Source organism: Henckelia pumila, chromosome 4 (genome assembly GCF_033568475.1).
Source record: "Henckelia pumila isolate YLH828 chromosome 4, ASM3356847v2, whole genome shotgun sequence".
NCBI classification, from domain to species: Eukaryota; Viridiplantae; Streptophyta; class Magnoliopsida; order Lamiales; family Gesneriaceae; genus Henckelia; species Henckelia pumila.
The window spans coordinates 222,135,627-222,207,715 of NC_133123.1; the positions used below are offsets into that span (position 1 = coordinate 222,135,627).

At 36.1% G+C, this 72,089-nt stretch overlaps 2 protein-coding genes and 1 non-coding gene across 4 annotated transcripts; 1 reads left to right on the top strand and 2 right to left on the bottom strand.

Annotated features, from left to right (window-relative positions):
* Window positions 1-8,730: 8,730 nt before the first annotated feature.
* On the top strand, window positions 8,731-27,873 carry LOC140866620 (peroxisomal nicotinamide adenine dinucleotide carrier). Of its 2 annotated transcripts, XM_073271650.1 has the most exons (12): window positions 8,731-8,862; window positions 8,981-9,058; window positions 9,163-9,237; window positions 10,849-10,979; window positions 12,279-12,333; window positions 13,364-13,465; window positions 13,839-13,907; window positions 13,977-14,072; window positions 14,183-14,251; window positions 14,503-14,557; window positions 27,270-27,483; window positions 27,609-27,873. In XM_073271650.1, exons 1-11 carry the CDS (start codon window positions 8,782-8,784, stop codon window positions 27,461-27,463), a joined length of 1,005 nt encoding a protein of 334 aa, XP_073127751.1. In that variant the 5' UTR covers window positions 8,731-8,781; the 3' UTR covers window positions 27,464-27,483; window positions 27,609-27,873. The 2 variants fall into 2 exon arrangements, with proteins under 2 accessions (XP_073127751.1, XP_073127750.1); XM_073271649.1 differs by having other exon boundaries at window positions 27,270-27,873.
* A 1,670-nt stretch (window positions 27,874-29,543) lies between these two features.
* Window positions 29,544-32,301, bottom strand: LOC140864881 (signal peptidase complex subunit 2-like). Its single transcript, XM_073269280.1, has 5 exons — window positions 32,178-32,301; window positions 31,927-32,082; window positions 31,483-31,560; window positions 30,158-30,300; window positions 29,544-29,855 (listed from the first exon to the last, which is right to left on the bottom strand). Exons 1-5 carry the CDS (start codon window positions 32,259-32,261, stop codon window positions 29,759-29,761), a joined length of 558 nt encoding a protein of 185 aa, XP_073125381.1. The 5' UTR covers window positions 32,262-32,301; the 3' UTR covers window positions 29,544-29,758.
* Window positions 30,556-30,678, bottom strand: LOC140870246 (small nucleolar RNA snoR74). The gene has a single exon (XR_012147216.1). It is a non-coding gene; the product is annotated as a small nucleolar RNA snoR74 (small nucleolar RNA).
* Window positions 32,302-72,089: the final 39,788 nt, after the last annotated feature.

The window sequence follows — 72,089 nt, forward strand, 5'->3', positions numbered from 1 at the left end:
GCGTGCAGGTGAATCTTCGGAGGAAGAAGAATTTCCATACGACTCAGAGATAGAAAGAATTTTGCTTAGGCGAAGGAGGATTATTGCGGTGTAATACTTCGAGATGTTAAATCAACAAGTATTCCCAAGTTTTATCCAGCAACACAGAGAGCCTTTCTACGCAGCATGGAAGAGATTCAATGATTTAGCAACCATCATCCGGTATCGTGATTTTTCTAACTATTCTCTCCTAACATATTTTCTTGGTATTTTGGATGCAGTGACAAGAAGATGGGTAATTGATGGAGCTTTCACAGCCGGTATTTCAATTTTTTGCCGAGATGATGAGACCATTAGACACCTGATGGATGATATGGCAGAATTTGACTATTACCAGTATTCACACTTTCAATACCCAAATTTTACAGACTAACCATTCGAGCTTCAACAGGAGGTGGGAAGTTGTGATCAAGGGGTCTTACATCCGCTGGAGGATATAATGAGCAAGCTTGTGGCATCGACTGAGGAAACTATAAAAGATATGAAGAAGTTTAGATGCGACCTTGCGGAGCACATAGAGAATCTCAAGAGGTCAATTCTCCAGGGACACAACGAACAGGAGGTGAAGCAAGATACTCAAGCAGTGACCAACCCAATTTGGTTTGATGATGATGACTCAGAGAACCAGGATTGGGAGTGCGAATCAATTCCTGCTGAAGATTTAGAGGTGCTTGAGTCTTCTCTTCTTATTGACCCTCAACCGAAAGATGTACTGGAAGAAATATTGGTTGATGGAAATATGTCAGAAAAGTGTGAGGATGACGCGGTTCAAGAATCTATCGATAGGAGCTCATCGATAGTATTATCATACACACATCCCCAATATCCTGTCCTTCCATCAGTACCTGTTTCAAAGGATTTTGGCTTCCGAGATCCAGTAGAGATATTCTCTTCCCATGTTTACCAGCTTCAGAGTGTTGTTGAGGTGACGAGCTTAATTTGTTTACATCTTGCCAAGCTTGAGGGCATATGGAACCAAGACCCATTTGTGGTGTCATATGACACTTACTTTGGGCGTCAGCCGCTCTTTGAGCAGTGCTTCTGAGAGTCAAGCCGACGACTGAAAATCAAGCGCTGGCTGGGAGGCAATCCAGTGTCTTTTTCCTTTATTTCATTTTTGTTTGTTTTGTTTTTTGTTTTATTTTCTTTGTTTGTCAGAACCTAGCCGCCCCATCTGCAGTCCAAAGTTTCAATAGGAATCTTCCGTTATTCAGCCAGATATCGAAGAGGAAAACGTCAACACTTAAACCAGGGGAGTATTGTTTTGTTTTTTTTTTTTTCGCTTGCATTTTCATCTTGTGTTTGCATTTGTGTTGTTAGTGCTAGAGCATTGAGGGCAATGCTTTGGTTAAGTGTGGGGGGAGTTTCATTCGTTGTTTGTCATTTTGTTCTGCATTTGTTTTGTTGCATATTTGCATATAGTTCATTCCGTATCATTTGTTAATTTGTTAGTATTTGTCGTGTTACATAAGTAGGATGGAAATTGATAGCCTATGAAGAGATTGTGAGAAAAATTTTTTTTTTTTGTGAAAATTTGCTCTTGATTGGATATGAGAAACTTGAGGTTGAGTTGTGAATAATCTTTTGCACACATGTTTGACCAGTGAACTGTAATGATGTATTAGACGAGTTGGTGTCTGTTGGACCATTGCACGGCAATAGGTGTCTGTGAAACTTGATAGTTTCTTGAACCTTGATGATTTTTTTATGTGACACCTACGATCTTGGGCGTACCTAAAAAAAAAAAAAAAATTTACAACTCCATCCGGGCCTTGACAGGATTGAAATCCTAAAAGAGCAAGATCAAGGCTAAGTATGCGGATTAAATGGGGTTGATGCTCCATCCGGGCTATAGACGAGAGGATTAGAAAGAAAAAATAGAATGATTTTTTGTATCCTAGCCAGTTATAGCTAAGTCAGCGGGTAATTATTGGGGCTATTGCAATACCGGGTGCAAAATCCGGAGGTACATAATTTTATCTCAAGAGAGTTGTGTTGTGTTAAAGGGTTGTTGAGAGGAGGGATTCTTGAGGGTGAAACGTACACTGATATGTCTTAGGTCGGCGAACAGTCTTAAAACTTTTTCTTTTGAAGTTGCACTAGCTGGAATAACATGACACACACACACGTTTGCGCTTAACTGAAGGTGTATCATTGAAAATCGAGAGTATTCGTAAGCTTGTTTTGTGGGAGAAACTTCATTGAGGCTATGATGTCATGATCCATCCTTACTTATGATTGTTTTGTTTTATTTGCATATTGTTTTGCATAACTTGCTCGAGGCGAGAAAGGAGTAAGTGTGGGGGTATTTGATATTCATGTTTGTGTTGCATATTTTCATATCATTTTATTGTCGTTTTTGCATGCATTCATTTGTTTTAATTAAGTTTTAGTTTGTATTTCATGCATCATGTCTACATTACGCGCTCCCGTGTTTATTGTATAGGACGTATCTTTTTGTCGAGGAAAAGATGGAAAAGCTTTTGCGTGAGAATGAATTACAAAGCAGCAATGATCTGAAAATTATATTTAATTTTATAGAAGTCCAAATCCGATCTCTACCGTTCAAAATAAATTTCAAGATGTTTTAAAGTAGCTGTCAAAATTTCAGCTCAATTCGACGGTTAGATTGTGAGATATGATTTTTTGAAAATTGTCGCTCGCTGTAGAATAACACAACCGAAGCTAAGGCGCGCCCTCCCGATTTATAGGCGCGCCCGCGCCGTCCCTGGACGTGAAAAGAAGTGAAAATACGAAGCTAAGGCGTGCCCTCCCGATTTGTAGGCGCGCCCGCGCTGCTCTGTGTAAGAAATTGGCCGATTTTTGTAACTTTAAAACACTCGATTTGTCGAACTTTCTTTGACGGGCTTCGAGGACATATAAAAGAGATTTAAAAGACACAATAGAAGAGATCAGAGGGAACGACGCAGACTTGGACGGCCGAAGACAGAGAGAAATCTTCTGGCGGCTTGGTTCTTTCTTCCTTGTTCTTAGATTTTAATCTTTTAGTTTTTGTTCTTGGTTGAAGGAAGACGAAACCCTTGATTTTATTTAATTTGTGAGATTCAGTTTGTATTTGTTTAATTCAAATTGCGTATCAAGAGTTATTCTGAATTGATTGCCATGCTTGTGTGTGAGATTATAGGCCTGTGATTTCTATACAATCTACTGCTAAATTGGAATTCAAATCCGTAATTGTTTGAAACCTCTGATTTGTGAAGCAACTACAATAAATAATCGTCCGCTTGTGAGATTAGGAATTGTAGGGATAACAATTGACTAGGTTAAATTCATTCGCTTGTGTATGGGTTGTCTAGATTTATCAGTTTTACTAGTTTGAATGCTGTCGTGGGTTTAAATCTGATCGCTTGTATTGGGTTAATTCATTGGTAAGGGTTAATTTAGAACGCTTGTGTCTAGTTAACTAAAATTAAGGTGAAACAGGAATTAAATTTCCAATGGTGAATATTCAATGAGAATTAATTATTTTTAGAGAATCGATGATCAAATGAATAATTTCAAGGGTGGAGTCGACTGATACCAAGACTTGTTTTTAAGTATTTTATTTTGTTTTAAATTGTTAGTAGTTATTTTTTAAAATCCAAATCCCTTTTTTTTTATTTAATTTCAGTAATTTTAAGAACACAGATAAATTTCACTTTCCTCGTGAGAACGATCTCTACTCTCGCTACTACATGTTTAATTGTTTAATCTGAGTTGGGTTAATTTGGGCGTGACACGACTAAGCGCTACCACAAACCATGAGCAATAAAGAATCTAATTTTGTGGTACAATGTTATGAATGATGAGATGAGTTCAATAGCAAGTAATGAAGTCTAAAATTTGGCTGAGTTGTCATTTGTTGTAAATGAGTCTTCATCGAGTCAAAGAAAGTCTTATTAGACAACATCAAACATTACAGGGGCGGATCCAGGATATTAAGTTTGGGGGGACCGTATAATGTGCAACGATGATGAAGCTAACGATTTCCAATGAGTGTAGTTACTTTCGTTCTTTCAAAATTATGGTCCGTATGTTAATTTTCTAAAACTTTGTATTCGAGGGTGATAAATACACAAAGGAAAAATTTTGATAACCAGAGGACACGAACCTTCAACAAATATAAAAGGAAGGAGTTCGCGATCTATAAATACATATTGAAGTGTGAATAAATAAATAAATAAATAATACATATATATGTTTTTTATATAACAATAAGCTTTTAAAATTTTCAATGAGCACGAAGATTCGCTGCTATCAGCAAAATCAAATTTTAACTTGATAAAAATTTTATTTTTTGGGTCATTTTATAATTTATTTTAAATTTTAATTTAAAGTCCACAAAGTATTTTAATTTCCTAATTTTATAGATATTGTCAACACGAAAGGGATACGTGAAAATAAAATTTTAAAAAATTAGTTTTTGATTTCTGAGAATTATCCACACATAACGTCAAATAAAAAAAAGGTTTAATCACCTCAATAAAGACCCAATTTGGGACAAAAGAAAATAAGTAAAAATTTAAATTTTAAAATATTGAGAAAAGAAATTTTAAAATAAATAAAAATTAAAAACGAAGGCAGCGAGATTTTATTCAATTTGGGACAAACGGAAATAAGTAAAATTTTGAAGTTTAAAATATTGAGAAAAGGGAAATTTAAATTTAAACTAAATAAAAATAAAAATTAAAGAGGAAGGCTGCAAATATTCGAACTTGTACCTCTGCAAACAACAGAAAAGAATTGCCAACTCAGCTGCTTGTCTATGCAAGTAGCAATGTTAACTTATTTTTATATGTATATACAAATACTTAAAAAATTATATATATATATATATATAATAATAAGAATTCTAAAAATTTTCGGGAGTGTAGATCCGCCCCTGTCAAACAACATAATGTTAGACTCATTACTAAGTAATTCATTCAAGGAAGAGAATTATTTACATGAAAATATTCTCTCTTGCATTTAAGAAAATTCTCTTCATGTGATAATTGAATTAGTAGCCATTTTGATTTATATTTGCATTAGATGGTTATGACAACAATATTATTCGGTGGTAATCTAGAGAAAGAGGATGGTATGAAATAACCTTAAGAATTCTTCTATAATGTTTGTGAGTATTTAATATGCAAGATTGAAAGCTATATGGATTGAACAAGCCTCATACTAGTGGTATTCTCAAAGTTTCTAAATTTTTTCTCTTCATGAGTTTTGTTGAGAACGTGATGAACCATTACTCCATTAGGGGTGTAAAAACTCAATCCAACCTGCCAACCTGACATGAGTTAACCCGAAAAATATAAGGTTACGGTTGAGGGTTTTTGGGTTTGGGTCGAATCGGGTTGACCCAAAAGTTAACCCGAAAAAATTAATCGGGGTTCGGGTTGGGTTTGGTCAACCTGGGTTGACCCGAAATGACCCGAAACTTTTAATTATTATCATTTTTTATATAAAATTAAGATAAATTTACTACATTTTTATACGTTGTATGTTTGAAAAAAATTATTATATATTGATATTATAGATTTTTCGTCATATAATGTTTATTTTGTACAATTTTTACTTTTTAAAAGAGTTATTTGCACCAAACACCCCTGTAAAATATTGAAAATACACACTTCTCCCCTGTGAAATTTTAATAGACATATTCAACCCTGACCTTTTAAAAAATTAGCACACTCGCCCCTTCAGATGAGTGATTGTTGGGCACGCGCCCCTCATGCGACTAAGCAAAGATTTTGACATTTTTTTTTGCACCAAATACCCATGTGAAATATTAAAAATTCATATTTGACCCCTATGAAAATAATTTTTAAATCTATTCAACCTATTATACACAATTTTTAATAAAATCCAATTATAAATATTTAGAAAACATTTTTTGTTTTATTAATTTTTATTTTTTATTTTAAATGTATTATAATTAATTAATTATTTTCTAAAAATATTATTATTTTATCAGGTTATCATTATTTTATTAAATTCACTTTGTATTTCCAACTTTTCCATTAAACATGCATTCATAAACAAGTATTTAAATAATTTTAAATATCAAAATATTGAACTAAACTGATAAGTTCAAATATATTATTTTTTCGATTTAGGACTATATATTATTGAACCAAAATTTAAATTTTTTGAGAATATGCATTGCACAATTTGTAATAAAAAAAAAATAACATGCTTATATAATTCTAAATCGAAAAAGTAACATTTATGAACTTATCATTTGGTTGAATATTTTGGTATTTTTTTAGATATTTAAATCCTTATTTATGAATCATGTTTAATGGAGAAGTTGAAAACAATAAGTAATTTGATAAAATAATGATAACGAGATAAAATAATAATTTTTTTTAAAATAAATTAATTATAAATTATAAATTTAAAAATAAAAATAAATAAAATTAAAAATGTTTGGTACTTATCATTCACTTATCATTTTGATTTAATATTTTTGTACTTTTAGGTATTTAAATCTCGTTTATGAATGCATTTTTAATGAAGAAGTTGAGAACAAGAAAGTTTAATAAAATAATGATAACAAGATAAAATAATAATATTTTTTAGAAATTAATTATATAATCATAATAAATTTAAAATTAAAATTAATAAAACGAAAAATGTTTGCTAAATATTTTATAATTAGATTTTAATAAAAATTGTGTATTATGGGTTGAATAGATTTAAAAATTATTTTTACAGGGGTCAAATATGCATTTTTAATATTCACAGGGGTATTTGGTGTAAAAAAAAATATCAAAATCTTTGCCCAGTCGCATGAGGGGCGTGTGCGCAACAATCACTCATCTGAAGGAACGAGTGTGCTAATTTTTTAAAAGGTCAGAGTTGAAGATGTCTATTAAAATTTCACAGGGGAAAAGTGTGCATTTTTAATATTTTACAGTGGTGGTTGATGCAAATAACTCCTTTTTAAAATATTTTTTTTATTTTTTGTAATAAATATACTTTAAATTTTCTACAACTAAAAGTTCAAATTTAAATTATATATAAGTTTAGATTTTATTATTATGTGATTAAATTAAATAATATTATTATTATTGTGTGTTTTGAATTTTTATTTAATTATTTTGTTAAAAAATAAAAAATAAAATCGGGTTGGTTCGGGTTGATCGGTTAGTCGGGTTCGGGTTGGGTATTTTCGGGTTGATTCGGGTTTGGGTTGAGGAATTTATTAGAGTTATTTTCGTCAAGCCGACCCGACCCGAACCCACCCGAATTGACACCCCTATGAACCATTATATATACCAAAAGGTTAGTGGGAGCAGAACCTTGTAGAGAAAAATATTAAAGTAATCTAGTTATTGACCACTTAAAAGCTACAAATTTTTTTACCTTCATGATACTAAAGATTACATGCTTATGTATAGAAGAATTGACAATTTGGAAGTGATTTACTACTTTCACTATATAGTTTATATTTATTTATTATTTTGAAGCACCTTTGTATGATGTACATTGAAGAGTTTCGATTATGGGCTTAGAATCGTGAATTCTATGTCTAAGCCATTAAGATTATATCATGACGATTCAGTTATAGTCTTGCGACTAAGGCGACAATCGAATTAAGTATATCGACATAAAGCATTATAGCCGTCGTAGAACGTATTAAGCAAAATAAAGTGGTCATTGAATACGTTAACACTGAATTAATGATCCTTTGGCCTAAATGCGTGCTAATTAAGATGTTTAAGGATCATGTGGTTATGAAAGATTGGGCTCTTCACATTATAAGTTTGTCTATATCTTTTTTGAACAAGCCTTTCGTAGGGTCTGTGATTGTGTTTTTCAGTCATTAAGATGTGTGTGTGTTGACTGGATTTCTAGTCTTGCCTTGCCCAAGAGCTCTGTGACACACATCCAATTCCAAATTTCCGGCAATTGTATATACATTTGATTTCTGATTTTGAACTCATTCAGTTATGATATTTCTCATATTTAGTTGTATACATATTTAGTTATCTTGAGAAAATATCGATTGAGTCGGACCTAGAATAAAGCATTGGTTTTATTCAATAAGTTATATTAAGAAAAATTTCAATTTCAAATCCAAATCCAAATCCAATTATAAATTCAATTTTTTAAACATCCAAACACACTATTAATCAAAATTTACTCTAAATTTAGGGAGTGTTTGCAATAGATTGTGCTTTTGTAGAAGTGATTAATTTATAAATTATAAAAAAGTTAAGAAAAATCAAAAGTTGGTAGTGTTTGGAAACAAATGTGAAAATCTAAAAATTAAAGTTGGGTAGTGTTTGATAAATAAGTGATTAGAGTGATTATAACAATGACCTTCTTATTAAAATCACTTTGGAGAATCATAATCACCACATGACTAGCTTTTGGATTTTAATTAAGTTAAACATAATCAAACACATAATCTAGGTTTAAAAAACACACGAAAATGATTTTTTAAACCAAAAGTTAACAATCACTTTATTTTAGTGATTGTAAACACTCACTTAATCATGCGGTCGGTCAAAGACTCGAAATATCCGTCAACGTGGATATGGTAAGAATGAATTATAGAAATTTCAAAAAAAAAAAAGAAAAGAATTATAGATAACGGCGATTAACGCCGTTAGTGGCCTAACCGATTTGGGGAATAACGGCGTTAAGTTCTTAATATTCCACGCATTGTGGGTTGGCCAACTCGGTATTTGGAGTCATTTCTCTTTCTTCCCCAAAAGCAAACAAAAAAATTTGAGTGAAATTATGTCAGAGGCTTTGATCAACGGCCTCGCCGGAGCCGGCGGTGGCATCATCGCTCAGCTCATTACTTATCCTTTGCAGACTGTATGATTTTCTTCATTTTCGGATTCGTATTCGCTTTGATCCATATTTTTTCTCTGATCATTTGGTTAATTTTTTTGCTTTGCTAAGTCAAGTGTGTGATGATCTACGATTGTGTTAGGTGAATACTCGGCAACAAACGGAGAGAGATCAGAAGAAAGAGAAAAAGAGCGTTGGGACTGTAGCGCAAATGTATCAGGTAGGTGTTGTGTGCGTTATTTTTTTCTTTTAAAGCTGAAATTTGCATTTTGAATTGTATTTTCTCCTTTTTCTTTTGTCGTACGTAATGCGATTATACTGTAGCTTGTTAAGCACGAAGGGTGGGATCGGTTGTACGGAGGACTAGCTCCGTCGCTAGTCGGCACCGCTGCATCGCAGGTGAGCTTTCTCTTTCTTGGTTGTATTTTTATTTAATGCGAGGCTTTATTGTTTGTTCAGCTAACTAGTTGGTTTTAATTAAGTTTTAGAGTTTCAGTATTAACCACGACTATCTTCAATTCAATGACTTGATTTTGGATCTATTGTTGGTACATGAAATGTTTTTTTACCGTAGTAAAATTTGGATCTATTGTTGGATCTATAGCAATTCCAAGGTGCATACATTTTTACCGTAGTAAAATTTGGTGATGAAATGTTTTTTTCTCAGATAAATTGTACCCAAAATATGAATTTTTTGATCCTTAAGGTGATGTGCTTTGAGGTGCAATCGAAAATGTTATTAAAAATAGGTTTTATCTTTTTGTTACGAAGTAATACAGTGATGTTCCAATGCAATGAAAGTAGAATACTAAAGCATATGCTGTTTAACAGCAGGAGCACGTGGTCCCTATATTGAAAAGTGTGCCAATTAAGACTATGTTGCAACTTACATGCCATCTGCATTTTATTATTTGGTGTCACAAGTCGTGGGTCATGGTCCTTGTTTCATTAGAATGATAGGCTAGTATTCTAAAGTCGTAATAAGTTATGGAGGATGATGAGGTCTGTATATGCTATACAGACAGAAGCATTTCTTGAGTAGTATGTTATGTAGGAGGTATGGGCCCCACGGTAATGCTGATTTTTTTTTGTTGGGGGCAGGGGAGGAATAATGCTGATTTTTTAAGAAATTAATAATCTTGAAATAAAGTTTTTGGACATGGCATGTATCACACATGATGAGACCATATATTGCTCAGAAGTCAAAGAGCAATATCTAAATTAGGCAGGAAGATGCCTCGATTCAACTGGAATTTACTGGATCTTGTCTTTATTGGAAATTAGGAAAGAGGTAATGGGTGACTCCTCGTTATTAACTATAAGCTCTCTCAAATAAATAAGATAAGTAGATGACGTTCAGGGGGTTGCAACCAGTCATGAGCAACATAATTTTTTGGTCAACCCATCCCAGTTTATCTTAAAAAGCACCTGAAATGTGAGCTCATTTTACCTTTTACACCCATTGTTTAGAACAGTCTTTGTTTCGAACTTAAGTTGAATTTAAAAGCAATTCCCTAGCTACTAACACTAACAATGATCAATAACTGGTCCATCTTTCAATTGATGATTATTTTCATTGCATTCTCCTTTTGATTTTTATCTAAGTAGCCTCTATGTGTGATAAGCTTTGCCTTCTAGCTAATAGTTATTCAGCAACCATTTGGAATCCACATATTGTTCCATTTTTTTCTCTTTAACAAACTCACTGGTGACCCATTTTGATGGCCTCTTTGTAACACCGGCATTTTGAACTTCCAGTCTTCCACAGTTCCACTTAAGAAAACTCGAATCTGACATTAATTTATGTAATGTGGACCTGCTACATGCTAAAGAAATAGGTTAATGCAAACTGTATAGTGGCATTTCACACCCAATACCTTAATTATCTAATTTTTTCTCTGTTATCCCATCTCTATCTTATGACTCTTTCCTAAATTTTCTTAAAGTTATATACATCCTAAGTGGTCCAGATGTTGGATTTCTTATATAATTACACCTTTCATGGTACAGGGTGTTTACTATTATTTCTATCAAATATTCAGGAACAAGGCAGAAGCCACTGCTCTTGAACGTAAGAGGAAAGGTGCTGGTGATGGATCAGTTGGAATGCTCTCCTCACTTATGGTGGCTGCTCTATCAGGGTAAACACTTGTCCGAGGAAGCCTTTAAATACATTTGTCCTAATAAAATACTATAATTTAACATGTTTTTACAGTCATTCAGTTAGTGTAGCATTGACCTGATAATAAATACCTCCACCGTACTTTTTCTTGGGGCAGGGGTTGTGATTTAGTTTTCTGTTCCACATACGCACACCATTTCTTTAAATTTTGTTCCAATTCAGCTTGCTTTTTAACGCCAGTTAGTCAATGTTTGTGGAGGTCCTTATGGCTATTTTCTGTGTGGGGATAAGGTCAAGCTCATTTGAATCCAAGCTTGGTGATCCCTGAACTATGCAACTTCAATTTCAATTTCTCCACCCCAGTGCTCTAATCTTTGTACATTAGTTTTTGGTGGATTAAGCATCACTTGTTTCTTTCCCTGTTCAGAGAAACTTGGATATATTTTCTTTGGCAGAATTGTGAGATGTATAAATATTTCGTGTTTTACAAGACATCTTATATTTTTGGAGAATCATATTTTTCTCCAAAATATACAAACAATATTAAAAAATTGACATACTTTTGTTCTATGGATACATCCTCCAACTGATTCCTATCTTTAGATCAAGATTTGTGGGTGTTTTTAAACTTGATCATTATATTACAAAATAAAGAGAATTCACTGGCAAGCATGGCATAATTGCAATTTAAAAGATTTTGTCAAGCGTGTTCTTATGAATTATGATACAGTGGTTTTATTTTGTCAATGTATAAGAGCATGCTATGTAGTTTTTCAATCTACACTGATTGGCATAGTGCAGAAATTGTCTTTTCTTGATTTGCACACAAAGTTTCACTGTTCTATATCATTTCTCTTAGCTTCCTTCGAGCAGGATTAATGCTTCAGTCATAGTCAATAATAGCTGATGCTTGGCTATGAAAAAGACATCACAAATTATATCATTTGGCATTATATGTACTTATATATACATTGTGTTCCTTGCCATCACTCTTTATATCATTTGGGAGAATCAACTGAATCTATGACATGCTGCTGGACCAACCATTATTGATCTCTTTTCTGCTTGGACGGTTGGAAGAGCAAGGACATTTTACGCTTTTTTTAATTATTATCATTAGTAGAAAAACTATGTGAAAATCTTGTTTTCTCATTCTTTACCGTATGCAATGTCCTACCAGCGATACTGTCTTCTTTGCATGTTTAAATGCAATCAAATGAAACTCATTTTTCAGTTTCTTCCTCTTTAGTGTATTCTTGAGTTAGTTCTTATTTGAATAGGCCAATCAACGATATTTACAGCTTTTCCTTTCCTACAGGTGTGTAAATGTGCTGCTTACTAATCCTATTTGGGTGGTTGTGACCCGCATGCAGGTAAAGATTCGGATGAATTAATGTTTTACCTCATAATTTATGTGCAACTGGTGGTAAAACTTGTTCTACGAATTTGAAATCTTGATATTTCATGGATTCCTTTTTTTTTAATCAACATGGATTCCTTTTTGTTCTTAGTAAATTATGGGGATTTTTGTAATTCTTTTGTGGTCCCATATATTAGCCATTGGTGCCTTTTATTTTGGAGGTGGAATAAGTATCTTCCTGTATTTGTTAATATTCCAAAATAAAATAGATAATATTGGAGAGCTAATGATAGTTTATCCCAATCATAGGACAGACTTGTTTTCATTATAATGAAGCTCACCTTGTAGATAAACCCACTTCCCTTGAGTTTTTATATGCTCGACATAGCTTCATAAGTATTTCCTGCAGTCTTATGATACTTGGGAAACCTTTGACGACCTCCAGTTCAAGCTTTAAAAGCTGTTGCTTACATTCTGAGTTGTTTAGAATGATATCCAGTAGATCTTTACGAATTCAAACTTAAGTTCTTAGTAAGCAGCAGCTGAATCTGAAGCCACCAAAGTCAGTCTGGTGGACTCTGGCCGCTGCTGATTGGAAGCTTCCAGCAGCATGTCTGCTGGTTTGGTGGTTGCTGCTGATTCTTTTACTTTTTTTTAGATGGCACAAATGCTTATGAGCCTCTTCAAATGCACAAAATATTAAAACATATGTTCTACACTCAGCTCCAATAACTTGGTTTCTTTTTTAATTTCATCCTATCATGATTCCAAATGGATCCTGGAGCTAGTGATGGTGCAAACCTGAGAAACTTTGACCATGAATAAGTTAATTTTGATTTGTTTTATCTTGGACATGATGGCCTATAGGAATTTCAATTGAAAATTATGGGCTTCTGTATATATTTTATGCTTGCACCTTAAAGCAACTACCAGGGGAAGATTATTCATTTGAAAGATACAGACTGTAAAGCGAGATATCGAGTTGCTGAGAAGAACTACAAAACATATGTGCATCTCTTATTCATTTGTTGTATATCTTGCAGACTCATACAAAGAAAAGTCGACCAAATCAGACTGAATCTTTATCTTCTGAGGAACTGATTCTTGATGCAGTAGAACCTCCTCCTTTCAGAACTACTCACGCGGTACGAGTACAGCTGTAGATTTGCGGTAACATTAGAAATGGAAGTAGAAGTTGAATAGAGCATTTTATGCTGGGAGCCAACTTTTTGTGCTAACCAAAATGATTAATCATCCCTAGTCATGCTTTTTCTCCTACTTGAAAATGGTGTTTCGTCCTACTATGCCACTTCTTGGTCTCTAGAAGCACGTATTCTTCTTCAAATATAAAACTGGTTCAAGATATAGCCGCCCACAAATTTTAGATCAGCGCATAAAGACATGTTTGGTATGGGTTGGATAAATGTTTGAAGTTAGTGAACTGTACTCTGATTCCCATCCCACTCATTTGTCAACTCACGACTTTGTTCTGTTCTTAATTGGTATTTTAATTTACAGATTCAAGAAGTTTATGGTGAGGCCGGAGTTTTTGGATTTTGGAAAGGTGTTTTTCCCACATTGATTATGGTACGTGCATTGTAACTTAACATGGTGCTGGTGAGGTTAATATTGATGAACTGATTTTGTTTCTCACAGGTGAGCAATCCTTCTATACAATTTATGCTGTATGAGACTCTATTGAAGAGGTTGAAGAAGCGAAGAAAGAATAACAGTGAAGTAACTGCTTTGGAGGTAGTTATTTTGACAGCTTCTGAAGATTTTTCTGATTTAACGTGGTACTGGATAATATTCCAGTTACCGTATTCTGACATTTTCATACTAACATTGTCGTGTCTGGGTAGATATTTTTGCTTGGAGCTTTGGCAAAACTTGGAGCTACAGTTGTAACATATCCTCTTCTGGTTGTTAAGGTATTTCTGTTGATTATCTGACCTCGTTCATAGTCATCTGTTGAGATCCTTTCTTGAGATGGCCTGTTTATCAAATATTTCTCTGGTTATGACGATTTGTTGTGTTTCTGAGCTGACTGTGCAGCATAGAAATATGACATACTAATTATCAATGTCCGAAAAAGTTACTTGTGTGATTTAAGTTCAAACTTTTCAATAAGGTTGATGTTTTCTTTACTTCTATGATGGAATGTAAAATTGCTTTATTGCAGTCAAGACTTCAAGCAAAACAATTAAATGGTGGAGATAAAAGGCATCAATACAGAGGTTTGTTTCTACGGGTGGCTTTATTTTGCATTGCTCAAAGGCACTTCTAAATTCGGACAAATTAATTCCTCACCCATCTGTAAAAAACTATGAACCTGTACCTACTTCAAAGTGCATTATAATAAAGTAAATTGAGTCAAGCACTTGGAATGCTTGGATATATGTGTTGTGAACCATCATGAATGGAATATGGATGTCATAATTATTTGTTAGAATTCTAAATTAGTTATTTCGATGACTCAAGTAGCTGATTTAAATTTATCTGTTATTATTTTATAATTTTATCTTATTATATATTTAGTAGAATACTTTTCTTAGAACTCTAGATTCATTAGGACTCTATATTGATTATGTTATATAAATAGATGATAGGTTGCATAATATATATATTCTTTGGCTTTCTCAATTCATGATTCTCGTTAGTATTTTTCTTTTCTTCTCAAAATATCTGTTAGGTGCTTAGGTCCATGGGCCTTAAGTGATCAAGAGAGTGATAGTGTCATGGGCCTAAATACATTGGGCCGAAAATATTATCTTGTCGTAAAGATTATTCTAGAAGGGATGACTTGGGAGAGGGGCAAGAGGAATATATTAAGGGGGAAATGGTTAGAGTTAGATATTTAGTTTAGTGGTTTTTGCTTGAATATCACTAGCTTGTGCTAGGGACTAGCTTTGGCTAGGGAACATAGATCATTTCTGGGTTTTTATTTATTGTAATTATCTCATATTATTAGATATAAATTGTGGTTGCTAGTCCGACGTGCCGGATGTCGATCGGAGGGGAAGAAGAGATGGCAACCAAAGAGTTGGACATGAGAATCGATGCATTGGAAGATAAGATGTTGAAGATAGCAGAGGAAATGAACACCATGGTGTTGAAATTACACGAGACTGTAATATCAATGACCAAGACAATGAAAAAAATTGCAGATCTCGAGGAGTTGGTGGAGCCTTCCATAGAAATATGGGGAACGTGTGCAGTTGAGGAGAACGAGGGGGAAGCTGATGAGCAGGCTGATAAGGAGAGACCTGTTATGAAATATGTATATTCCAGAAGACGTAAAGGAGTGAAGGTGGATAAGGGGGACGAAAATTTGTTGGTGCAAGATCATGGGGAACTAGACCAAGCTTCAGCACGAGTCAAATGCGCTAGTCTTAAGCAGAGCAGAAGAGAAGAGAGCACCAAGGATCAAGATTATGGAAAGGATTTACCAGTGGTTGATGAGGTAAATCCATTTCGTGGGGCATCACGGCTTGCACCAAACATCGTCATAGCCAATCTTCCAATCAATCAATCAAATCCGGTTGCCCCTCCTTGTGGTACGTCATGAGCCCTAGCATACTGAAATAGCAATCCCATTTTCTCTCTGTCCTTAGATAATCCTCTCGAGCCACTTTGTGTTGTTTGTCAAACCAGTCCTCATCCAACGATTGAAGTCGGCGGTCGATTAATTGTCTTGCAATGTAATATGAATTGTCCGCGCTAATGGATTGGGCCCTCACAAGTATAAATAGCCCACGGGCTCCTTCCTCACTACAACCTTCGATGAAATAATTAATTATTATTGGGCCTTTAGTTATTTTCCAACTCTCACCATCTTTGGGCTTATTGATGTTATAACCCGTATAATAATCTTCAGCCAGAACCCACTCCTGGCCGGTCCACCGCGCAGCCCTCGCGAATCCCAGTTCTACAGTGGATCGTCGTTGCATCGACGCAACGTAACCCTCCCCTGGATGTGTTGCCATATCTGGGGGTTTCTTTTTAAGCCAGTGGAGTCCGTTGCTCGTCGGTTCCTTCTCAGCAGTGCACGTATATGGTTGGTGTCTGGCCGGAAAACTTGGGATGAGTTCAGCCGTGAACTCCCATCGGATCGGTTTTATCAAATCCAAGTCCAACTCAGGTAAACCTGCGCTTCTCAAAGCCCGTTTCTCGTCCTTGGAATAGTTTTCTTCTTCAATCTGCCGCTTTGCCTGATGTCTTTCTCATCTCATAATCTTCAACAACTTTCGATTCTTCGTATGAATCGCAACCCTCCACCCGGCTCTTATGCTCCAGGACCTCATCGTTCACCACTCGCTGATGTTCCTCTCCCCTCAATCGATAATTCGGGTAGTCACCCCATTTCCTACTCATCCACTGTTCAATCCGAGTCTGAGATGTTGCAAGCTTAGCCATAGCTTTTTCAAGATAGCTTAAATTCTCCTTCATCGAGCTCATATTCTCTTGCACTTTTATAATTTTGTTCTCCAGAATTTCCAATCTTTCCTTTTCTCCCTTCATCGGATCCGGCAGGTAACGGAACAATTGTTAGGAACCACAATTTATATATATAATAGAAGAGAATTACAGTAAAGAAACCCAGAGATGATCTCTATTCTCTAGCCAAAGCTAGTCCCTAGCATAAGCTAGTAATATTCAAGCAAAAACCAAATAACTGAATATCTAACTCTAACCATTTTCCCCCTAATATATTCCTCTTGCCCCTCTCCCAAGTCATCCCTTCTAGAATAATCTTTACGACAAGATAATAGCTTCGGCCGAATGTATTTAGGCTTATGACAATATCGCTCACTTAAGCCCATGGACCTAAGCACCTAACAGCCAACCCTAGGGTGGCTTGGAAAGGAAGGAAAGGACGTGACCCATTTCATCTTTAGGCCCAACAAGGGAAATTGCGGGGTGGAAGGAGACAATAGCCTCATTATGCTTAGCTGGGCTCTCAAGGAAAAGATAAGGGTGGCTCGGCGCACCACAACGTTTCAATCCGATTGGTTTGCAACTTGGGTAGTCCACGATTGGGCCCTGACTGTCATTATTAGGCCCTGACAGGAAAATTGGAGGTTGATTAAAGCCCATGGCCCAAAACTAAGTATTAGGGCTGTGAAATTTATTCATAGGGTGGAGAAAACTAGGGTTTGCAAATCCTACATCCGAGAGTGGGTGTTGGGCTCGGATCATTATTCCCTTGGTCAGCCCAGAAACTGGAATGCCTGGTGGGCCCAAGTAAATAACCATAGGTATTTAAAACATAACGATGGGAGTACTTTGACTCGTCCTCAAGCGCGCGAGAACGGAAGAGGAGAAGACGCGAGTGTCAGCCCAGAAACTGGAATGTCTGTTGCCGTCCCAATAATCCGTGGACGTGTGATTCAAGATGAAGGTGGAATGTCCTATGCGTTGCCACTATTATTCAAGAAAGGAATGTCCGAACTACACAAGGAGAGGGTGGTGCACAAATTGAGAGTTGAAAGACCAGAAGACCTTGTCTTTATATGGAAAGACAGGGATGGCAGCCACAGTTATATCTCTAGATCCTTATCAAAGGAGTTGGGTCCGCTGATCCTTAAAAAGGACATCGTTGAATTACGGTTAGGAGATGGGTATCAAGTTACAGTGAGTGGAAGGAGTGATGAATGGAAGATTGAAACAGGAACATGTGTGTGCTTTATTCTAACTTCAAGCTCATCTTTTGGGATAGATCATGGATTGACTATAGTGTTGTATCCTGTGATAGTCAGCACCATTGACTTGTTTGCAAGTGACTTCTTTGAAGGTCAGGATGTATTGGGAGTAGAGCATAACAAGAGTCAATCTCTAGCAGCTGTCGTTTTTTATAAGATGAGCACTGTTTGGGGGACATATGATTCTGTTACATCAAAGGATTTGTCCGGCATCTTTATTTTCATCGACACACAAGTGGGAGACAATAGGACTCTTGATTTGGACTCGAGATTGCAGGAATTTGACAATGCAGTCAATACAATAAGTAGAGTGGGGACTGAAGAGCATCCTCTTGATTCTTTGCATTTTCGTAATCTGTTTTGCGACCTTGAATTTGAGATAATTGTCTTTGATGTCGGGTGGAAGGATGCGGACTTCGTAGACAAAGAAGTTTCAAGATACAGCCTTGAGGACAAGGCTGATTTTCAGGAGGGTGGCATTGTTAGGTGCTTAGGTCCATGGGCCTTAAGTGATCAAGAAAGTGATATTGTCATGGGCCTAAATACATTGGGCCGAAGCTATTATCTTGTCGTAAAGATTATTCTAGAAGGGATGACTTGGGAGAGGGGCAAGGGGAATATATTAAGGGGGAAATGGTTAGAGTTAGATATTCAATTTAGTGGTTTTTGCTTGAATATCACTAGCTTGTGCTAGGGACTAGCTTTGGCTAGGGAACATAGATCATCTCTGTGTTTTTATTTGCTGTAATTATCTCATATTATTAGATATAAATTGTGGTTGCTAACAATATCCAACAAATTGGTATCAAGAGGAACAATGATCAAGTATGGACTGTTAGAATGGAAGCATATCTAGATGCCAACGCTTTATGGGAAGCCGTTGAACGAATATGAAGTTCCAGATCTGCCTACAACACAACGATGACACAAATCAAAAGGATAAGAAACAAAGAAAATCAAAAGCAAAAGCCATCTTGTTCACAACCGTCTCATCCTCAGTTTTTACCTGAATTATGATATTGAAAACAACCAAGGAAAATCTGGAATTTTTTGGAGAAAGAATACGAAGGAAGCGAAAGGATCTAAGGCATGCAAGTACTGAATTTAAATTGAGAATTTGAGATGCAAAGGATGATGGAATCAGAACGATCAAAGAATATTCTGTCGAACTTCTAAGTATTGTCAACAAAATCAGACTTCTCAGTACTATTTTTCTGATTTGAAAGATATTTCAAGTTTTACTTTGGCAGAATTGTTGAATGAGCTGCACGCACAAGAACAAAGAAGTGCAGGAATCACCTGTAGAAGGTGCGTTTTGAGCCAAATCACATAACAATTTTGATGGTAAGAACAAGAAAAAATATGGCAACACACAAGTCTTGTCACCTTGTCCCAATTGAAAAAAAAACCAATCATCCACAAAACAAGTGTTGGTGAAGTCCAGAAGCAAGATGTCACAAGTGTGGCCAGTTAGGGCACAAGGAGAGGATATGCAAGACTCAACAACAAGGTGAAACAAAAGTTATAGAAGATCAACCTTACGAGGAGTTGTTTGTCATATCATGTTTTGCCATGAATAACTCAAAAAGTTTTCTGGTCGACAGTGGATCGATATCTTTTCAAAGAACTTAACAAGACTGACGTTTCAAAAGTTAGGATCGGAAATGGACAATTCATTGAAGTAAAAGGCAAAGGAACTAATTGAAGGGCATTCAAGTTTGAAATTAATTTCTGATGTTTTATACGTTCCTGAACTTGATCAAAATCTTTTTAGTGTTACGCAGTTGTTGGAAAAAAGCTATAAGGTGTTGTTTGAAGACAAAAACTGTGTGATAAAGATGCAAAAGACATTGAGATATTTAAAGTCAAAATGTAAGGGACGAGTTTTGTCTTATATTTAATGGAGAATTACGTTGATGCACCTTCCATGAATAAAGACAATTTGGTGAAAAGTTTAGTTCTAATGAAGGAGGTGGTCCCTAAATATGTTGTCCATCAATATATGAAACAAACGAAGCATCCTTTTCAACAAAACAAGGTTTGGAGGCCTACACAGAAGGAACAATTGATCCACACAAATGTAGCAAGACGAAATAAAACACCATACACTCATCGACAATATGGTGTGATGGAGAGGACAAAGTATATGCAGCGGTGAAATTCATCTTCAAAGAGAAAAAATAATTCATAGATATGTTAAGGTCACAAATTTATTTGTGACCGACCAGAGTCAACCTCCTCACATCATCAACATTCGGTGCACAAGCAAAATCAAGCCTAAGCGTTATTTGATGGCTTCAACGTTGGAAAAAGGATGAATTATGTAGCGTTTGGGCCAAGGAGGAGTGTCGATTTGGATGACTCAAGAAGCTGATTTAAGTTTTGTTATGAACCTGGGAAGCGGATCTAGTTATATGGCGATGAAGTGGTAGATCGTTTAGATAAGTGATTGGTTTGTGAGTTTTTCTGCCTTGCTTCCCTATTTTAAATGAATATAGGGGCTCGTTCCTTGAGAGAACCCCTTGATCTCATGCATGGGTGGATTATTTGGAATTCAAGATGATTTTCTTTATTCATCTATCAACAATCTAAATACAAAATAAGAGCCACTTATTTAGGTAAGGAGTGGCCTACTGCATGATTGAATTCTGAAATTATGACATATAAGGCTTAACGAGGAAAGTAGATAAAATCATAGTAGTGAAATCTCGCAGGATCTTCTACTGTCTATTCTTGAATTTTCCATGACTGAATCGTTGGTAAGTTATGTCATTGTGCTTTGCTGCTTGACCCATTTGCATGATGGGCTGGATGGCACTGTTTGAGTCCATGACATCTGCCCCCCTCGGAGATCGTGGTTGTCCTCAAGCACGAAAGAAGAAAATCGAACAGTGAACATCTCTGTGTCTTCCCAGGACGCTTCACCTGAGGAGAGACCCTCCCATTGTACTAAAATTTCAGACCTGCCTTGCCGCATACGTTTGTCTAGGATGGCCAGTGGTAAGAGCTGAGACTCATTTGAGGAAGTTGGAGGCAAGATTGGATTGGAGAAGGACCCGCCTTTAAATTTTTTTAAGTCGAGACATGGAAAACAGGGTGTATTTTGGAATTTGCAGGTAGCTGAAGTTTGTAAGCCAATACTTGAAATGGACCAAAGTAGCGAGGAGAAATCTTGTTATTGTTCCGGGATGCAATACTCTGTTGTCTGTATGCTGGAAGTTTAAGGAGAACCAAATCCCCTATTTCAAAGGCGACGTCTCGATGTTTTGCATCATAATTCTATTTCATGAGATTGCGTGCTTATAAAAGACGATCACGGAGCTGGTGTAGGATTTGGTCACGTTGATGTAGCCCATGATCTGCAGATGCAATGCGAGCTTGGCCTGGTATGTAGGACGAAAGGCTATGGGGTTTGAGACCATAAACCACTTCGAAAGATGTGGCCTTGAGAGCAGTATGAAAGCTAGTGTTATAGCAAAATTCAGCCCATGCAAGTCACTCAAACCATTTGTGGATGATCCCCTGTAAAGCAACGTAGATACATTTCCAAGACGCGGTTCACAACCTCAGTTTGTCCATCGGATTGAGGATGATAGGCTGAACTGAAGCACAGTTTTGTTCCACTTAACTTGAAAAACTCCTGCCAAAAAACACTTGTGAAAGTTGCATCCCTATCATTGACGATTGTTTCAGGTAGCCCGTAGAGTTTAAATATGTTGTCAAAGAAGAGTTTAGCTACCGAAACTGCTGTATATGTATGGGTGAGCCAGAGAAAGTGACCATATTTTGAAAAACGATCAATAACCACCAGAAGAACATTTTTCCCTTGTGAACGTGGTAACCCTTCTATGAAATCCATTGAATTATCGGTCCAAATGTGGTGAGGAATTGGCAAAGGTTGGAGGAGTCCCGCTGGTTTCAAAGCCTCATTTTTGTTGTGCTGACAGGTGGAGTAATTAGAGACCAATTCTTGAACTCGTCGCTTCATGCCTGGCCAATAGAAGTCACGGCCCAAGCAATGGAGAGTACGCTGATAGTTTGTGGCAGCCCTCATGTATCATTGCAATGATAGGTGCTCGTAGAACTGAGTGTGGTGGAAGATAAATCTTGGATTTAAACCTTAAGACACCATCCTGGAAATCCCATGGTCCTAAAGCTTCACCGTCATTTATTTCTTGAATTATGCGCTGGACATCAGAATTAGTGGAATGTGCCTCTCGGATTGCTGCCAAAAAATCCCAGTGAGATTTTGAAATGGCTATCAAGCAACCTTCGTCTTCGTGTTACCGTGAGAGTGCATCGGCTACTGTATTTGATTTTACCCGCACGATATTCCACTTTAAAATCATACCCCATTAATTTACTTATCCAATGTTGTCGAGGCGATGTTGAGATGTGTTGTTCCAGCAAGAATTTGAGGCTATAATGATCCCGTGCGGACTATAACTGAGCTTCTCCAAAAGTAGGAGTGCCAAATGGCACTGCCTTAGTGAACCCAATCAATTCTTTTTCATATGCTGGGAGTTTTCTGTGGCGTTGGGCAAGTGTACTGCTAAAAAATGCGATGGGTCGGCCTTCTTGTTGAAGAACTGCCCCAAGTCCAGATTCTGATGCGTCGCATTCCACTATAAAAGTGACAAAAAAATCAGGAAGAGCAAGCACGGGGGTAGACGTCAGCGCCTTCTTCAGAGTTTCGAAGGCATGAAGGCTGTCTTCCGACATGTTTTTTCAGCATATTGGTTAATGGGGCAGCAATAATCCCATAATTTTGTACAAACTTTCGATAATAACCTGTCAATCCAAGGGAGAGCCCCAGGTGCTCGAACAGTCATTGGCTGAGGCCATCGGATAATGGCTGCTATTTTTTCTTCATCCACTTACTCCTTTGGAAACCACATGTCCCAAATAAGATACTTGTTTTTGAGCAAAATAGCACTTTGAATTTTTCAAGAATAAGTGCTGCTGCTTCAGAATGGCAAACACTGCACGGAGGTGATGCAGGTGATCCTCCCATGTTGCACTGTAAACTAAGATGCCGTCAAAGAAGAACAACACAAATTTTCGCAAAATTTTGCTAAAAATTGAGTTCATGAGTGCCTGAAATGTAGAGGGGGCGTTGGTAAGCACAAACGGCATGACCAAAAATTCAAAATGGCCATGGTGGGTGCGGAATGCGGTCATTTCAATACTCGTAGCATCCATTAAAATCTGATGGTACCCGGAACGTAGGTCCAGCTTGGTAATGTACTCCGCGCCATGAAGTTCCTCAAGTAGGAATGACAATGGGTCGGGTATGGGTAGGATATCGTGCCTCCATCCCCATACCCATTTATTAAATCCATCCCCATACCCATTTATTAAATCCATCCCCATACCCATACCCATCGGATATTTAATTTCATCTCCATCCCCATACCCGTCGGATGATCGGATATCCATACCCTACCCATATACCCATTTATTGTATATACTCCATAAAAATAATTTTTTAAAATTTTAATTATTTGATAAAATTATACTTATTTACTAGATTTTTATATCAAAATTTTTAAGATAATAAAAAAATAAAACTCGAAGAAAATTTACAACCAAAGACTTATATAAAAAATAAAACTTTTAAAAAATTGCATTAGTTTTATATTAATAATTTTCATTATTTCATCCAACTAACATAATTCAACAACAAAAAATTAAATTAGCATTTATTTAATATAAATTAATGTGTATGCATGTATATATATATATATTTAGAGTTCTTTTATGGTGCCCAACACTATATGCCCACTTCATGCCCACCATGTACAAGTCAACTCATCTATTGTACCGGTCAACTCATTTATTGTACATGGTGGGCATGAAGTGGGCATATAGTGTTGGGCACCATAAAAGAACTCTATATATATATATATATATATATATATAATCGGGTATCGGGTCGGGTATGGGTAGGATACCACTACATCCTCCTCCATCCCCATTTACGAGATCCCCATACCCATTTACCCATTTATTTACTCGGGTCCAAAAAATGCCTCCATACCCTCCTCCGTTCGGGTCGGATATCGGGTTCCCCATCGGGTTCGGAGGAAATTGCCATCCATTTCCTCAAGTAATTCCTCTATAATTGGAATAGGGAACTTGTCCTTAACTGTTTTTGCATTCAAAGCTCTGTAGTCGACACAAAAGTGCCATGATCCGTCAGATTTCTTAACCAGCAGAACGGGGGAAGAAAAAAGGGATGAACTGGGCCGAATAATTCCTTTTTCCAACATTTCAGCACATTGCTTTTCTATTTCATCCTTTTGTGCATGTGGATATCAAGAAGGCCGAACTGCAATTGGATCTGTCCTTTGTTCGAGGACAATTTTGTGGCTAAATCCCCGAGATGGGGGAAGTCCATGGGGTTCTTCACACAGGCTGTTGTATTCCCCTAAAGATGTTGTAATTGGGAATGAAGTGTAACTTTTGTGAGATTGGCTGAGAGTTTTCTGGTTGTAGATGTAAAGGTTGATTCTCCTTGCCATGTAACCCGTTCTCCATTCCAGAAGAATTCCATCGTCATCCTGTCAAAATCCCATGTAATGCTTCCCAGCATTCAAAGCCAATTAACGCCCAAGACACCATCAAATTCTCCCAGAGTCGGGACAAAGAAATCTACATGGAATAAATATTTTTCTAGCTGAATGGGCACTGCCAAACACATACCTGCACAGTGGTGTTGTTTGCCATCAGCCACCTTAACTGATAGATTTCCTTTACGTGTGATTTCCAACCCCAATCGTGCAACCAACATGGCATCAAGGAAACAATGGGTACTGCCTGAGTCAATAAGGACACTGAGATTTGAAGATTGGATATGCCCTTTTACTTGCATGGTCTGGGACGTTGGAACTCCTGAAATCACATTAATAGAAATGCCCAATGTGTCTGCTGCCTCTTGTTTATCCTCATCATCAGCAATGTCGTCTTCAATCACCTCGAGGCAGAATAATCTCTTGCATTGGTGCCCTGGGACGAAGAGTTCGTCACAATTAAAACACAATCCTCTGGCGCGCCGCTCCATCTCGGATCTGCTCAGCTGTTTGATGAATGATGGGCGGGTGGCTGTGAAGTTGGGTCGCCTTGTAGTGGGCGTGATTTCATATCGTTTGGCTCCTAGACGTCTATCATACAATCGGGTCAGGTCCATTGCTGTTGTTAAATCCTTGGGCCGATGAATTTCTACCTCAATTGCGATGTGCTCTTGTAGATCGCTGATAAAGATGGCTACCTCTTGTTCGCTGTTGAGAGAAGAGGCCTGGGAAGATAATTGTTCAAATCGTCGTTGGTATTCTTCCACAGATCCAGTCTGGCGCAATTTGGATAATTCTCCCAGCTTGTTTGAGCAAATTGGGGGCCCAAACCTAAGGTGGCAGTATTCTTTGAAGACTTCCCATGTGAGATTAGGGCGGTTGCGTTCCAATTTCAAGAACCAAAGTTGAGCGTCTCCTTCGAGGTGAAAAGATGCAAGGCCAACTCGTTCGACCTTCGATGTATGTTGATGGCGGACGAAGTGCTCACGACGGCTAATCCAGCTGAGAGGATCAGATAAACCATCAAATCGAGGGAAATCTATCTTGGAATATTTGGGAACAAATGGCTGCGTTCCTCCATTGTCATTAGTTGTGCGGGACTTGTGGGACTGTGACCCCGATGACCCATTATTTCCATTGCTGTCGCTGCGGCTCATGGACATCTGGAGAGCGGCTAGTTCATCCAGTCGCTAGTCCAGGTTTTGTTGACGACGATCTTGTTCTTCAATATTGGCCTTGAACAGATTGACAAGGCTCGTAATTTGCTGCTGGAGTGTCTGGAAATCGCCCATAAAGCTCGTCTTTGATGCCAACTTGTTATGAACCTGGGAAGCGGATCTAGTTATAGGGCGATGATGTGGTAGATCGTTTAGATCAGTGATTGGCTTGTGATTTTCTGCCTTGCTTCCCTATTTTGAATGAATATAGGGGCTCGTTCCTTGAGAAAACTTATTTAGAACATGCTACACAACTAACGTGCAAGGGTGGATTATTTGGAATTCAAGATGATCTTCTTTATTCATCGATCAACAATCTAAATACAAAAGAAGAGCCACTTATTTAGGTAAGGCATGGCCTACTGCATGATTGAATTCTGAAATTATGCCATGTAAGGCTTAATAAGGAAAGTAGATAAAATCATAGTAGTGAAATCTCGCAGGATCTTCTACTGTCTATTCTTGAATTTCCCATGATTGAATCGTTGGTAAGTTATGTCGTTGGGCTTTGCTGCTTGACCCATTTGCATGATGGCTGGATGGCAGTGTTTGAGTCCATGACAACTTTATCTATTATTATTTTATAATTATAATTATATCTTTATTATATATTTTAGAATTCTAGTTTTTATCTCCAATTAGTATAATACTTTTCTTAGAACTCTAGTTTCATTAGAACTCTATATTGATTTTGTTATATAAATAGATGATATGTTGCACAACAATACATATATTCTTTGGCTTTCTCAACTTATGATTCGCTTTTCTTCTCAAAATATCCAACAAGTTATGATGTGCAGGTTTTTCCCCTGTTTTTTTCTGTCACGTGATTTTTAAGCTGCAAGGAGTCATAGTTGCCTTGCCCTAAAAACATCTAAAGATTGTTGCAAGTGTTAATTGTTGTCCACTAGGTATCTTTGCCCTAGAACAAAGGAAAAATGGCCTCACGACATAATTCTGTGACATGAAAGTCTTCATTCCCTCACTATTCTAACATTCCATCTTATCCACTTGTAATTTTTTATCCATTTGAAGTTTTCATGGTTATACCCAAAATTTAGGGGGTAATAGCTGTCAATTTATTTTATTTAGGCTGAGGGATTGAACCACTTGATTTCATGTGATGTCTTTCTTATCATCCTATGCATATCATAATCGAATAAACTAACCAACCTACAACCCAACCTATCACCAAAATTTTGTGTGTTATCACCGCCACACATTGGGTGTAACATAGATTTGGTATTATTCACTCTTGGACGGTTGCCCGGGCTTAAAATTTCGTATATGGCAATTTGATTAGTTATTTGGCTTCTTCCTTTTACATCTAGCTGTAATGAACGTGAAATATCAAGAAGCCTGTTTTATGCTTTTCAATTAAATATAATTTAGTCTTGAATCGGAGCAAATTATTAGCTTAGTCATATTGATCTGGAGGCTGCTTTTACCACCATGCAGGTACTTTGGATGCGATACTGAAGATGATCCGATATGAAGGTTCTTATGGTTTTTACAAGGGTATGGGCACGAAAATCGTGCAGAGCGTTCTAGCAGCTGCTGTTCTTTTCATGGTCAAGGAAGAACTCGTCAGGGGTAGCAGATGGTTGTTAATGAAGGGAGCCACTGATTCGGTAAAATCAAATCCCCTGTAACATGTTTTCTACTAATACTGGTGAGTTACACTCCTAGGAGCTTTCATTAAGCGTCATTTGTTCCGTTGGTCTCGGAAAGTGATACCTCTTTAATCAACAACACCATCTAGATTCGAAAAATAATAGGAGTCGTGTTTCTGAGCAGGTTAGTTGTGTAGCATGTTCTATATCATTGCATAGTTCGTGTACTAGACTTGGTCCGAGTAGCAGTGATATTTGATAAGCTGGTCGCGACATCTGAGCATTGGGCTCTGAAGAAAACTGGAAATTCGATCATCCAGATGTTGTACGCCAATTCATGCTTAAATGTATAAACAGCAAGGTTTCAAATGTAGTGAACTGAGTGATACCTTATGCTTAAACATATTTGTTTCTACCTCGTTTTTCATTTAATCAAGTATATTTGTTTCTTTCTCGTTTTTCACAAGTATTAGCAGGCTGGAATAAACTAATTTTGGTATTTTTAAGTAAGTCGACAAAAATACATCTTTTCTCACTTGATAAAAATCATGAAGATATATGGTAAAAATTCTCTCTTTATATGTGAAGGAAACTTTTCAGAAGCGAAGGTGATGGAACCGATTACCTTAAAAACGATCCAATCGGTGGGACCGTTTTAACCGAACGGTCGGGTCGGACCGGAAAATCGTTTATAAAATATAATATAATTAATAATACATTTTAAATTTTTAAAACTTAAAAGATGTATATAAATAAAAAAAATGTATATTTATCATAATTTGAAAACTAAATAACCATAATAATATATTCAAAACATTAATTATAGTTGTATATTTTTTACAAATAAATTAATTAATTAAAAAAAACTTTAATATTACTAAAATAATATTTGTAATGAAGTACAAATTTCAAATAATGTTGTATATATATAATAAAATATTAAATTAAGGTTTTAAAATTTAAAAAAAACTATTTTTAAAAAAAATAAAAAAAATTCGGGAAACCAGTTATTGACCAGTTTTGCCCGGTTCTGACCGTAAGAACGGTTTTTAGGAGTAATTCAGACCGGACCGGTGATCGCTTCCCGGTCGAACCGGCCGGTCTGGTCTGGTCCGGTCCGGTTTTAGAAACATGGAAATGAAACATAAAGAGTAAACAAAGTATAAAAATTATGAGTGTTATATTATAAAATCATTGTCAAACAAAGGTTATTTAGTTAAATAATTTGTTCTCTCTTTTTAAGATATATTGTAAATTTGTAATGCATATATGATCATTATATATCTTATATTCTTCCTTTTCAAAACTCCAAAGATCATTACAATGCTTGTGTGTGCTTATCTATTTTTTTTAAATTAAATTTATCAGCAAAAACAAATTGAATTAAATTCGAAAATCTTATATTCAAAGATGACGTTTCCCCGCACGAGTCTTGAGCCCTCTCAAACTTACATCATCGTTATAATTTGTCAAGTAAATCTTTGTAGAGACAATTGCATGCATCTATATCTACGAAATGAATTGATTTTAATTCATATTTACAATAAATAGAAATTTTTTTATGAGTCAATCCAGAGACTTGTTTTACAAATTTGTTTATGACATAATCTCATTAAAAAAAATTTCCGTTCCCATATACTCATTATCATCAAAAAAATATTTAAAAAAGGAGAATATTTCTCTTAGCAGTTAGCACCTTCTTTTGTCCTAAACAATTTTATTTTTATTTTTATTTTTTAAAAAAGGATTTGCAGTGATAAGAAAAATTTATGTACCAGACAAGCGCAAGGCCAAAAAACTTGAAAAAATTATCATGTACGGAAGGGATGGAAGCATTTGGATTAACGAAAATATTTCAAATTTTGAGCCGTATAGATCCAAAAGAATTTGAAATCAAACTACCTCAATCCACTCATCCAAATACATCAAATTAGCTCAAGTTCACATCCAAATGCAATGTCAAATGTTGTACACAATTCTTTTCACTGTATTTATCTTGCTCTATTCAATCCTCAACTTCGTCGAACTCCTATGAAAGGCGCATTATTGAGATGATATGACACTTGATTGTGCAAAATAAGGGACAAAAGTGTAGTTTGGATATGACAATGCACTAAACTGAAGTAGTAAACGTTCAAGCACGAGCTATGAAATTGCTATTTGTTCCATACAGAAGCTCTAATTTCTTTTTCAATGTTGATAATACCTTGCAACGTCCAGTTTTTTTAAGGGAGTAAAAAAAGGGAATTAATGTAATCCATGCTGTGTAAAATTGTAAGAGGCCTCTCTTTGACCAACTGATCCATCTGAATACATCATAAGCTATATAGAACTCTACTTGCTCTTTTTAGCTTCTTTTGCATATTCGTTTATTAGTCCTTCGACGTCCTTCCAGAATAAGCCCTCCACCAGAACTCCGTCCTTGGTAAACCTACAAGTAATCCATAGAAAAAGTTTAAGTACCCATTGTTCTTTCGATATGTTGTATCGTTCTGTCACGACCACTCCAGCCCAAGAATCTCCAGAAGCTAGCCCAGGCCCAACAGCAACCAAGGACATTGTTTATCCTTACCAAAGTTATCTAATCTGCAGCCTTGAACTTCCCATGTGCCTTCGATCGATAAACAATATCCTTGGTTGCTGTTGGGCCTGGGCTAGCTTCTGGAGATTCTTGGGCTAGAGTGGTCGTGATACGTTCTTTCCATATGTGTCTAGGTGGAATCAACTGCTTACCACTGCGTGACAGTTTTAGTAAATTCAACTGGTGGCTTTGCGGATATTGATTGGGGATCAGCACTCCCTATGATAAGGGTATACATATCTGAGAATCTTGGCAGTTTTGACGTGACAACCAATCCTGTGGTATTGAATGCTCCCTGCAGAACCAACTCCACAGATTGTTCAGCTTGCTCGAATAATTTAAGATTATCCAATGCAGGCAAAGTCCAATGCTAATCTTAGTTGTAATAAAACCATGTCTGGATTATCCAAATTTAAGAAACAAAAAATGATCTCTAAATCATGCTAAGAAAAAGATAGATCTCTAATTCTCCAACACAAAATAAAAAGGAAGGTGACTGTGAGTCTCGATGTACGTCATAACAACCATTAAAATCCACATTGACAAAATGAAATGTACCATCACTTGCTGAACCTTTTGTTACAGAAAAGCAAGAGGTTCATAAATGATGCAGATATATTCCTGATGTTCACGAGAAACTTGTTCACTTGGGTAACAAGCTTCTGGCCTTTATTTAATCAGGTTTCAATAAGAAAAATGAAATTCACTGTCAATTCCCTACAGAAGAAACCTATGTTTGTCTCCCAAAATCGTACCATAAATCGAGTACATAACTTCTCACTTCTTGTAAAAGAGCTTGAACAATGAAAATGGAAAGATTAGAAAAGAGTGCAAACAATATCATTATGCTCCCCGGACCACCAGATGCTATATCTTCCTAGATTTCACGACAAGGTTTGAGCTTCTGCCGTTTGTACCCTCTGCCTTCTTTTACAACAGGATGCTTGAAAGCCAATCTTGAAAGCCAATCCAAGCCAAGCAATCGATACTAAAAAACTAAAAAAGAAGAATCTAACCTGACCATTGGCTGATGGCATCTTAAAATGTTTATATATTGCAAGAAAGACACAAACAAGATTAACTTCACACCAGCATTAATCTAAGAGAAAAAACAGAAAGTGTCTTAAAAGACTAAATTTGATATAATGCTAATAAGAGTGTTGCATCAGAGTCACCAGAGAATTATCTAACCACCACCATCATCGTCATTTTAAAATATTAAATAAACATGGTAATAAAATAAATTTCGTTCTAATACATGAGGTTAAAAAAAAACAAAAGAAGAAGAAGTTGTTTCTGTATAACATATCAACATAGCAATCGAATGAGCCAGAACTCAACCAACAATGATATGATCTAGTGGTTATCAGATATAAATGCATTGTTCCACTACAACCTACTGAAACATAATTTAAACCATCACTGAAAGATTTGCATGCAACAGACTATTCAACAAAGAGAGTTTGATAAAACTTACGGTTGGAGGATAGGTGAATAGGATTGCATTCTTCTCCTTCATATATATTATCATTTGTAATATCCCATTGAATACTATATATGTGCCAGCGTCAAAGATCTAACAACCAATGTAACAGAGACAAAAAAACCTCAAAATTTAAAGTGTTAAACCACATTCATATGTTCCTGAATACAATAATAAATCAATTAATGGGCAACCTCATTCCCACATCTTATTTCCCAAACACCCAAAACCGCTCAAAAAGTTCATATTTGTTCTAAAAAGTAAAACAAAAAGCATATAATAACCCCGGTACTTCTCAGTGCATTTTCAAAAACCCAAAATTCAAGTTTTATTGTAGGACCAGAGTCATTACAAAATAGTTGAGCCAAATTCATGAGCCCACCTCTGAATTACATTCCAAATTAAAATCCGGATGAGACCCACGCCACACGAAAAAGGATATAATACAATACAACCGATGAGGAAATTCTTGTTCTCCGGAAACTTTTTTTTGTAAAACTGAGCTAAAAGCGCTACGGCGATGATGATCATCCCAATCAGCAACCTAATGTTACTCATCCTCACATCCTCCGGATACCCTTTGCTCGTCACAATCTAAAACCTCAAAAATTCACAGATCAGTACCAAAAAAATTCAAAAAACAAAATCATCAATCAAATGCGCGCTTCTGCGAGTAAGCAGTAACCAACCTCGTTCACAGATTCATCGAGAATGTGCTTGATTGAGTTATGGTCCAAAAGATTGGCCTTCTTAGGGTTTTTGGTGGAAGCCATTTTTGTCCGAAAAATGCAAATCTGTTGGTGTAACTGCTTGTGCTCCGACTGAAACTTGACGAGGGAAGACTTTGTTTCATAGGCCTTGATCACAATTGGGCCTGGATCACAATTGGGCCTTATTGGACCACGATTGTACGTCTCTATTAGAGACCGCACTAAACTGTCGATACTATCCTAAAATCCCCAGACTAAAACATATAGCACTTACAATTAAGTGTCAATTATCATGTAGGGTTGCGTAACATATCATTAAAAAAATTCTCAAGCCAAACTCTAATCAATCCAAAAATTACTAATCTGAGATGAACTCGACTAATTAGATCAACCTGAACCAATTCGATTTCATATTTATTTTTTAACAAAATAATTAAATCAAAATTCAAAAGATTTTATATCTTTAAAAGTGTCATTCTATGTAGTAACCCGAAATCCGTTTTACGTGGTTAATTCGGTAATCATGTTTATTATAAGTAAAATATGATTAAGAGATTTTAATATTATATAATCGAGTGGATAAACGACCCAGATTGATCGGAAATGGGCCATAGTACGAAATGAGCTTGAGTAGTTCGTAACCACCAAACCTGAACACACAGAGTTCAGAAGATCTGAAGGTAGGTTCGGAAGCACCGAACTGTGCATTTTTGGGTTCGGAAGCTAGGGTTGAGTTCGGAACGTCCGAAGTAGGGTTAGGCCATGCACACTATCGATGTGTCAAGAATGTACCAACACGTGGGATTGCATGCAGATCGGAACTTCCGAAGATGATCGGAACTTCCGTAGTGCAGATCTGAGCTTACGATCAGAGTTGTTCGAAGACATGGCAACCATGCAAGTTCGGACCTTCCGACCTAAGGTTCGGAGCTTCCGAACTCTATCTATAAAGGGGCCGAGTTTCTCACAATTAGTGTGTTTTTGGATGTGTTTGAGAGAGTATCAGTTTATATTCTCAGGGTTTTAGCCTTATAATCGAGGGTTGGGATATAGCGAGGTGCTACGGGGCTTGTAGCGGAGCTGTGCTTGGGCCAGGACCTTTGATATCAGCAGGCTGACGAAGGACACAGGTATAGTCCGAAATCCCTAGTAGCATTAGAAAGTATCTATTAGCTTAGTTAAGGCTTTTAGATTAGTATTAGTGATGCGTAATTATCTTGATTTGTAGTGATGGACTGTAGATGCTTGTACTTCTAGGCTAGTTGTTGAGTTACGTAAAGTACTGACTGAGATAGCCAACGAGTATGCATATTTATATATTGCATATTATGTTTCATGATCTATGTTTTACTGCTTTGTTATATTATCCTGCATGCGTAGTGATCCGCACCGTGATCACCTACTAATTAAAACTTAAGCATACAATAATTCTTAATTAAACATAATAAGATAATTAACAATGGAACTAAATTAAAGTTATACAACCCAATAAAAAGATCTGAAATCTTAATACAACCATATCAAATATTCCGAACACCCCTGAAAACAAACACTGCGATGGCAGACTTCTCACGCTAACAACCTCGATATCTAGGATCTCCCAGCATCTCATGCGCTATCCAACCTGAGACCTGTCCTATTGGATAGGGTGTCCAAATATCACAGAAATAAAAGTCGTGAGTAAACTACGCTCAGTATGAGAGTATGCATATACAAATACTATATGATCATGAATGCAAGTGTACGGGTTACCAAGACTCGAGGTCAAGAATATCTGATCAAGAATAGACTCGGGCCCTAGGTATGTAGCACTCTGCGCCGTCGCACCAGGAGGTGGCTCATATACCCGACAGTGGATATAGGTGACATGATCACAAATCTACGTGTCCAACCATCCGCTAACAGGATAAGGTAAGAACCCTATATCAGGATATTACAAGGGTACAAGCTCAGGATGATCATATATGAAATAACGTGACATAATATATGCAGATAAAATCATGTCATATAAATAATGCAACACATAATACATGCATACTCAATCAGGGTATCTCAAATAGTACTTTCGTACCTTAATAATACTAGGCAAGCTACACCAACTCTACTGTCCAAGCTACACCAACTCTACCGTTCAAGCTTATAATCATAAGATTACTATATCACTAAATAGCATATAAAAGTCTTAACTAAGCTAATAGATACTCTGTAATGCCCCAAAATTATCTTAATTGAGTTTATTATTGATATTTCGAGATTAGAAATTCAAGGGTTGAATTGATACTTGATCAGAGGCTGAATTGCAATTTTTGGAAATTTCAGGGGTCTAAAGTGCAAATTGAGCTATTTGACTTGGTCTTTATTTATAAGCATGACTAAGCTTCTTCCACTCATTTCTTCTCCTTCTTCAAACCGTTCCCCTCCATTGAAGCAACTACACTCCTTCTTCAAGCTTTTAGATTTCTGATTTTGCTCGATCCGTCCGATAGAAATTTAATCTGAAGGCATATTCACGATCATGACATCGAAGGATTCGTTCTATCGTAAGTATTTCTTCAATCAGCTATACTTCAATTTTTGGACGTCGTTGGAATACGATTATTTTTGGATATGTTGTTCTTGAGCTAGCATATATCGTTTATTTGAAGTCAGATTGGAAAAAGAACAACGATCGGAATTGTTATGATTTTTGAAGCATAATTCGAAAATGGGGTTTTGAGATTTGATTGATATTGAGTTGGTTGTGTTGAGATTGTGGTTGTTTTGAGTCGTATTAATTGATATGCTGAGTTTGTGGTTTTCGGTTGTCCGTTTGTAAGCCGTTATGCCGTCGGTTTGAGTTTTGGATATTGATTAGTTTGAATGGATTGAGCCGTATTTCGTTTGAGTTTGAATGTCGATATTGATTTTATATTTCTTCATTTCGGATTGGTTTGAGAATTGGTGAATCCAGAGTTAGTGGAATTCGAGCAGATAAAGTTGAAGCCAGTATAGTATTGATTTCTCTCTTGACGATTGTTTTGGATTCGAATAAGTTTTGATATGAGATTATCATTTGATTATCCAGGTTTGGAGCATCTTGAAGCAAAGGAAAGGTATAAGTCGACATCGAATTAAATGGGACGAATACTCAAATCCGAGTTGATTTTTAAGTTTTCCTGAAATCACATACTTGCATGTTTACTTGAATTACTTGAATTATGTTTGAATGTATTTGATTTGCACTTGCATTCATCTTGAGCCAAATGATTTGTTTTCATTTTGAATTAGACGTTTTGGGAACTATAATCGAGTGGCATTGGTCTTTGAGTTACTCCAATATCCCGAGACTCCTTATAATTGCTCCAGAGTCTAGAGGTTTGAGATATGCATCATCCACCTCGATCGGGAGAGTCGGTGAGTTGTTGTGATATCTTGACCTCGGGATCCCAACCGAAGAACCGAGCTATATTTTGATTATCCAATTTGATAATCTCGAACTTAAAGACATGCATTTCATTCTATTTCATATTTGGAATATGTTGTCATTATATCATGATTTTGATATATTATTTGATATTGCATGTTTGTTGCTTTTACTGGGAATATTATTTCCACCGGATTTATCCGGCTGTTATCTTGTTTTTGTATATGTACTTAGCAACAGGTAGGGCAGGATCGAGTCCGAGGCAATATGACTAGATCGGGTTGAGTTTGATAAAAGTGGGGACTTGGTTTAGAGTTGATGTTGTATTTCGAACTCGTTATGTATTTTGTATTGTAAAACCTAGAACCAATGCATGTTCTACTCTCAAGTATTTTGTACAACTCTAGAACTTCATGTATTGTATTATGTTAGATTGATGTATTAATGCATGTTGTAGCATTGAGGTTTGAGTTGTTGTTGGATTTTCATTTCCGCTGCCTTAAGCTTATTTTTCTGGTTTTTAGCAGGGCACGGACCCCGTGCCTACATCCGTGCCAGGTTCCGTGTACCTTCTCATTTCGAATGGTCATGATTTTGTTCTTTCACGGACCCCGAACATGCATCCCTGCATGGGTCCATGTGTACTCTGTCCGAGGCAGTAAGTTTATGTTTTTGATTTGATGGGCACGGACCCGAGCACAGAGGGTGCACGGGTTCCGTGCAGAAAATAGAGAGTTGGACTTTTAGTGCATTTTTGTGCACGGACCTATGCACGCAGTCCGTGTACCCTGTAGTTCTCGATCCTTAGGCTACATGTTAATGCACGGACTCGAGTATGGAGGTGTGCACGGGGTCCGTGCATGTTCTTTAAAAAAATATATTTTATTACCTTTTTGTCTTGAATCTCTATCGATGATTGCATGATTTAATCTTGATTAGATGATTAGAACCGAGGTCCTCACATTAAGTGGTATTAGAATGATAAGTTTCTTAGACTGAATTAGAGTGAGCGGGTTAGATCGAATCCGCTTGATTTAATTTCTCGCATGTGATTGAATTCTTTATTCGAATATTTGAATTCCATGCGAGCATGCTTTATTATTTGAGAATTAATTGAATTACATGATTTTGTGATTTAAATTGTAAAACATGAATTATTTGAGATATGAATTGTAATCGATTTCTGATTGAATCCGAATTCCCTTGAGGTTGTTTGAGTAAGATGATCAGAGGTTGTTGGACACCGGATTGTTGAGATTGAGATATGTCCTAACCCTTTGATTATCAGATATGGCACCTTGGCGAGTTTTGAATAGGGAACGACCGGCAGTAACTCCTCCTAACGAACAGTCTAGTACCGAAACTGATCAGATGGGCTAGTACCAAAACTGATCAGATGGATGTCACAGCGACACCAATGGAAACCTTGCTGAAGAGGTTTCAGTCTTTCAAACCACCAACCTTGAAGGGTACCGAGAATGCAGTTGACTGTGAGAGTTGGTTGGAGAACATTGATCAGTTGTTCGATTCTCTCGACTATTCAGATGACCGCCGAATCAGGTTAGTGGTTCATCAGCTTCAGGGTGTTGCAAAGAGCTAGTGGATTTTGATGAAGAAAGCCCTAGAGAATCAAGGTACGATGGTTTCTTGGAGTGTGTTTAAAACAGAGTTTTACAAAATTTTCTTCCCAATCTCAAATAGAAAAAATAAAGGGACCGAATTTGCTACTTTGAGGCAAAGGAATTTGAATATTGAAGAATATGTGGCCAAGTTCGACAGCCTGTTGAAATTTGCGCTGCACTTTGCCGATAACGAGGAAGCAAAAGCCGATCAGTTAATAAATGGCTTGAATCCCAAAATATTTACATTGGTAAATACTGGAAGGCCCGATAATTTTATCGATGCTATGAATCAAGCCAAAGGAGCAAAAGCAGGTTTGACGAGATAATGAGGATCGCAGTTTGTACCTCAGCAGCCGAGACAGTTTCAGAATCAGCCGTCTCAGTTTCAGAATCAGCCACTGAGATCTGAGGGAGGTAGCAGTGGCAGTAACAGAAAGGATTACTTTCGTCCAAAAGGAAAATAGTTCAAGAAGCCATGAAGCAGTTCTTCTAGTTCCAATGGCTCGAAGCAGTTTGGATCAGGAAAAAGTTTTGGATCTTCCGGCATGTCTTGCAACAAGTGTGGAGGTCGACACCCCAGCGACCAGTGCAAAGGAATCTTAGGAAGCTGTCATATCTGTCACCAGACCGGACACTTTTCTAGAGTGTGTCCTAAGCATGGTTCTGAGCGATCTCAGGGTGGGAGTTCTTCAAGACAGTCAGCTCAACCTGAGAGGCAAGCTTCTGCAGTTCACTCTTTTCAGCCTCAGCAACAGAATCGTCAGGGAGGTAGTCAGAATGTGAATCAACCTCCGAGGCAGCAGGCGAGAGTGTTTGCTCTTATTGAGGATCAGGCTCAGGCAACACCTGATGATGTTATAGCAGGTAACTATTCAATTCTTGGTTACTCTGCTCATGTATTGATAAATACAGGTGCATCTCATTCGTTTATATCTGATAAATTTGTTTTGATGCATTCTTTTCCTTTTGATCCTTTGCCTACTGTAGTTGCTTACTTCACCTTTGGGTGGAGGAATTGTTTCTGTGAAATTGATTCGGAACTGTGAACTTCAATTTGAAGGGAATATGATTGAATTGGATTGCATTGTACTTGGATTATCAGATTTTGACTGCATTGTTGGTATAGATGCTTTAACTAAGTACATGGATACAATTTATTGCTTCTAGAAAGTAGTTCGATTCAGACCTGAGATGGCATAAGAGTGGAAATTTTTTGGTAAGGGTTCTCGATCCAAGATCCCTTTGATATCTATTTTGTCGATGACTCGTTTGTTATAGAAAGGAGCAGAGGGATCCTCGATTTATGCATTTGATGTCCTGAAGTCTAGCCCTGAGTTGATTGATATACTAGTGGTTAGAGAGTTTGCTGACGTCTTCTCGGATAAGATTCATGGATTGCCGCCTATTCGTGAGATCGAATTCAGCATTGAATTGATGTCAGGTACTTAATCGATTTCTAAATCTCCTTATCAAATGACACCTGTCGAATTGAAGGAACTGAAAGAACAACTCGAGGATTTTATTTCCAAGGGATACATCAGACCTAGTGTGTCTCCTACGGGTGCTCATGTTCTTTTTGTGCGAAAGAAATATGGATCTATGCGACTCTGTATTGATTACCGCCAATTGAACCAAACTATTGTAAAGAACAAGTATCCATTACCTCGAATAGATGATCTTTTTGATCAATTGCAGGGTTCTTGTGTTTATTCGAAGATTGATTTGAGGTCAGAATATCATCAGCTGAGGGTTCGTGAAGAAGATGTGTAAGGCCCGGGATTATTTGATTTAATCCGAGATTATTTAATTTTAATCCGAGTATATTTAATTTGATAATTTTTAGGGTTTAGATTTAAATTCTAATATTCTTAAATTATTTTGGATTGAAATTGAATTAAAAAGAGGACCGAGAGATGTTTTGCAATTTTTGAAGTTTCTAGGGACTAAATTGCAAATATGGTTATATATATATCAGAATTTCAGTTGAGGAGTCAGCTTGAATACGTGTAATTGAGATAATTCATTCAGATTCTAGAGAAAAAATCGAGACCTCCCTTTTCTTCTTTGATATTTGATTTTCAAAACCTCGTTCGTATTTTTTGATCCGCTGATCCGATTTTAATTCTGAAGATAGCGTTGCGATCCTATTGGTATGAGCTTGGATTTGGTCTAAGTTTTCTTACCTTTCCAGCATTTTTTGAAGTTTGGAAGTTGGAAAAAATCAGATATGACTGTATATTATTGTTCTTGAGATTATATGTCTTGTATGCTCGAAACTGGGTCGAAGAACAAGCGTTGTTTGTACTCGATATGATTTCCAGCTTTAGTTCGAATTTTATAGCTATTGATATGATAGTTTATGATGTTATTGTTCTGATATATCATGGTCTAAGATGGTTTTGAAGTATAGTAGGTTGATAGCTTGAGTTTGATATCGTTTCAGTTATCAATTTTCAGTCGTTACGCCGCCGGTTTATGATTTGAAGCCGTGTTGATATCTAGTTGATTGAGCTGTGTATGTATGAGTCCTTTGCTGATATATTAAGCTTGTTATTACTTCATTTGACAGCTTGGATAAGAAGTTTGAAGACTCTAGAATTCAGCTTTCGAACCGGGATAGTTTTGGCTAAGGTTTGAAGTTGTTTTCTATCTTGAGGTTGATTGAACTTGAGCAGATTTTTATATATAACCTCTTGATGTTATTGTTCAGCTTGAAGCATACAGAATCGAGAAGCAAGAACCGAGTTATAAGAAGGTATAAACGAACATCGATTGAAAAGTGCTATGAAACTAAAGAACGGTGATTCTTGAGTTATCCCGACAAAAATCACATACTTGTGGTTGTATGTTCTTGCTTTTGAATATGAATTGTTGATCCATCACAGGTAGTGGATCTTTAATTTATAACTGATGTTATATCGATGTCGTATCGGAGATGAACTATCGAATATGGATCCATCCAAGGTTTATAGATAAATCTTGAGGCCTTGAGTGGCTTTAAACCTCTATCCAAGATTGATACGAGTCTTGAGCATCTGGAGAGGCTTTAAATCTCAAAACCAAGCTTGTGCACGAATCTTGAGGCCTGGAGCGGCTGTAAATCTCAACAAAGAAAGTAGTTTACAAGTTATGCAATTTATTCTTTATATCTCGAAGCTGATATATGTGATATTTCTTGTTTATATCTTTTATACTGAGAATTATATTCTCACCGGATGTTTTCGGCTATTTTCTTGTTTGCATGTATACATGATTTTGGAATTGAATATGATGGATTGGAGAGGTTGAGAGGATCAAATTTTGCTGCTGGAAAACAGAGAAAAGGACTGCCCAGAGTTGAGCTTGGTCTGCTCTTTTTGGCAGACCGGGCGCAGCCCAATTTTCCCCAACCCGAGAGTTGGGTTAGGGGTGCGCTCGGTCCGCTATTTTTGACGGACCCCGCGCACCCCTCTTTGAAAAAAAAATTTGTTTGATCTTCTTCTTTCCTTGTTTAATTAATGATGTTTAATTACTAATTGCCCTAAGAATGAGAGTAGCAACCCAAGGCCCCACAACAGGTGGTATCAGATCGAAGTTAGTTCTTGGACTGAGTTAGATGAGCGGGGTAGATCGAGTCCTTTTGATTGATTTATTGATTCTTAAAGTATGCTGATGATTTGAATTGCTTTATCGCTTTAAGAACTATATGCTTATCTGATTCTTTAAATTTATTGGACGCTTGTATTGACTAAGAATGAATCAGAACTCGATCTCGTGAGAAGACATGAAAATGCTAATCAGAGAAGGACTGAAACAGACTTGTTATACTTGAGATTGTATTGTGTACTAATCTGTTTGATAATCAGATATGTCTCGAAGACCGATTACGAGACAAACAGGCACAGTTCCTCAGCCAGAACAGGCAGTTGTAGAATCGATAGTGCCACCGACAACAGAAATTCCTAGAACTGAATCGGGTAGTACTTCTAGAGATATGAGTGATATGACTGCTACTCCGATGGAAACTATGTTGAAGAGATTTCAGTACTTTAAGCCACCAACATTGAAGGGAACAGAGAATTCTGTCAAGTGTGAGAGTTGGTTAGAAGATATAGAGCAATTATTTTAATCCCTCGATTATGCTGATGACCGCCAAGTCAGACTTGTTGTTCATCAACTACATGATGTTGCCAAAGGTTGGTGGATAGAAAGAAGGAGAGATTTGGAAAATCGAGGTACAATCATTACCTGGTCTGAATTTAAAACTTCTTTTTATCAACGATTCTTCCCAGTCTCATATAGGAAGGAAAAAGGAGCCGAGTTTGCTAGTTTGCAATAAGGGCAGTTGAACATCAAAGAATATGTTGCCAAATTCACGAGTTTGCTGAAATTTTCTCCCCACATAGCAGACAGTGATGAAGCTGAAGCAGATCAGTTTATAAACGGCTTGAATCCGGATGACTTCATGTTAGTGAATGCTGGACGACCAAACAACTTTGCTGATGTTCTTAATCGTGCAAAGGGAGCGGAAGCTGGTATACTACGACAGAGAGGAGCACAGTTTGTGCCATTGCCAGTTATACCGTCCCAGGATCAGCCACAAATTCCACCACCACCACCACCTAGATTTGAGAACGAAAGTGGTAGTAGCATGAAAGATTTCTTCAGGGCTAAGGGGAAATAGTTTAATAAAACAGGTAGCAGTTCTTTGAGCTCTAGTGGACAAAGGAAGTTTCAGTCTGGATGGAGTTTAGGTTCCTCTGGAGCTTACTGCAACAAATGTGGAGGTCGTCATGCCAGCGACCAATGTAGAGGTGTGTTTGGTACTTGTCATATCTGTAACTAGACGGGACACTTTGCAAGGGTTTGCCCACAACGTGGTTCTGGAAGTTCACAGGTTGCTGGATCATCTAGAATAGTGACACAACCAGAGAGGCAAGCATCCTCTGTTCATTCTTTCCAGCCACAGCCACCTCAGAATCGAGCAGGAGGAAGTCAGTCAGCGAGTCAACCTTCTAGGCAACAAGCTCGAGTCTTTGCTTTGACTGAGGAGCGGGCTCAAGCAGCACCTGATGATGTGATTGAAAGTAACTGTTCTATTTTTGGTTACCCTGCTTATGTGCTAGTTGATACGGGTGCTTCACACACGTTTATTTCTGAGCAATTTACTATATTACATGCATTGCCTGTTGAACCACTAGCTACTATTGTATCAATCTCTTTACCTTTGGGGAGAGGTATTGTATCTGTGAAATCAGTTAAGAATTGTATACTACAGTATGAACGCAATGTGATTGAGATAGACTGTATTGTGCTTGGGTTATCAGACTTTGATTGTATTATTGGCATAGACTTGTTAACCAAGTACATGGCTACAGTTGATTGCTTTTAGAAGGTTGTGAGATTCAGACCAGAAATGAAAGACGAATGGAATTTTTATGGTAAGGGTTCACGAGCCAGAATTCCTTTGATATCTGTATTGTCTATGACTCATCTATTGCAGAAAGGAGCAGAGGGATTTCTGATTTATGCTATAGATATGATGAAAACTAGCCCGAAGTTGGTAGATTTGCCAGTGGTTAGTGAATTCGCGGATGTTTTTCCTGATGAGATTCCAGGATTGCCTATTTCGAAAGCTCCGTACAGAACTAATGCAGGTACGCAACCTATTTCAAAAGCTCCGTACAGAATGGCACCGATTGAATTGAAAGAATTGAAGGATCAACTTGAGGATCTTCTTGCCAAAGGGTACATTAGACCGAGCGTTTCTCCTTGGGGTGCTCCGGTACTGTTTGTACGAAAGAAGGACAGATCGATGAGGCTTTGTATTGACTACCGACAACTGAATAAAACAACGCTAAAGAATCGTTATCCTTTACCTAGAATCGATGATTTATTTGATCAGTTGCAGAGTTCACCAGTGTATTCAAGGATTGATTTGAGATCCGTCTATCATCAGCTGAGGGTAAAAGATGAGGATATATGAAAGACTGCTTTCAGAATGAGGTATGGTCATTACGAGTTCATTGTTATGCCGTTTGGTTTGACCAATGCCCCGATAGTTTTTATGGGATTGATGAATCGAGTGTTTCAGAAATATTTGGATGACTTTGTCATTATTTTTATCGATGATATTTTGATATAATCGAAGAATTTATGTGATCATGCTGAACATTTGAGAATCGTGTTGAAAACATTGAGAGAAGAGAAATTATATGCCAAACTGTCAAAATGTGAATTTTGGTTGCAGAAAGTTGTTTTTCTTGGGCATATTATTTCAGGAGATGATATTTCAGTCGATCCGAGCAAGGTTGAGGTGGTGATCAGTTGGCCTAGACCTACATCTGTACCAGAGATACGAAGTTTTATGGGCTAGGCAGGTTATTATCGAAGATTTATCCGATATTTCTTGAGTATTGCAAAGCCTATTACTCAGTTGACACAGAAGAATGCTCCGTATATCTGGAAAAAAATCATGTGAAGCTAGTTTTATTGAGCTGAAGAAGAGGTTAACGACTGCACCAATCTTGACGATTCCCTCAGGTATTGGTGATTTCACTGTATACTGTGATGCTTCTCATAGGGGATTGGGATGTTTTCTTATGCAGCGAGAACATGTTATTGCTTATGCCTCGATACAGTTGAAGCCGCATGAGACTCGATATCCAATTCCTAATCTTGAGTTGGCAGCCATTGTCTTTGCATTGAAGATATGACGACATTATTTATACGGTGAGAAATTTGAAATCTATTATGACCATAAAAGCTTGAAATATCTGTTTTCTCAGTCTGAATTGAACATGAGGCAACGAAGATGGCTTGATTTATTGAAGGACTTTGACTGCGAAATCAAATACTATCCAGGGAAATCCAATGCAGCGGCTGATGCATTGATTCGAAAGGTATGTTCCTTATCATTATCTACTATCAATGTTTCTCATTTGATAGATGATTGTTGTACTTCGGGATTAGTATTCAAAACAGATGTTACGCCTATTCGTGTTTGTGCTGTTCAAGCTGAGCCTGAGTTATTGATTCGAATCAGACAAGCACAAAAAGATGATCAGAATGTTCAAAAGTTGATTGAGATGGTCAGAACAGGGCATCGATCAGAATATCGGGTTAGTACTGATGATGTGCTTTATGTTAATAACAGAATTGTTGTTTCCGATGTTTCTGATTTGAGACAGGAGATATTGAAAGAAGCCTAGAGCAGTAGATTTAGCATTCATCCTGGTGGTAGAAAAATGTACAATGACTTGAAAAATCAGTATTGGTGGAAACAGATGAAGTCTGATGTCACCAACTTTGTATCTCGTTGTCTGAATTGCCAGCAGGTGAAAGAAGAAAGAAAGAAACCGGGTGGTTTACTGCACAGCTTGCCTATTCCTGAATGGAAGTGAGATCACATTTCCATGGATTTTGTGACGGGATTATCGCGTTCATCCAGAGGTTGCGATGCTATTTGGGTGATTATTGATAGATTGACGAAATCCGCTTGTTTCATTCCATATAAGATGACGTATCGACATGATCAGATGATAGATATATACGTTAGAGAAGTGGTAAGATTGCACGGTGTGCCTAAGTCTATTGTATCTGATCGAGATCCTCAATTCACATCTAACTTTTGGCACAGTTTGCAACAAGCTCTTGGTACTCGTTTGTATCTGAGTACTGCTTATCATCCTCAAACTGACGGACAGTCAGAACAAATGATACAAAAACTTGAGGATATGTTGAGAGCTGTAGTGTTAGATTTTAACATTACTTGGCAAGATTCGTTACCACTGGTGGAGTTCTCGTACAATAACAGTTATCAGACGAGTATCGAGATGGCTCCATTTGAAGCTTTATATGGTAAGAAGTGCAGATCTCCTCTATATTGGGATGATGTCTCTGAGGTACCTGAATTTGAGCCAGATATGATTAGAGAAATGACTGAGAAAGTAAAACTGATTCAGAAGCAAATGAAGACGGCACAGGATCGACAAGCAAAGTATGCCAATATTCAACGCAGGCCTTTGTGTTTTGAACAGGGAGACCGAGTATTTTTGAAGATTTCTCCATTCAGAGGCACTGTCAGATTTGGCAAGCGAGGAAAATTTTTTCCACGATTCATAGGCCCTTATGAGATTCTCGAGAAGATAGACAATCTTGCCTATAGAATTGCATTGCCTCCGTCTTTATCTGGAATACATGATGTCTTTCATGTATCTATGCTGAGGAAGTATCAGCCTGACGTATCTCATATTCTTCAACCTGATGAATCTGAACTTGATGAAACTCTGAGTTACTTTGATCAGCCGATACAGATTCTTGATCACAAAGAAAAACAGCTCAGACACAAGACGATACAGTTAGTCAAGGTTCAGTGGAGTCGACATGGAGTTGAAAAAGCGACATGGGGGATTGAAGACGACATGAGACATAGATTTCCTCATCTATTTCACTGATGTGAGTCTTATTCAGTATTTCGATTATTTCTTTATCTTATGTGTCTATTGAATGCATGAGATTTCGAGGGCAAAATCATGTCTTAGAGGGGGAGAATTGTAAGGCCCGGGATTATTTGATTTAATCCGATATTATTTAATTTTAATCCGAGTATATTTAATTTGAGAATTTTTAGGGTTTAGATTTAAATTCTAATATTCTTAAATTATTTTGGATTGAAATTGAATTAAAAAGAGGGACGAGGGCTGTTTTGCAATTTTTGAAGTTTCTAGGGACTAAATTGCAAATATGGTTATATATATCAGAATTTCAGTTGAGGAGTCAACTTGAATACATGTAATTGAGATAATTCATTCAGATTCCAGAGCAAAAATCGAGACCTCCCTTTTCTTCTTTGATATTTGATTTTCAAAACCTCGTATCTTTTGATCCGGTGATCCGATTTTAATTCTGAAGATAGCGCTGCGATCCTCTTGGCACGAGCTTCGATTTGGTGTAAGTTTTCTTTACTTTCCAGCATGTTTTGAAGGTTGGAAGTTGGAAGAAATCAGATATGACTGTATATTGTAGTTCTTGAGATTATATGTCTTGTATGCTCGAAACCGGGTCGAAGAACAAGCGTTGTTTGTACTCGATATGATTTCCAGCTTTAGTTAGAGTTTTATAGCTATTGATATGATAGTTTATGATGTTATTGTTCTGATATATCATGGTCTAAGATGGTTTTGAAGTATAGTAGGTTGATAGCTTGAGTTTGATATCGTTTCGGTTATGGATTTTCAGTCGTTACGCCGCCGGTTTATGATTTGAAGCCTTGTTGATATCTAGTTGATTGAGCTGTGTATGTATGAGTCCTTTGCTGATATATTAAACTTGTTACTTCATTTGACAGCTTGGATAATAAGTTTGAAGACTCGAGAATTCAGCTTTCGAACGGGATAGTTTTGGCTAAGGTTTGAAGTTGTTTTCTATCTTGAGGTTGATTGAACTTGAGCAGATTTTTATATATAACCTCTTGATGTTATTGTTCAGCTTGAAGCATACAGAATCGAGAATCAAGAACCGAGTTATAAGAAGGTATAAACGAACATCGATTGAGAAGGGCTATGAAACTCAAGAACGGTGATTCTTGAGTTATCCCGACAAAAATCACATACTTGTGGTTGTATGTTCTTGCTTTTGATTATGAATTGTTGATCCATCAATGGTAGTGGATCTTTAATTTATAACTGATGTTATATCGATGTCGTATCGAAGATGAACTATCGAATATGGATCCATCCAAGGTTTATAGATAAATCTTGAGGCCTTGAGCGGCTTTAAACCTCTATCCAAGATTGATACGAGTCTTAAGCGCCTGGAGAGGCTTTAAATCTCTAAACCAAGATTGTGCATGAATCTTTAGGCCTGGAGCGGCTGTAAATCTCAACGAAGAAAGTAGTTTAAAAGTTATGCAATTTATTCTTTATATCTCGAAGTTGATATATGTGATATTGCATGTTTATATCTTTTATACTGAGAATTATATTCTCATCGGATGTTTCTGGCTATTGTTTTGTTTGTATGTATACATGATTTTGGACTTGAATATGATGGATTGGAGAGGTTGAGAGGATCAAATTTTGCTGCTGGAAAACAGAGCAAAGGACTGCCCAGAGTTGAGCTCGGTCTGCTCTTTTTGGCAGATCGGGCGCAGCCCAATTTTCCCCTACCCAAGAGTTGGGTTAAGGGGGGCGCTCGGTCTGCTATTTTTGACGGACCCCGCGCATCCCTCTTTGAAAAAAAAATTTGTTTGATCTTCTTCCTTCCTTGTTTAATTAATGATGTTTAATTACTAATTTTCATAAGAATGAGATTAGCAACCCGAGGCCCCATAAGATGTGCCTAAGACTGCTTTCAGGACGAGGTATGACCATTTTGAGTTTATAGTTATGCCGTTCGGTTTGATTAACGCTCCAGCAGTCTTTATGCATCTGATGAACCGAATCTTTCAGAAGTTTTTGGATGAGTTCATGATTATTTTTATTGATGATATTCTTATCTATTCGAAGAGTCGTGCTGATCATGCAGAGAATTTGAGAGTTGTTTTATAGACTTTGCGTGTCAAGAAGTTGTTTGCTAAGCTGTCGAAGTGCGAGTTTTGGTTGGATTGAGTTGTCTTTCTCGGTCATATTATTTCTGGAGATGGGATTTACGTTGATCCCAGCAAGATCGAAGCGGTTATGAATTGGCCTAGACCAACATCTGTGCCTGAGATTCGAAGTTTTATGGGTTTAGCGGGTTACTATCGTAGATTCATCGAGGGATTCTCCTTTATTGCTAATCCGATTACTCAGCTTACTTAAAAAAATGCGCCTTTTTTCTGAACCGAAGCATGTGAGGCCAGTTTCGTTGACTTGAAGAAGTGGTTGACCAGTGCTCCAGTCTTATCTATTCCTTCAGGTACTGGTGGTTTTTCAGTTTATTGCGATGCTTCGCATCAAGGATTGGGATGTGTTCTTATGCAGAGGAGGCACGCAGATTTGCAGAGCGGGCGTGCTGCCGGTACGCAGATTTGTGTAGCTCATGCGTGGCCGCGCTGTTTTTTCAGTGCGGGCACGCCGTCGCGACCCTTTCTCCGAAAATTCACTTTTTCTGCACATTTTCTGAAACCTACAATGTTTGGAACACGTTTCTATCAAATTTTTTTTAACATCATGAAAACTTTTAAAATAACACGTACCAATACACAAATAAATTTAAAAGATCTTTCATCAAAAACCTTCCTTCAAAGTTTTGCCCAAAAATCTGATTTATTGCCTTCAACTCATTCAAAACTCAAATAACTTGAACCAAACACATCAGGAATGCTTCATGTATCACAATCAAGCAACATACTCATGAATTTCCCAAGGAATATGCATAGATTATCAATCAAAACACCTAGGATTTTACCTCGAAAATTCACATATTCTTGAATGGGTTTCAAAATCAGTAAAAGCCTGCCTGAATTGATGGACTGGAATTAACCTGAGCGATGGGATGATCTAGCCTTGAGAATGAAGATCCCTAGCCTTGGATCGCAGTGTTTGAGCGAGAGAGAACTTGAGAGAAAAACAATAGAGCGTTCAAATGAGAGAAAATATAATTTTGAACTCTTAAATCGTTTTGTGACTAATGGGCTCCTAACATGACCCATTAGTTACAATTAAAAGTCCTTTGAACATTTTACTCTCTCTCAATTAATAAAATACACTGCATCCATTAACTTCAATTAAAATAATTTTCATAACTCGCTCAAAGGCTAGCCTCATCCCTATGACCCAACTTAATTACCAATCTGAAAACTTTAAAAAATCACATCACGTCACATAAAATTTCAGGCATTAAAATCTAACACATACTTAAACATAACAATTAAATTAAATTTTCTAAATAGCAGGCATTAAATCACATAATTTAATTAATATAACGTGATTAAGCTAGTGGACTTTTGGACCTTACAAGCTTCTTTCCTTAACAAACACAAAGTCTTTCGAACATTAACCAACTTCAAATTTGATGTTTTCAAAAACCTAAACCAGCCGCACCATCTCTTCCCATCATGAGTAGAGAATCAAGCTTAGTAGTGCTTGAATTAAACTTGGCCAAAGTAGCTTTTGCTTTTTTGAGTTCTTCCTTCAATTTGCAAAATTCCAGATCCTTCTTCTGTGCAGTGTTATTCATCTCAAATACTTGAAGGATGCTCATCAATTCTGTCAACTTCATCTTCGAGGTATCCTTGACTTCTTCAAGAGCCCAAATCTTTCCATTAAATCTCTCGGGTATTGACCTAAGCACTTTGTTCACAAGTCTTTTATTGGAAATAGGCTCTCCAAGATTGAATGCTTCAGTGACCAACTCTCGAAGTCTTTGATCATAGTCAGAAATAGATTCATTTTCACTCATATGAAGATTTTCAAATTTAGAGTTAAGTATTCTCATCCTTATTTTCTTGACATTCTCGAATCCTTCACAGTGCTCTTGTAGAGTATACCATTCATCCTTAGCAGTAACGCAATCAGCAATAAGGCTGAACATCCTTATGTCCATGCTGGAAAATATGGCGTTGATTGCCTTAGCATTAAAGCTTGAAATCTGTGTCTCCTCGGTTGTCCATGTGGTTTCCGGCTTCAAGATGTATTCACCCTCTTTGTTCATTGCCTTAGGTGCACTTCAACCAGTAAGAACACTTTTCCATGCACATTCATCCATAGATTTGATAGTAAAGCGCATCCTTGTCTTCCACAAGACATAATTCGTGCCATCAAGAACCGGAGGCTTCAAAAACGAGTTTGCAGTAGTAGATGAGTCCATCTTATTTCCTGTAATAAAATAAACAAACCAGGATCAATTCTTAGTGTATCAAAAATATGGCTCTGATGCCACTTGTAAGGAAATGGGGGTTGCACATAAACAGATTTAGGTGTTGTCACATAGTGTTAGCAAACACCTCCAAAAATACTTTGAGTAATATGCAACGAAAAATAATTAAAGCGTGAATAAAATAAACTAGAAACCACTAAATAGACTTAAATATTTAAGCAAGAGTATAAAATACTCTTGCAGCGCTTCAGGGCAAAACTTTCACTAGAAAACGATCAAAGAGTTTTATAAACCCTAAAACTAGTGATTATTTCAAAAATAATTTTCTCAAAAACAAGTGAAAACATAAACCATAAAAATAACTCCTAAAAATTCTATACAAGATAGAATAAATAAAAGAAGCAAGGAGTTGAAATCTTGATGCCAAAGCACAAGCCACGAGAGCAACACAATCTTCGATCTTAAATACTCTCAAATCTTTCACGGCATCAAGCAAGAACTCGACCTCAAATATGCTTTAGAAAATCTTCATAAATCTTCTTAAGTTGTACGTACGTGAATCTCTTAGAAAACTCACACGGTCGATATCTCTCTATCTCCTTTTGCACGCCTATCTCAATATATAGACAAGAATCCTTCTACACGATATTTTCTTGTTTGCGTAGGATTCCCTAGATTTTGATCATATCAAATCTACAAAAATAAGAAAGAGATAAGTTAGACATGAGATAAATAAAAATTATAATCAAGTATAATAATATCTTAAATCTTCTTAAATAAGAAAATAAATAATTTAAACATGTTATCTCTAAGTTACTTCATATCCAAAAAAGACAAAAAACTTTAAATAAAATCTTTTTAGACTTAAAAAATTTTAGGAACAAAATATTCCTTTCAGTTTGTATGCCCATTAATGTCTCTTTACATAATGTTTTTTTTAACTTATGGAAACAATTTGCAAATTCTCAATATCTATTGAGTCAATTTGTTTAGACGAATTTTCAACATAATTTATGAAAAAAATATTTTTTTTACGTCAAAAGTAATACTTTTCATTATGAATACATATATAGATGCGGGACACCATGTCACACATCTATATCTGTATTCAGAATGAAAAGTATTACACAAAAGACTTACTTATTTGTTAATAATCATAAAATAATTCTTTTAAAAATGAAGTGCAAGTATACTTGACAATTTCCAAATCAATATCTTGCAATATTGTGAAATTAAAAACACGTGTTTGAATATTGCATTTTGATATATATATATATATATATATATATATATATATATATATATATATATATATATATATATATATATATATGACAAGCTTTGTAATTTCTTTGTTGATGATAATCACTAAAATTGGAGGAACGAGATCTGACTTCAACTTAAACCAAAACTTCAAGTTTGTAGTGAACATGCAAACCAAACAAAGAATGTTAGAGGGGCTGGGAGGGTGTCTCGGTGTAGCCCTTCCGTCACTCAAGTCAGAGCCATAAAAAAAATAAGTGAAGGGGGAACTTGGGCGTCTCTCAAAATAATTAAAATTAAATTAGTCATAGATGAAGTGCGCAAATTTTATATTTATAGAAAGTATTGTAGGGGATCAAGAATATTTCATAGACATTCGTGTAATCTATGCACTTTTCGCTCGAGTCTCTCCCTTCCAATGCAATCTTAGGTGCTACCTCGCCCTTATGGCAAGGCTGAGATCAGGGGCTCACCCACCCTAACTCTTCTCACTTATCATCTAATTCATTCTCCTTCACTTCTTCGCTCATCTATCCAATCCTTAACATCTTGTCTCACTTTTTCATTCTATATTTTCATAAACTCTTAGTTGATCATCTTAGGGACCCTTCCGCTAGGATTCAATTTGATGAGGCTCCTTCTCATGTTTTTGGAGCCAAAATGCCTCTTTTCCAACACTTACATCCATAGGCTGATCTTACCATTTAGAATGAGACTCAAACATTAGTTCTTAATTTACGAGTCTCTTTTGAACTCAAGCATGTGAATGGTCCACTTGTAAACTCGTGAGATATCACAACATATCAGGGACTTAAAATCTTTGGCCGAGAAAATGTATTTTTGGGGTCCCTACTGTCTGTCCATAGAGATAAATATCTCAAAAAGATGATATCTTGAGCCCTTCAAGGTTAAAGGATTGTAAATCAATGGCATTGAAATGGACCATTCATACACTTGTTTGAAAATGACAAATTTGTGGTCATCATTTCATATATATATTTCCGTATATATTTGAAGGAAAATTAGTCAAATTGAACATATGTAAATTGGTCTAAAATTGGATTACAATTATCTAGAGAGTCTAAAAAATAAAGATATGCCTTCATACAATAGCATGGCTTATTTGGAACAAATGCATGACGCTCAATATTGCTGATATAAAGCTCACATGAATACATGATATCGGATGTTACCATATATTCAACGCAATAGATCAATGTCTCGTTAAAAAGAGGTGAAAAGTGCAACAAAAGGCAATTGCTTGCAAAGTATGAAAATAAATTTTTAGATCAATTTATAGTGTGAAAATCTTTATTCTTAATATTTGAAATACTCTCATCTACACGGGACCAGATGGAAAAAAAAATGTCCGAAGTTGTAGGTATTGACAAATTCATGGGAGCTCCACCACATCTACACCACATATTGATTTGCCGCGTTAAAAAGTAGGGACATATTTAATGCCCCCCAATAATAAATTTAAAAGCATATTTTATATTTATATATAAAATTTAAAATATTTTTACTATTTAAGACCTACGTAAGGTGAGACTTTGGCACTATTCGAGCAAAAATGATAGCAAGAGCACTACATTTATTCGTGCTAGCATTCTTGCTCATGCACGAACTGATTAATTGCACGGCCTCATCGCACGTTATCCCACGACGACTGCCGGAAGCTTTTGAAGATTCCGGCGACAAATTCGGCCCTTCCTCGTTGAAGACGGCGGCGAGATGTGTTGGCGTCAGAAAGCCGCCGCGTCCTCCGGGTAATGAGAAAAGAGGTAAACCATCGGCGCCGCCTCCGCCGATGATCAATAAATCTCCCCATTATAAGATATTTCCGCGGTCCCCGCCCCCACCGCCTTCATTGCATCGGCCATCGCGTTCACCCTGCCCACCTCCGCCGCCGCCATGTTAAGTACTTTTTTGGTATTTGAAATATTTTGTTAGTTCTTTCTGCGGTTCTCATTGTGGATAATTATATTCTAGTATGGGCTTTGATGTTTTATTAATAATTAGAGAAAATTGTTTTTTTATCATGTTTGTTTGTCATTTTGCGATTTTAGTTTTTTTATATTTTTAGATTTCAGTTTTAGTCCGCTATTTTTAATGTTTTTGGTAATTTTAGTCTTTTTTTTCCGACGTGGCGATGACGTGGCACCAATTAAGTGCTGATGTGGAGCTGACGTGTAAAATGCCACATAAGCATTTTCGAATAAAAAATATCGAAATTGCCATAAATCGAAACATGCAGGATTAAAACTGAAATATAAAAACATAGAGGACCAAAATCGCAAAATAACAAATATACAGAACCAAATCTACAGTTTTCCCTTAATAATCATTATTATTGTTATGTAATGTTAGTGTATATATATATATGTATGATTACTTTTGAGATCCTGAAAGAAATTTTTTCAAAAAAATTTAACATATATATATTTACGAACAATAAAGTATCTGAAATAAAAATTCAAATGAAATATTTGATTGGGAAATAATTACTATAATATAATTTTACTTTATATAAAAATATATATTTTACAATAATATTTAATTATTTATAAGGTTCATTAGGTGAGATGAAAAAAATGGAAGTAAATGTTTTGCGGTGTTTGTGAGTACGTGTCTGCAGGATTCGTTGCCTGTTCAATTTTTTTATCTAGCTATTCTTCTTCTCTTCTATGTATGTCAATGATAATAACAACATACTCATATATATTTAATCTTAACAGACGCTGATGATTAATTTCGTAGCACTGGTTCCTTCTGAGGCCATTTTTTTTTAATAATAACTATTTATTAATTATTTACATGTACAAGATAAATAATTAAATATTATCAATGGATGTCGTTATAATTATGGGGGAATGATCAATAAATCCCCAATAAAAACATAAATTTTGTTGTCAGTCTCTGCTTCAGATCTTTTGTGTTTCAACTACATGAGAAAACGCTGTAATTTGTTTGAACTCCCTAATTGAGGTAAAGTACGAAATTACCCTCAAATATTCTAGAAACTCATTAACCAACAATATATATATTTTTAATAGTAATCTCTCTCCTTCAATCTCCCTTCTCCCCAACCTCCTTCTACTCCACCATTAATGGCTAAACCATCAACAATCTATACATTTGAATCGAAGTTTGGTGCAAAAAATAAAACGAAAGGATTTTAAAGTGAAGAAGGGTCGGATTTAAAAAATCTCAGTGTATAACCGACATCGAAATAACAACTTCAAGGTATGTTTTTTTTACTGAAAAAATTAAGAAAATTTTTAGATGCAATTTCATCTTGATGATTTTTTCTTTTTTTAGACTTCCCAATTCATTGATTTTTTGAGGTTTTTGTTTATTGTGTGGTGATTATGTTGAAGTTTTGTACATCGTTTGAATTATACATAGTTGATGATGAATATTTAGGTTTTACTTATCTTAGTGTGTCTGTGGTTCATCTCAATCAATTATAGATTTATTATCTGAAATTCGTTATTGTTCTTGATTATAACAATTTTATTGCAAATTTTTATAGTTTAGTACTGGATTAATATAAAAATTATATGGATATTCTTTATAGTATTCGAATTTGCTACTTAAAAGTGTGATTTTGTGATATTTTTTGTTTCGGAATGGGCTATTAATAAAGCTATGATCTTCATTTTTTTTTATCTTATTGCATGTTATGTTTTTATTGATTATATCGAAACTAAAATCTCGAAGTTATTTTTACAACCTTGCGTTTTTTGGTTGTTATAAATACGAGAATGCATATGTTTGTGACCTCGATCTGTAGTGGGCGTATTTTGATGGATATATTTGTGAGTATCGACAAAAAAACGTGCAGAAATTTCTCCAGAATTCATGATTATACACTACAGAGCACCACATCATAAGATGTTAGTGTTTCTAACGATAATGTCCTTATTATGATTCATCTTTATATGTGAATAAAACTCACAATGATCGAATTGAGGGCAGAGAGCAAATATGAGCATCTTAACATTTTTTATTTTGATAGGCAATGTGTGTGTGTTTGTGTGTGTGTTCATATTGCGATTTTGATAATGGTTTGTGTTACATCTATTAAGATTGAAATTATGTTTTGATATTATTTCTATTTTATATCGAATTGATAAGAGTTCTTAAGGAAGACACACAATTATGGATCGCAGTTGGATACATGCGGTGGAAACAAGCTATATAGCAGATGACATCGTAAAGGCGATACTGGTGAAATAAAAATTGATATATGAGTTCTCTTATCATCCTTCTACTCTGCAGAACAACTTGCAAATAGATTATAGGGTGGAGTTAGAATACCGCAAAGTATGAAAAGACAAGAAGTGGCAAGACATGATATTCATGGCACATATAACGATGGATAAAACTTGCTTATGATTGTACGATCAGAGATCCAGAGATTAATGTATTTTATGATTGCATTTGATCAAACTTTGAACTTCCTGAATGATTATTTAAAGGTCATAAATTTTGATATAGTGCTCGATTATTATCATATTGTTCCCAAATTTCATAATTTTCTTCTTGTTATTGTATATATGATACTGTTATGAATGATAATGTTAATATTTTTATATATTTTTCAATTATTTAATTGTTTATGCCATAAATTTTGTTTCAAATTAATATGGAATGATTATGAATCCGGGACAATTTTATCCTAATTTATTTTCAATTGGCAAAGTTGGTCTTGCGGACCTAAAATTTTATCATGGTAAGTACAACAATTTATGCTGAATTATGCCGCATTTGTATTCTTATTATGGATGTGTTGCATCAAACAACATGATCAGACATGCTCTTTCGATAATGAAGTTCAAATATAAGTTTAATCTAATTAATTAAGCTAATCAACGTTTAAATATTTATTATATTTAAAAAAATTAAATTTTATAATTACATATAGTTATGCAATTGTTGTAACTGTACAATGAACAATATCACAAATGTGATCTCATTTAATAATGAACAATGTATTCATTTTCTACATTTGTCAAGGTAGTAATCATGATATTATATGACCAACACCAATGTAATTTGACAACAATTCATACGACAATGAAAATTTGTTATAAATCAACAATTCATACAACAATAAAAATTTGTTATAAACATTATAATATGTGTTGTGCACAAAATAATAACATTTTCATGTGTGTGTGTGTGTGTGCGTGCAGAGAATGAGTCTCTCTCATATCCAATTGTTTATATGTTTATGTCGTAAATGTTCGAGATTATTCTAAATTAATATGAAATGATTCTTAATCCGAGACGATTTGATCCTATTTTATTTTCACTTGGCAAGGTTGGTATTGGTGACATTAAATTTTATCCTTGTAAGTAGAACAATTTATGTTATTTTATCATCTATTACATCAATTTTTAAGACAACACATGTATTTCAACTCTACTAATCTCAAAAAATATGAGACTACGAGATCCGGTACAATGCGTACGCATTAATAGGATACATTAGCTTTAATCGAGCATAAATTATTCCATCTTGAAGGACAATCGTTAAGGCCATTAAGATCATTCTTTCTTAACATTCAAGATTTCGGCTCTAAATGTCAGGTATTTGGAACAATCCAAGAAATATTAGGGATAATACTCTAAATTTTCGGCGCAATAGAACATGTTATTGTGATCTTGAGATTCATCGTTTGCACACGTACTAAGATGCTACAATATGTCTCATAACAAACGTTATGAAGAGTTTTCAAAACCTCAAGATCGGTAGAATAATTACCCAAGTGTTTATCATGTAATATTTTGTGCACTACTTTGTCTAATGTATAAAAGGAATACAATGATCATTACACATTAAGATCACATTTGTTGACGTCAATTGTCTTCCAATGGCTATAATTGGGTAATAATTCAAACTTTCAAACTCATAAGTTGTTGAATCTGAGTTTTTATCATCTATTGCATCACTTTGTAAGATGACGCATGTATTTCAACTTCACTAATCCCAAAGAATATGAGACTACATGATCCGGTACAACGCGTACGCATTAATAGGATACATTAGCCTTAATCGAGCATAAATTGTTCCAACTTGAAGGACAATCATTTGGCCCATCAAGATCACCCTTTCCCAACGTCCAAGATTTTGGCTCTAAATGTCATGTGTTTGGAACAATCCCATCAAAATCAGGGATAATACTCTTAATTTTCGGCACAATAGGACATACCATTGTGATATTGAGATTCATCGTTTGTACATGCACTAATGCTACAATATGTCTCATAACAAATGTTATGAAGAGTTTTCATTACCTCAAGATCGGTAGAACAATTACCCAAGTGTTTATCATGTAATATTTTGTGCACTACTTTGTTAATATATAGGAGGAACACAATGATCATTATGTTGGAACACGGTCGTTCTCCGGATCAAAAAAGAAAATGATACCCGGTGCAGCGAAAGTTTTAAAATTTTATATGGAACGATTCCATATGGGTATCAAATTCCTACGATTAAAATTAATAACATAAAATTTAAACAATATAAATTTTACCTTAAAATCTCGAAGCGAGATTATGGATACCAACAGATTAATCTGCTCTTGTTGTATATCCCAGGAACTGATGAATGAACGTTTCTTCAATCAGGTCCACGAACGGAAATTTAATCCCTTTGATAGACTGCACTAGAAAGTCTATCAGAAGTTTCTACGAAGAGAAAATTAACAGATTTGATCCGTTAAACCAGACTGCAAATTCGAAATTCACATGCTGGATTTTTCGAACAGAGAGAGGAGAGGGGGCGGCCACACCTAGAGAGAAAAACTAGGGTTTTCAAAAATTTTGTGACCAGTTATCTCAATTTCTGTACTGCAATAACTTATTTATAATGTGGGCTGCTAACAGCTTAGGGCCCATTAGTCATAAGTTCAAGCCTGACAAGCAAAGCCCGCATATTCAGAAATTAATATAAAATTCATCGTGACTCAGATTGATAAACCAATTTCACCAATGTGCACGGAAACCATTTCTGCATCTTTTAAAGTCAAGACAAAGTTTTTGAATCCGAATTCAGTGGTTTCCAAAAAATGTCCATCAATATGTTATTTTAGGAAATCTTACTCCCTCTACTTTTAAATAAGAAGTCCTACTTCTTTATCCACTAAATTTAACTCTTTAAATTTAATTATCTCAACGGGGGATTAGAAATTCATTACTTGTGTGACCCTCAATGGTTCAGGGATACAGCTAGCCGTGGGCTCACAACTCCTTGTGACTCGGAACAACAATTTCCGAATTGCCCATCGAATAATGGTAAGAGCGTCTAGCAACATCGCCCCATGATTCCCTAGGTATCACTGATAGTGCCTGCAAGAACCAGTAGATTTTGGTTAGCGTACAGTACGGTCCCTTCATCCATATATCCCGATCGAATCAACAACCATTGGTAAATCGAGAGTCGTTCGAGATTCGATAACTATGCAATGCATCTTGAAGATCAAATAGTGACATCGCATGTGCTACTAAGAAACCATTTCTTAAAACACATCATGTACTCTGGCCAGAGATTCGTCACACTAATATCTCCTCAGATTGCATAGGATATCCACACTCGCAAGTGTGTGAGTAATCCTTGACAACAAAACATCGACTCCTATATGCGTCGTAACTGCACCCAATCCCGACACCTGATGACCCTAATAGATTCGGTAAACGAGTTAAAGCACAGTACTAGCATATAGAGTCTCAATGATGTTTCAAGTAATAAGGACTAATGGTGTACAACAAAAATCGCGGACTATATCCACTAGATAAGTGATAACCACTTGGAAAGTTCGAATAGGGTAGTTCGATCATTCATCATATGAATATTCATTTGCATGCTTTGAACATCTCTATGTTCCATACCAATGAAACGTGGTACTCGGCATCGCAAATGCTAGTCTCAATCTCGAGCGATCCTTATCCTTATTTGTGGACGGCTCAATTGACTTGGAACTGTTTAGAATATACATTGAACATAAGATGTGTTTCATGACAGTGATCTCTCTATATTCACTATCTCATCTTACTTTAGTATATTCAAGGTCTTTATCAAAATAACAATAGTATATCATTATATAATAATAAAATAAAGTGAACGCCATTAATAAATGTAAATTATATTAAGCATCATCATCATAACATCGTCATCATAACATTTTCTTCATAAAATTTCTCATAACTTCATCATTCTCATCATAAAACAATTTGATCATAAAACTTCTTATCGTTCATGAAACATACTTAAAAAACATCTTAAAATTACCATGTTATCATGGACTTGAAAATAACTAGAAACTTATTATGTCATGCTCTTAAAATTTTTTCGTGATTGAAAATAATTCTTGTTAATTAAATAAAAATGAGAACATCATCTTTATATTGATAAATTTTCATTCTTTCATAATGAACATAACTTTTGTGAGAACATACTAGCATATAATGCATTACATAACTAAAACAATCTACGTAAGTCGTTTTTTTCGTTCTTGACATTAAAACTTGAAAATTTTAGCATTGAACATCTTAAAAATACTTAAAACACCTTAAAATATCATAAAAATGAATTTAGGACTTAAAACATGCGTGGAAAATTTTGGGACAGAACTATTTAGGCTCGAGCAGAATTAAATGCACGTTCAAGCGCAACCCAGGGCAGGGGCGGTCGTTTGTACGCTCACGAGCGCGGATTTTTCTATCTTAAAAGTTATTTTGCGTCCCGAATTAGGAACAATGGTAAACATTGAAGTTGTAGCTCTATGCCTTGGATTTATATGGCATTGGCCTCACCCTAATTGGATATTTAAATGAAAATTCATGCTCGTTCTACCAAGATGTGTCAGTGCAGAAAAATTACAATACACCCGACACACTTCGGGGTGATTTTGGTCATTCTTTCAAAAGGATTTGGACAAAACTCAAAAAATAAAAGTTTTAGTTATATGAATTATATTTCTAATAAAATTGGCCTCGAAATCGTAACTGATGTCGCTAATCCAGTGTAACCCAACACATTTCATAGTTCAAGTGTCAATCCGCAACTTCAAAAGCTTTGGAAAACATTTCAAGTTCAAAGATTTATCTCAACACTAACTCAACACTTCAAAATCTGAAATTTATACTTTTTTTAAATAAAAAAAAAGGTGGTCATAGCCACTTATTTTATTAATAAAGTGGAAACATTACAAGGATGGGATAAACTCCCAATAATAAAAACATGAAATAAACACCAAGGTGCCTAAAACCTGAGTCTAAACAAAACTAACTAAAATTTATACTTCTCATGCTATTAAGAGTAAAATTGATAATTATTAAGTACTTGTAATTAAAATAGTCCTAATTTTATTAGAACATTAAAATTTAGAGATTTGCAAACAAATTAAATAAATTAATGAAGTTTATAAGCACACGCACACACAATCCTTAAGAGATAATCAAGCAGAGAAAATGGTCTAGAGGTTTGATTTCACCTGGTCTCGATAATATTCATTCATAATTAATCTAATTTCATGCGATCTTCAATTCTCGAGCTCTCAAAATTCTCACGAAGTGTTCTCTCAAAAGTCCTGTGTATATGTGACGGCTGATAGCCCTTTTGATGCCTTCATTTCCTTTTTTATATCATCCTTAGAAGCCAACCAATTAACCCTACGATGCAGACTCCAAACTTTCCAAAATTCTATATTTTTTCCATACACGAATAGGCGCAGAAGCGCTCATTATCACGCGCAGATGCGCATACTCTTTCCTTTAACGATTCGGCATCGGCGCAGATGCGCCTCCATCCTCTGTAGTTGCGCCTCTCTCATAGCGCAGTTGCGCTTGTTCAATTACAATTCTCTGTTTTTTCACGCAGAGTTCCCTTCCTTGCGATGCAGCTGCGCTTCTCAATCTTCACTTTTCTGGAATTTCCCGCAGACGCGTAATGGACAAAGCTGCTGCGCCATTCACTTCCTTAATTTCTCTCATACTCTGTTTAAAATTCTTCACAATTTCTTCTTTTCTCCAACAAATTACAATTCTCCTACACAAACATAAACAACAACTAAAACGCATAAATCTTCTCAAAACACATCACAACTCAGTTAAAATCATAAATAATTATAGTGTACAGAATACACTTATCAAATTCCCCCAAACTTGAATCTTGTTCGTCCCGAACAAAACAACTCAAAACTTACTCAATCAACCATTCTAACTCCAAAACAAACACAATCAATAACAATACAAAGTCATGAAATACTATGGATCAACTGGCCTCAGAATTACTTTGAAGAATTATTAAAATCAGCTCATATGCTCCATCAATCACTAAAAACAACTCACGTAATGGTTAGTCTTGTAAGCTCAAAAACTCTACAACTCATGTTCAAAACACTTTTATCCAAGTCCAAATCGATCATGAGGTCTTTTTCATGTTAACATAGGATCAGAATTTTTTTTTAAGGATATTCTGAAACATCCTAGAACTCCTACTGAATTTTTTTTTAACTCTCTAATAATAAAATAATGAATATAAATATATATATGCCCATACATATATATATCATACTTAAAAATAATTTTCCTTAACTTAATATACATAAACACAATAAGTACAATAATAGAACACACAAGCAATTAAATACTTCAAATTAATTACTAAATAATAATTTATAAGAATGCCATAATAAAATTCCTAAATAATATTTCTTTCACAAAAATTCATGAAAACTTAGAAAATAAATACTTAAACGTAAAATCCACGCATATACTAAAAATCTATAATAATAAAATATATGCGGAAATAAGTGTTCTAGTCTCAACATAAAATTCATCTTAGAGCAAATGGTCACGGGTTCTAGCCGCCTGGAAACTCATACGCCCTCGCCGCTAGTCGGGAACACATTATCCTTATTGACATTTTGCTCACCTGCACCATTTAAATCTAGTGAGCCTAGAGCCTCAGCACGTTCTATCTTTATATAACAAAATGAAACCACACACAAGCACACATTATATAAAATACGTGAATAATAATTATACGTGCATGATCTTAAAATTATATGCATATAAACTTGAAATAAAATAATTATACTGATTTATCATAATGCTAAACATATATCATCATACTTAATAAATCTCATAAAATAACTTATCATGATTTCTTAGTTCTCAATAGGTCGTATCCATGTCGGTGGCATCATACTAAGCGATTGATCAATCTATAAACCAACGTACGCGGCGGTGGGGTTTCCACCTCTGTGCTGCCACTTCACCAGCCCTCTCAGCTGGATCCATAAGCTCATCATACTTATACATCATTAGGAAGGTCATCGGGCCCAGGTATCCCGGCCTCCAACCACATCACTTTCCACCTTCACTTCAACTTCCATAAAAAATATATTTTTTTCTTAACATACATTTAAACTTATCATAAAAATTCTTACATGATGCATGAACTTAAAAAAAATCTCATTTATTTCTTTATTTCATGAAAATTTGTCCGTAAATATATATTTAATTTATTTTCTTAAAAATCATACTTATATATCTAATAAAAATGCATGCATGAATTAAATATATATTTACGGACATTTATTTTTCCAAGGACTTGTTCGAGCTGCTGACCACTAGACTTAAACTCAAAAATTCCTAGACTGGCCCAAAAACCCAAAAGCCCAATCTGCCCTGGCCCAATTAGCTTCATGGGCCCCCAGACCCATGAGAAACTAATGGGCTCACTTAAAACATAATTTAGGCCCATCAACTTATTAATTTAAAGTTAAATTAATAAAATTATTAACTAACCATTACTATAAATTAGACCGATAAAATTATTAACCCGACTCAACTTGACCCAATAATTCTCATGGATCACATGGCCCATGAATAATTATTAAATCCCATTAATTTAGTCCAATTAATTAATCAAGCCCAACCCATAATTTATTAAGTTGAACTCTTAATTAATTAATTAATTAAAATAAGAGACTTAATCCCAAATAATAAAATCTAGACCCGGACTAAAAATATTTTGACCCATCAAGACTTGACCCTACCCGGACCCGAAAAACCAAGCCCGGCCCGCCAAAACACAAGACGCAACCCTAGCCTTCCTCTCTCAAAGCCCAACTCATGGCAGCCCTGAGCGGCTTCATAAAAACTGATCGTTCCGCCTTCTCATGCCACCTTTGGCCGTGAAACTACTGCCCATAGTTAGCTAACATCCAGGCGGTTCTAACGCAACAAATTGCACTTAAAACCGAGCTCTGTAGAAGGAGAACGAACCAAAACAACAGAACCCCTCTGCTGCTGTACGCACAGAACGTGACTCGACACTTCAGGCCGTTTGGCCGCCCAGCTCCGGCCACCACCTGCCGGAGAACCACCTGGAATACCTTCCCCAAGGTCTGGAGGTTCTAACCCCACCAGAACCAGACCCTAACTCAATCTATGGACCAAGAACGAGCCGTTTTTCTGAAACTGCTCAACCTGTGCCCAATCTGTCTTCTATAGTGCACCCAGCCTAAACCAGCAATTAAGCCACATGAACAACCATAAAATCATGACCCTAAGGACCCTAACTCAGCCCTCAACCAATGTGGTCAGCCCCTCAAACAGCCTTAGATCAGAATATATGAAGAAACATGGGTTATGCACCTAAAAACGTGAACCATGCATGATCATGTGAAGGATTTCATTCAAAACCACAAACGCATACATAATCTGATCATTCATGTTTAAAAAGAACTATGTAATATGATTTAAATGGTGTTCAAGAATGGATTCGAGACGTGCCTTGTTGAAGATTTGGACAAAACGAAGAAATTGACGCGTATCGGGCTCGCCGGGACAAACGGCTTGAAAATTCCTTGCCGAAAAATCTCAAGAAAAATCGTGTGTGTTGTGTTCTCTGACATAGAACATGAGAGATGGGGAAGAAGGATGAGGGAGGCGGCTTAGAGAGTTTAAGCGTGAGATAGGGTAAATCTTTTTTTTTTTAAAAGATAATCTGGGTTTAATAAATAAATAGATAATTAAGATAAATATATACTCTAAACATATAGAATTTTAAAACTCTTAAATACAATATAAATTTGATATTTAATCTTAAATCCCGAAATTATAATTAATGGGATTTTTAAAGCTTAATAAAAATCATTAAAATGACTTATCTTGGGTAAAAACGGACCTATAAATATATATATATATAAACACTATAATTTTCTTGAAATAATACCTTAAAATAATATTTTAAGGCTACTAAAAATCTCATAAAATATTTTGGATGAAAACAACATCTCGTCCGTCCACTGTCCCGCCTACGCGATCATAAAATAATTTTTCTCAAATAAATTCATAAATCATATCATATAAATTTAAATGCCAAAACAATATTTAAAGCATGCAAATAAATCACATAATTCACATACTAACTCATAAAAACAATTCAACACATTTTCACATTATTTTAAAATTATTAAATCTCCTAGTTATGCATGCAGATTTACGTAGCAAATTTCCGAACGTTACATATTCAAACAATGAAAGAAAACACTCACAATAAGGTTATTTCAAAGAATAGTGTGTGCGTGTTTCGGCCAAAAATTCATCCATAGGCTAAATTCTCGCAACCCTTATCCACTAGTATATTGGGCAACTGTGACTCGGTCAATAGAACTTAATTGACTTGTAAAGTAAGGCCTGGGTTATAGCTACAAACGAAGGATAACAGTTCAAAGAAGGGAGTAAGTTCTAACCACTCAACAAATTCCAACTTCTCTTCTTTCTCACTTTCGCTCAGTTTCGTCTCATCACTGATTTTTTTTTCTTTTGCATTCTTTTCAAATCTTTGCACAACTTTTCACTACACTTTCTTTTCTTTTCAGCCTTTTACTTTCAACCTTTATTTTTCAACACATCATTCCACATTTCAATATAACATTAGAAGCATGTAAATTCTCACACTTAAAACTTACTCACTTTAAGGTAGGAATTAATGTTTAGGTTATTCATCAGGTAGTGAATGTAAGACCTTGAAAAGATGCCGAATGGGGGTTTATCACACGTTTGCACGCATGCCATTCGTTTTTCAATTAAGCTCAAACAAGGTACTAGGGATAACATGCATCAATAGGTAGCTTGACAGGCACAAACGAGATCAGAAAATTTGCCTAAATCATTCTTAAGTCACAGTTATGCTCGTATTTCACCTCGAAGGATGTCTGAACTAGTTCTAAACAATCTCAATTCACAATCAAATCACATGAATTTTTCACCAGTGCAGAAAAGGAGAAATAATCAGTAGTAAACAAAGATTTCAACAAGAGAATTCAGAACATGTACCTAAAGTACTTATGTATCTCGTGAAAGCTCAAAGGGCAACAAAAGATATATTTTGTAAGGGAATGCGGGTTGCACATAAACAGTTTGAGGTGTTGTCACAAGGTGTTGACAACACCTACAATAACACCTTGAGTAATTTGCAGCGGAATATAATTAAAACGTGAATAAAATAAATAAGCAACCAAATAAATAGACTCAAATGATTTAAGCAAGAGTATAAAATACTCTTGCAGCGCCTCAGGGCAAAACTTCACTAGAAAACTTTCAAAGAGTTTTACAAACCCTAAAACTAGTGATTATTGTAAAATCAATTTTCTCCAACATATGAGAAAATAACACGAATAAAAATAACTCCTAAAAATTCTATGTGAGTAGAATAAAGAATATAGAGCAAGGAGTTGAAAATCTCGATGCCAAAACTTGTAGAGACAAAAACACTTTTTGATCAATGATCTTCAAGTGTTCTTCAAGCATCAAGTAAACACGATCGATATCGACTTCAGAAGATCTTCACTCAACGTACATGTATGAAGCTTGTTAATAAACTCTCTCGATCTCTGTCTATGTTTCGGTAGATCTCTTCAATATATTGACTAGAATCCTTCCTTATAGATGTTTCCTTGTAGACATAGGATTCTCTAGATTTGATCATATCAAATCTACAACATGAAAAACGATTCCCATTAGATATGATATGATAAAGTCAATAATATCACAAATCAATTTAATCAAGGAAATAAATAACTTATATAAGATTACTTCATGTCCAAGAAAGGCAAAAGATATTAAATAAAATCTTTTCAAAATAGGATGATTTTAAGGAATAGAATATTCCTTCAATCTTCCCCTTTTTGCATTTCTGGACAAAACACATTTAATCCATAAACAAATCAACTTAACTCCCCCTTAATCAAAACTCCACCTAAATAGATTCTCCCCCTAAGTATAAGCAGAGGTGTTGTCACGAGATGTTGGCAACATCTCGATACAACACTCCAGATCAGAAAACATAAGTGCAAGGAGAAACAAAAACAAGAAACCATATCAGAGCTAACATAAAAAAAACAGTTTTGATTAGGATCAGAGCAAAAAAAAAAAAAAAAATATAACAACTAAAGCAAATCTAGAATTGATTGCTTTCAGATGAGCCATCGGCTTCAGCTTCTTCATCTCTAGCTTCACTTTCTTCTCCCCCTTTTTGTTTAGAAGGGCCAGCTCCACTTAAGAGAGACTCATAGTGAGCCTTCAACCCTTCATAATAGGCTAGATCAGACTTAGCTTGGATAATCTTCTGCTCAGCATGCAGCAGTTGAGATATAATAAAGGTAGGATCAATATCTTGAGCAGCAGATGGGGGTACAAAAACAGCAGTGGCAGAGGAGGTGTTGGCAACACCTGCCACAACACCTGAGGCAACATCTGATTCAGACCAAGGAAGATCTATCTTCCTTTTTCCTCGCAGCAATGCAGGTGAAATCTTCAACACTTCCCCAGGCTCTGTGAGCAGCTCATCATCATCATTCTCAATCTCTTGAGATAGTAGCAAAGAATAGATCAGAGAAGGGTAGGGCAACTTCAGAGTTGGTTGTGCACAGTCAGCAAAGGCCATGATTGTATCAAACACAAGTCGGCCAAATTTGAAATTTGCTCATGTTCCAATGGCATATAAGACTGGAGCCTGGTGCTTTGTCACAAGAGGGGAATTTACAGATGGAGTTCATGTCTTGAAAGCAGTCTTGTGTAGAACAGAGTACAGAGAAGTGAGCTTGGAAGCTGGCAACTTCTTAGGATGTGAGGGAAACGCAGTGACCTGACCACCTGTTATGACAGAGGTCATCTCATCCATAGAAGGAAGAGCAGCATCATCAACAGTCAGTGTTCGCAAGAAACTATTAATCACAGCAGGACTGAATGAGAAAATCTGTCCTCGCACATACAATTTACCATATTTGACATATCTGGGATCCTTCACGGCTTCAGTAAGGTTGCAATAAAATTCACGAACAAGTGTCCTGCAGTACGGACTAGCAATGGTAACAGTGGACAACATGTTCCTTACCTCGACTCTTCTTCCAATTCCTTCACAGCATCTGAGTCTTCACTCGATTTAGTGCTTGAGCTATCAGATGGGTGAGGGCGATTATCTGCGAATTCCTGGAGCATCTCTTCATCTGGTTCTTCATTAGATTCACTAGTAGGCTCTTCTACTTTCTTTCTAGAGAATTTTAAGAAGTTGCATATTACTATCCCGTTTGCAGAAGCTTTGGCTCAAATGCCCTCTTATGCTAAATTTTTGAAAGAAATTTTATCAAACAATAGGAAACTGGTAGATTTTGAGACAGTGAAGCTTTCGGAGGAATGCTCTGCAATTTTACAAAACAAATTACCTCCGAAGCTTAAGGATCCTGGTAGCTTCTCTATTCCTTGCACCATAGGAAATTCATTTTTTAGAAAAGCTTTGTGTGATCTTGGTGCAAGCATTAATTTGATGCCATATTCTTGTTTTGAGAAGTTAGGAATAGGTGAGGTGAAACCAACTACAATTTCCCTACAGTTAGCAGATAGATCAATTAAATATCCTAGGTGAATTGTAGAGGTTGTCTTAGTTAAGGTCGATAAATTTATTTTCCCAGTGGACTTTGTTGTTTTTGATATGGAAGAGGATCGTGAGATTCCTCTTATTTTGGGTAGACCATTTTTGGCCACTGGGAAAGCTTTGATAGATGTCCAGAAGGGTGAATTGGTGCTGAGGTTAAATGATGAGAGGGTAGTATTTAATGTGTTTCATTCTATGAAATAACCATCTAATGTTTCTAATTGTTTTAGAATTGATGCTACTGATGAGTTTGTTGAGTGTGATGTGCAGGAATTTATTTGTGAAGATCCCTTGGAATTATGCTTGACATATCCAGCACCAAGCGAGTTGGATAATGAAGAAATTGAGGAATGTGTGCAGTATTTGGATGCCGGAAAACTACTCTCAAGGATGGTAAACTCAAGGATTGGGGATCTTGGACATGTTCCAAGACCATTAAAGCCATCAGTTGAAGAAGCCCCGATCCTTGAAATGAAACCTCTCCCTTCGCATCTAAAATATTTATTTTTGCTTAATAATGATAAACTTCCTGTAATTGTTTCTCTACTTTTACAGGGGATGAGGAACAAAAATTGACTCGCGTGTTGAGGAAGAATATCAAGGCCATTGGGTGGAGCATAGCGGATATAAAGGGGATCAGCTCTTCCATGTGCATGCACAAAATTCTGATGGAAGCTAATCACAAAACATCAACCCAACCTCAAAGGCGGCTCCTGCTATGCAAGAAGTGGTCAAGAAGGAGGTAATCAAACTTTTGGATGCAGGTATTATCTATACCATCTCAGATAGTAAGTGGGTTAGTCCTGTCCAGGTTGTTCCGAAAAAGGGTGGGATTACTGTTGTGAAAAATGAGAATAAAGAATTAATTCCCACTAGGACTGTTATGGGTTGGCGTGTTTGCATAGACTATAGAAAACTTAATGATGCAACCCGTAAAGATCATTTCCCCTACCCTTCATTGATCAAATGTTGGAAAGATTAGCCGGACATCCTTTTTATTGTTTCTTGGATGGCTATTCGGGTTATATGCAAATTCCCATTGATCCAAAGGATCAAGAAAAAACCACTTTTACATGTCCTTACGGGACTTTTGCATATAAACGAATTCCATTCGTTCTTTGTAACGCACCGGCTACTTTCCAACGCTGCATGATGGCAATTTTCCATGACATGATTGAGGATTTTATTGAAATATTCATGGATGATTTTTCAGTGTTTGGCTCTTTATTTGATGCTTGCTTGCTGAATTTGTCTAAGGTTTTAGAGAGGTGTGAAGAGTCCAATTTAGTTTTGAATTGGGAAAAGTGTCATTTTATGGTGAGAGAGGGAATAGTTTTGGGACATAAAATTTCTGAAAGTGGAATTGAAGTTGACAAAGCGAAAATTGAGGTAATTGAGAAACTTCCTCCGCCATCAAATCTGAAAGGGGTGCGTAGTTTTTTAGGACATGCTGGATTTTATAGGCGGTTCATTAAGGATTTTTTTTAGCATCGCCAAGTCGATGACTAATTTGCTTATAAAAGATGTACCGTTTGATTTTTCTGCTGAGTGTGTGCAGGCCTTTCAGATCTTGAAGAAGAAATTAATCACTGCACCGGTGATTGTAGCACCTGATTGGGAATCACATTTTGAGGTGTTGTGCGATGCGAGTGACACGACACTTGGAGCAGTTTTGGGTCAGAAGAGAGACAGATGCATACATGTCATTTACTATGCGAGTATGACACTATCAGCAGCCCAGCTGAATTACGCTACAACAGAAAAGGAGCTACTCGTTGTGGTTTTTGCACTTGATAAATTCAGATCTTATCTGCTTGGGAGTAAAGTGATCGTGCACACTGACCATTCGGCCCTGAAATATTTGATGAATAAAAAAGATGCAAAACCAAGACTAATTAGTTGGATTCTTCTCTTGCAGAAATTTGATTTGAAGATCACTGATAGGAAGGGCACTGAGAACCAAGTGGCGGACCATCTTTCACGCCTGGAGAATCCCATTCAGAGCAATAGCATTATTCGTGATGAATTTCCTGATGAACAGCTGTTTGAGGTGAACAATTTACCATGGTATGCTGATTTTGTAAACTACCTCTCAAGTAAGTTTCTACCACCAAACTTTACTTATTAGCAAAAGAAGAAATTTTTTTCTGACTTCAAATACTATTTGTGGGAAGATCCTTATTTGTTTAGAATATGCGCAGATGGTATAATTAGGCGGTGTATTCCCAAGGAAGAGGTAAGTGAGATTTTATTTCACTAACATAAGGGTCCAACTGGAGGTCATTTTGGTGCGACCAGAACTGCATCTAAAGTGCTTCAATCTTGCTTTTATTGGCCTACTTTGTTTAAGGATGCGCATGAGTATGTGATAAAGTGTGATGAGTGTCAGCGTACTGGTACTATCTCTAGGAGACACGAAATGCTTGATAAGTGTATTTTATACACTTAATTTATATATGATTTTAATTGTTAAATATTTGTTTCGAGCAGATTTATGTGGGTATTGTGTTGTTTTTGTGATTGTAGGAAATTATGGAAATTTGTGAATTATGGAATTTTGAGGAGAAAAATAAGAAGTTTAGAAGAGAAAGAAGAAAAGAAAAGAAAAGAAAAGAAACGTACAGACAAAGAAGATGAATAGTGATGGGCTTCAACTATTGGGCCTTAATTGATTAGCGCTTCTTTAAGCGCTAATGGGAAAGAAAGCAAGCGCTATCGCGCTTCAGAGGAGAAGATTGAGAAACCTCGACAGAGGGTTATACGCGGGCGTGTGGACTGATGAGCGGGTGCTTGTCGCTAATTTCTGAACTTGGAAATATTTTATCGGAAGGAAACTTCTATATTTTGTGGGCTTTTGAGTGGGCTTTGGGAGACGATATAAAAGGCAATTTTTCATCAGACTAAGGGGAGGAGATCCGCCACAAAAATTTATACAGACATCAGAGATTGATCGAGAGATTTTGAAGGAATTTATGGAGCTTAATTGAAGAACAAAGACGGAGTTTGATAGACCGGACACGGCGTCGACGACGGATTTGTTTATTTTATATTTTATTTTATTCTGAATATGTTTGAATTTATGGATTATTATTTTATTCAGAATTTTATTATGAACTAATTTTTTAGAGTCTAGAGGTCGGATGGAACCTGGTGTAGACACTTTCTTGAATTCTTGATTTTATTGGATTGAATTTCTTCTAGATTAATTGTTTTTTCTAGAATTGATTGTCTTTTCAATTATCTTATCAATCGGGAGAGGAGATTTTGAATAGGACCATTGGAAAATACACTGTTAATTGTTTATCTGACTCGGGAGAGCTTATAACTTTAACAGAGCTTTTTAAAAGAGAACATAGTTTTGAATTGATCACTGCAAGTAGATTCTTAATAGGGATATTGGAATTGAATTGTAGTTGATATATTTTATTCGGCACTCGGGAGAGGGAATAATACACGTAAGTGTTCTTGGCTATTAATTGACTGAAATTCATGAAGATTAATTAATTAGGATTGATTGTTGTTGAAACCAGGTGAAATCTATACCTCTAGACCATTTTCTCTGATTGATTATTCCTGAAAGTTGTTTGCGTGCTATCTAAAATCAATTAATTATTTTATTTTAATTGCAAAATTTTTTATTATTGATTTTCTAGATAAAGTTTGGACTATTCTAATTACAAGCACTATTATTTTCATTTTACTCCCTGAGGGATCGATACTTGATTTTATCACTATATTAAAACTTGACACTCGTACGCTTGCGAGGAATTTTCACAACAAGTTTTTGGCGCCGTTGCCGGGGAGTAAATTTTGATTATTTTTTAGTCTTGTTACCAATTAGTCTAGATTTTAATTTAGAGTTT

Bases quoted from the DNA above. Each gene is read 5' to 3' on its own strand.
- LOC140866620 (XM_073271649.1), top strand. From the start codon at position 8,782: ATGTCAGAGGCTTTGATCAACGGCCTCGCCGGAGCCGGCGGTGGCATC. The intron at 12,334-13,363 runs GTAAAGATTCGG...TATATCTTGCAG, and splicing joins TGGTTGTGACCCGCATGCAG to ACTCATACAAAGAAAAGTCG. The intron at 14,252-14,502 runs GTATTTCTGTTG...GCTTTATTGCAG, and splicing joins ATCCTCTTCTGGTTGTTAAG to TCAAGACTTCAAGCAAAACA.
- LOC140864881 (XM_073269280.1), bottom strand. From the start codon at position 32,261: ATGGCTTCCACCAAAAACCCTAAGAAGGCCAATCTTTTGGACCATAAC. The intron at 32,083-32,177 runs GTTGGTTACTGC...TTGAGGTTTTAG, and splicing joins TCGATGAATCTGTGAACGAG to ATTGTGACGAGCAAAGGGTA. The intron at 29,856-30,157 runs GTAAGCAGTTGA...GATTACTTGTAG, and splicing joins ACTAAAACTGTCACGCAGTG to GTTTACCAAGGACGGAGTTC.